Here is a 72,089-nt window from a genome sequence, read left to right on the forward strand (position 1 = left end):
AATATCAGTGAAATACAACTGAAGAATTAACTTACAGAATCAGCACGCAGTGCCCTCCTTCTACTCCTTTGTGAATACTTTTAGTGCTGACATCTTAATGGATTCCCTCCACTTGTTTTAGTCTCATTGACAGGAACAGCCGCCCCTCCCTCCCCTCCTCTTGAACTTGGCCCTTCTCCCCAACTCCCCCCCTTCCCAACTTACCCTCCCCCAACTCTCCGACCCCCCGAGGAGGGACCAGGTTCTTATGGTCGCCCGGACGGTCCACCACGCCTGGCCCTCAGATCTCCCAGGGTTTCTTGTGGGGGATGCTAAACCCCACTGTAAGTTCCAAGAGTCTGTCTCTCCCGCCCTCAGGGCCCTTGCTCAATATATCATCGGCTGTCCATTCCCTCCCCCTGCTTACTTGTGTGTCTTGTGGGTTGTTAATCCAGTGGCCAGCCTCTCTTGCACCCTCATATATTTTTCTTACCCCGCCTCAGACCTTTTTCCATTCCCACGGCTTCCTCCAGTGTTTATCCCCCTTTTGTTGAGCCCCATCTGCATCTTTAATGTCTCCTTGCAGGTTCAGAATCATTTCTCCTTCTTCACATGTGGTGATTCTGTGTTGGCGCCCTTCCCTCGTAAACAGCCGTACAAAGGGACACATCCACTTGTATCTCGTTTGCTTTGACGTTGGGTATCTCACCACCGGGCCCATTTGCCTTCTCTTCTGTAGTGTGACTTGCGCCAGATCCTGGCATAGTTTCACTTCTTTTCCGTTGATTCGGACCGGCCTGCTATTCTTGCCTTCCTTGAAAGATTTGATTGCGACTAGGACATCCCGAGGTCTCGCACTCGGTTCTCCGTGGGCGCATTCTATGGATCTGGTCTATCTGGACCATGTCCTCCGCCTCTTCCGCTAGGATGTCTGCTAATAGTTGCTGTGTTGTTTTTTTAAAGTCTTTCTCTTTGAGTCGTTCCGAGAGATTTTTCATTCTTATGTTGGATCTCCTTGATCGGTTTTCCAAGTCCTCATTCTGTATTTCGTTTTGTGTTAGGCCTGCTATACGTTCTAGTGGCTCCCCGTCTTCTGCGAGTCTTCTTTGATGTTCTGCAATGCTCTTTCCACTATTTCTGTTCTTTCCTCTAACTTTGCGACGTCTTTTTTTAGCTCCTGGATGGACTGTGTGAGTTCTACTTTCAAAGTTTCGAATTAGGATTGGTAGGAGGCCATGAACTGGTCCTGGAACTCCTTAAACTACCCCTGCATGTCCTCTTTGGGGGGGGTTTGTTGAGTAGCCTTTACCGCTGCTTTTCCTCTCGTTTTGGACATTTGAAGAAGTGGTCTTGTTGGTTGGGTGGTCTATCTTATCTCAGACTTCCTGAGTGTTTTGTTTTGTCCTCCTGTGTTCTCTGCCCAGATCTATCTTGTGATCTTTCATTGGTCCCCGGTTGTCCTTTCCTTTACTGGATTAATGCCTGTTGTTTGGGCTTGGCAAAGTGTTTTCGGTCCTCTTTGATCTCTTTTACCACCAAAAGTAGGCATGGTGGGTGAGCCTTACTTCCTTTTCCTACCTGGTGTCAGTGCCTCGTTTGTGTTTTCTCAGGGCTCCCGCGCTTTGCTTCTAGTGTGCGTTTCGTGAGGGGGGAAGCCCCTTCCAGTTGCTTTGGTTGCTGGTGTTTTTGCTTGGGGCCACCTGATTTGCCCGATACCAGGCAGGTGCTTTTCCTGCGCAGCCTCAGGCACTCTCCACTTTTGTGGGCTCTGGTTACCAGTCCCCCTGTTTGCCAGTCTCTTCCACCTGGGGGTTGGGGGCCCACTTCACTTATTATGCCTGTGGTGGGGGGAGCGGCTTCTTCCCAACTGTTTTTCCCCCTTGTGAACCTACTGCAATCACTGCCGGGATCCGTCCAGGCTCAGCTGTTTTCCCTGCCGTTCGTCCCATGATGACTCTGTGATGTGCGCTCGGCAATGCATCCCCCTCCACGCTGGACCCGCCGGTTCGTCCTTCCTTCTGAGAGCCCTCTGCTGGGTCCTCCTCTTCCGTGTTTCCTTCTTTCTCTTGCCCCGGTGGTGTGGGCGGGACGGTTGCACCGACCACTGCTCGTTCCTTGTCCCCCCTCGATTAGTGTCTCTTCCACTTTGGTAACGGGCTGAAATGTCACCCTTTATTTTATTGGCCCAGATGCGTCACTGCCCACGATTGTCCGCGATGGGCGTCCTGCGTTTATCCCAGTTTCAGTTTCTGTCCCTCACTGACTTTTGCCGTGGTCACCGGCCCACACTCGCTCCACCTTGATTCTGGCTGCTCCGGAAGCCGCACTGCCCCGATTCCCCACACCGTTGTGATTTCTCATTAAGGGTTGCCGTCTGGGGCTGGGTGCCGCTCCTCTTTGCTTACCCCGTTGTTATCGGGGTCAGGGGGGGTTAATCCGGACGGCCGATGTCGCTGTCTTTTCACTTTTCTTTACGGCCCGTGGGCAGAGGTGCTTACATACGTGCTCTACCCACGGTGGCCATCTTGGAATCCCCTGATCTTAGTTTTTTAAGTTGGTTTTTACGGAACTCTGGCGACTCACAACCTGATATAACTTGGAGTCTAAGTGCCTCCTCGTTGGAGTAAGGATGGAAAGCACAATGTTTCATGCGGATGCAAAGTCGCAGGAGAAAGTTATTGAGGGTCTCTCCCACTTCCTGGGTCGTGGTAGGGATTATGTGGCGTTCGTAGTCAACATTGGGGTGCAGGGCAAAGTATGTGGCCAATGCGTCTTGAATCTCTCTAATAAATGTCACTTTTTCTTCATCCAATGTATCAGAAGGGTAGTAGCCGCCAAACAAAGTTAGATAATACTACCATTTCTGTATATTACTATTCAGAACATGATATTGGTGGTGTTCTGTAAATCACCAGTGATCCATCCTTATGGTCTAATATTAGGATCCCTTAGGTATCAAGACTATGTGCAAGTTAATTGTACATTTATTCGTAGTCTTGTTTGCAAAAGAGTTTTTTTATGAGTTTTATTTCATAAAGCTTATAGTACCGGTTATGCAACAATCAAGGTAGATCATACCAGTACACTTACAAATAGGCAAACAAAGTTAGAGCATGTGTCTCAAATTTGTTATGCATCAAAGCATTTCAAAGACATAAACTGAAAGAGCATGTTTTTCACAATAAATGTAACAATACGATATGAAATAAAAAGAAAATGAAAAGAAAAGGGCAACTTTATTTCCAACAATATAGAGAAAAGAACAAAGGAGTAAACTGCAATATAATTCAAGCAAGTGTGGTGCAAAAATATGGTGCATATGCTATAGGGTTGTCTGTTATCTATTGCGGACCAATCCTCGGTCTACGTCGGGAAAATGGACTTCCCAAGAATGTGAAAAGGACGGGCAAAAGTAAAGTTTGGTCCTAGGACGTTTCGGCTTCCAGATGTGGTGCCTTCTTCTGGGCCTCAGGATTGTGTCTCCCTTGAACTTGGATCCGGAGGGAGCATAGGGCAGGGAGGGTGGTGCAGGCAGGGTGACGGGTCAGTCTTGTTGAGCCGTGTTGGCTCAGCAGAGACCTGAATGCGATCCAGCAATGTTGTGCAATCAACTGGGAGTAAAGCAGCCAGAATACATCTAATTGTGAGTAGCGAGTGGCAGAGCCTTGAGCAGAAAGGGAATTGTTGATCAGGAACAGGAAATGTGTGTGTCCCCCCAGGGCAGACTCTAGTCTGGAGGCAAAGGGCCAGTTTTTCAGTGGAGCTGCTCGCACAACTATCAACCGGTATTCCTCAAATTACACAATGGCTCGGTGTATAGAGCACATGTCATCAAGGAAAACTCAGTGTGAATAGGCTTTTCTACACATCTGTCATCTTTTTATACATCAGAGAAATCACACTTCTAGAGAACACATAGGCATGTTCTGAATGTGATCAGTCTTTCAAGCAAAAGATAGATGAAATGTGACAGCAGGGAAAACACACTGGGGTGAAGCCATATGTATGTCCAACCTGATGAGGGTTTCACACAAAATAATGATACACTTGGGGGAAATCATAGACATGTCCTGAATGTAATGGGCCCTTCAAGGTGAAGTCATGTATTGATGCATCAGAGAAATCACACTGGAGTGGAGACATATACATACATGCCAACCCTCCCGATTTAGGCGGGAGACTCCCGACTTTTTGTGAAAAAATATTGCTATTTTTCACGTTCTCCCGCCTAAAATACTTCTAGCCCCAATGCGTCCCTATGGGAAAATGTACAACTCCCGATTTCTCTGATGAAATCTCCCACCCAGGTGAGTTGGAATGTTGGCATGTCTGCATATACATGATGCAAAGTCCACAAGGCTTTCTGGGGCCTGGGACCTTCCTATCTGCAACAATGCATACCTAAATACTGTCCTTCCCAAGCCCTCCGCTCATCTACCACCAACTTTCTGCGTGTGAGCCGGCTCTCCAAGCAGAGATTTGAAGGGAGACCTTTATCCTCAGCAGGGGCCTCCCTCCGTCTTGAACCTGATCTCTTTACGTTCTGGGAAACTCCTTAAGACATTCCTCTTCTCTCTCCCTCTACACTGCTAACCTCTCTCTTCACTCTATCCCTCTGTACCTCCTTTTCCACACATTTTTGCTGACTGCCGCCGGGTGTACCTCAGAGTCTCGCAGGTCACTGGCACCCTCGCCAGTCCTCCTGCACTGCCTCCGGGCCTGCACTTGCCTCATCGCTACTGCACTTGGTCAATGACCTATGAGAGTGACATCTCTCAACACTTACTGAAGTTTCTGACTGATTGGGCGCGCTTAGACCCGCCTCCACCTATTCTTCCCTCCTCGCACTTGCACGATCTGAATATACCATGCCTTGAAGATAGTCTATCTACCTGTCTCCCCTCCTTGCATGGTGCCGCCTCAATGCATTTGGAAAAACTGGAGAATCGTCATCAGACCTATTTGCTGTTATCTACACTGTTAATTGTATTGGATGCACTTACTCTGCCTGTGCAGACTTGTATCATTCAGAAATTCAAGGGTTTTGAATAACTGTTTTTTCCCCTTGTTTCCTCCCTCCTTGAGTGATTTGAAACACCTGCCTTGTGGATTTTCATTCAATAATTGCAGTATAGTACTCAGTTTTAAAAGAAACCCATACATATTAAAGAGTTTGTTGCGTAACCAATCACACCAATATAAACGTGCCTCATCAATCAATAACTTGTTTAATTCTCATTGGATGTAGATATGGTTGCGGCTAGTGTCTACCGTCTTGTCCTCTCTCTATTTCTACAGTTTTTCATCTCTAATGTATGACATGCCCTGCTCGGATTGGACACAAGTGAGCCACTGAGAGACTCTGGACGTGGCGATCGTGAAACTCCTGTAGGAAAGGACAAAGACTGGTCCACTACATCTGAAAAAATGGGGCGAGGGATTTTTAACACTGATAGAAACAGCAGCCTGATCCATGACACTTAATACGACGAGGTAGCTTATGTTAATTCAGATAATTATATAAATAAAGTGGCCTGAAAAGCATTCGGAAGCGAAACAAACCAATCGGCAGTACCCCCATCTTTTAAAAACATGGACCACTCCTACTTTAAGGGACTGTTCAAATTCGCCTATACCATTGTTAGTGTTGGGGTCAAAAGTTTGATAGAGAATTGAACACAGTGCCCTAAAACGGCTGGGCTATCATTACACTTTTTAAAGTATAACACGTGCAAGCTTCCATTTCTTGTGCCGTAAAACAAAGTAGAAGAAAAGTGTAGGTCCCCCCGTGCAGCTTTTTGGTAGTACCGTAAAGTGGGTGGGTGAAATCTGATTCGCCTGCCGTCATCACTGCTTGCTCCGTGCACCGGTCCCTTTTTATTCCCGGCAGCCCATGCGTCGAGTTCTGGTTGATGTGGCGGGCCTTGGAGAAAAACATGAAGCTGCTTGTGGCTGCCGCGCTCATTGCAGGCTCTATTATTTTTCTCATGTCCGGCTTCTCTGAGGCGGACGAGAAGAAAAAGGGGCCGAAGGTCACCCATAAGGTAAGGGGGAAACCGGTGGCATCCGTGGCAGATGGGGAAGCATTTGGGCGTTTATTACCTTGCACTAGGACACTGCGGCGTCTGTACTCGTGCAAGGGGGTGACCGAACGGACGAGATAGTTCAGTGACCCGCGACCACACCCTCCTGAATTTCTTAAGACCGTGCAATATTCGAACCTGCAGAATGCTTGAATGCACCATCCCTCGATGGTGCGGTCTGTCTGATGCGTGTCCGCTTCCGAACTCTGGCTGGAACACGGCTGGCGAGAGCCTTCTCGTGGCTATGAATCGGTCCTCGTTGAATGGTGGAGTTCTTAACATTTCTTTTGGTTTTTTTTTGCCCTTGACTGACTGCCCTAGTTGCAAGGACTGTAATCTCCGATTTGACTGGAATGTATAGAGGGTAGGTTCTAAAAAAGGTCTACTTTTAACCCACCGGTCCCCCTAAATGAGCAAGCAATTCAGCTTGAATCTTTCAGTGGTGGAAACTGCTTTCTTTAGAGCACATTTTACATAAGGAATTTGTAAAAAACTAAATGCTTTGTAGGTTGAACTACACCTATATTTCAGCAACGGTTACCTAACCTGCTGTGCTACCTTGCGGCTTTCTGGTTTGGGAACTGTATTGACTTTATGATAGAATTCGGCATTGCCGGTAGATTCCCCCCCCCCCCCCTACTGCTGAGTCACTCATTTATGCATTGCATGCAGCTAATTTGGGAAGTACAGATGGCAGTTGAAACGTGTAAACATCTCTATGGGGGCAGAGTGGCTCCTGCCCATGTTGCTACTTCATTAAAGGGGCAGTTGCCCCCTTTGCCCGCCCCCCTCTCCTTTACTCTGCTCCTATAATCGGTGCAGTATGCATTTCTCAGCGTTGCCTTATCTGCCCCTGGTCCCTTGTACACCACCTTTTATTAGGTGCTTCGCTCGCTGCCCTTTCTATTAACACGGAGGCCGACGTGGACGCGCTCTTCCTTTTGCTGCTTCTGGTGCTCCAGTCCTGTTCCAGTAAAGTTCATTTACGCGCCATTCACTGTACCGCATCCTAAGCTGCAGAAAGATGTCCACCTAGTATGTACTGCAGTAAAACATGATCCAGTATCCCCTTCACAAGAGTGTGGTCAGATCAATCGTCTTTTCAGTAAAACACAATGGAGCGATCTGCGTGTGTGTGTATATATCTATCGGTTTCCAATGTACATTTCAACGAAACACACCAGCATATCATATACGGAATCGGTTATTCACAATATCAATACATGCTCCAAATGTCCTCCATAGTTATCAAAAAGGGAGACGGAGTGCAATACCTGGCATACCACCTTCCCAACATCACCCGTATGAAAATATTGGGGCTTAACTTCAAGGTTAAACATTGTTCCCATATTTAATTTAAAAAAAAATGGAGTCACTTTCCAAGATGCTACCGCTTGATGTAGCAATGCGGTAATATTCTCTATCAAACCGATTTCTGTAACCTTATTTGACCAGTTCCTTTCAGGTGCCGTGCATTCCCTTTTCCATGAAATAACCACGCAGGCTCTAGCAGCTAACAGCATAAAATGGACCATGCGCAGGATTCTGTTAATCAAGTCCCCCCACTCCTCTAATCTATCCCAGGACTTCCTTGCAAAAGGCCTGCAACTTAATGCAGGACCAACGCATATGCCAATAGGACACTCTCACCACAACCCTACGAACTCCCTGGGACAACAACAGGAAGCATTTTAGATTGCCGCACCAGATGATATTGCAGGATAGCTGGCCTGTCCTGGGAGGATAGCTCAAAGGCAACGTGCTCGCCTTGGAAGCAAGACGACACAAAGCAACACAGGTTCGATTCCCCGAGTCCACGGTTAGAAACCTCTGGGTATTTAAGCGTGTTATAAATGCGCAACTAAGACAATTATGCAACTATAACAAACAATTCCTGTAACAGCGCCTCAATGCCCGCGGGCTTTGTGAGCGCTTTCAAAATGCGAAAAAAAAAATATTGCCATCTGTCAGTTTCACTCTGTGCATCTTGTGTTGACAGGCAATAGATTGTTTTGTACGCTCCCTTGCACATCGATGCCAAGTGTCTTGTCTACTTCCCTTCCCACGTCTTTCCCATTTACCCTTTTAGACTCTCACTACTACTTCCCTGCTAACAAAGCGGAATATAGACCGGATATCGGTTCCTTATTTCCCACACAGGTATCTAAAATTTCTGTGAGGGTAAGCTCACCTTGTATCTTAGTCTTCCACTTTGCATCCGTTAACTTAACTTGCCCTATGCGTCCAAGGCGAGAAGCAGGGGTTTGCCCTCGTCAAATCTGCCTACAGGAACTCCCACCGTATCAAGTGCCTTCTCCGAGTCCAAGGTGAGGAGCACCATGTTCACCCTCGTCAAATCCATGGAATTCATTGTATCGGCTCCCTGCCTCCCAGGGATAAAACCAACCTGATCTGGGTGAACCAAATGTGGCATGACCTGTTCAAATCGCAATACAAGTATCCTAGTGCAAAGTTTTGTCTATTTTAAGCAGCAGTAGCCGCCTGTTTGCACACAATTATGGGTATTTATCAGCCTTCGGAGATTATTAGGAGTCACTTTGAAACAACGTGGATAAGCGCTATATAAATTATCATATAAATCAAGGCCTGACATGGCAGGGGGCTCTTCCAGTGTCCAAAATAGTATTAAACAGTTAAATACAAACTGGTCTAAAACTTGAGAATTTCTTATAAAACCAATTGTGAAGTCATCGTTCCTGGGTGCCTTGCCCATGGGCATTCTGCTTATAGCTCCCTTGATCTCTTGCGGGGTAAAAAATGCATTGATTGCATGAACCATCCCCCAAACTGAATATTTTATGCGTGGAGCCTAGCTGCCAACAACGAATCCACAATAGCCCCCTTTTGATAAAACGTTTGATTCAGAAACTGCCATTTTCAGACCACTTCTCCGGTCCCCAACTTCGTCTCTCTAATGTTCGCCAAGAGACAATACTCCAAGATTCAAGCCTGGTCTTGAATAGCTGCAATCTCTCTTCATATGGTGTCGTCCCTCAACAACCCACCCCTCCATGTTGCCTTTGCTGCCTCCCAGACTGGGCAGGTGTTACTTCCCCAGTATTATTCAATACCCATTTGCATTTCCTCTGCAAAGACTGCATCTCTCCCAAAGGAGTCCTTAAACCTCCAAAACGTGTCGGGAAAATTCAATCCCTCTGTTGTGACATCCATAACCAGATCACAACCTGACCACCCAATTGGAACCACCTCACAGGATTCCACTCCAGTCACCAGTTCCATAACCAATCACTGATAATCTAGCCTGGTGTAAGTACCATGGCTGGAGGGGGGGCATATAACCTCCGACCCCTGCATGCTTCACTCTCCACACATCTCCCCCAGTCCCCGTGTCTCCAAAATCTGAAGGGACCCCGTCCTGTAACACCCTGGAACCACCCACTCGTAGGGCCTCAAGCCCAGGGACTGCATCTCTCCTGCCCTGCAAGTCTCCACTGGCTCCCGATCGCATTGCAGATTAAACTTGTTGGCTGCTCTATCTGCAACTCTTTCTGACCAAATGCTCCCCCTCTAGACACCTGCAGTCCACTAGCACTAACTCCTTGCGTGTGAAGTGGTTTGCTAAACTGAGAGCAGGTGGTCGTTTGTTTTCCTCAGGAGGATCCCTTCTTTGTAATCGCCTCCCTTTGTCTTGAGCCGGACCTCCTTTAGCTTTGGGAAAGTGTCAACTTTCCTCTTCCTTTACTCCCCCTCTCCCCTGCTAATCAGACTGCAGCTTGACTGAAGTGCAGGGCCCTTGTGCATCCTCGGGGCCCTGACCTCCCACTTCTATCATCTCAGTGGCTGTCCATCCTCTGCACTTGCTTTGGCTCACCCTCCTCTTGGAGGTTGCTCTTGCCCTTTCTTCATAGGACTTCACCTGCTGCTCACCATGAGCACCACAGCACCTTTCCCATACCACTCTTCTCTGCACTTGCATGTTCTGAACACTTGCAAGGCATAGTAGGGTAGGTTTGTCTTCCACTCCCCACTAGCTTCTTTGGCTTATTTAATTACATTTTCTATCATCCCTGTTGCCCTGTGGGTGCTTTAAAACAGTATAGTGAACAATAAATAAAATAAACCTGTCCAGATCCGGGTCAGCCTACATCTTGGAAACCCCCACCCCATCCTCTATCAACTGCCCCTGTGCCCTGATGCCCAATGAGCACACATGGGATGCACCTTTCCCCCCCTGGCAACAGCATATGTCGAGCCCCAAATTCACAAGCGACTGATGCCCGTTTAGTGGGGGAGGGGAGGAGTTTCGGGCTTTTTACATTCAGTCGCCACAAGGACCTAACTTAAGGGAGAGTATCCTCTCCCATGTTGTTGCTCAATCCCCACCATTGTGGGCCCACCAGTATTCCCCTTTGTGTCATGACATCCCTCAATTCCCTCTTCCCACCTGTACCCATCTCCCTCCCTCCCTCCTTCCGCTGCTCCCCATCCCTTCCAACCAATGGATCACTAGGTAAGGCAACCGACCTGCCTCTGCTCCTCCACTTAAATGAACTCCACTCACTACTTCCTTTCCTTGTAACTTAAAAGATCCACTATCTATTAATCCAACAGCTGTAGCGACCACCGCCCCAAATGTCACTTCACTGGAGGTTGTACCCAGCCTTCAAAAATTCCTTCCCCTTGGGTCCTGTTTTCGTGGAGGCAGACCCCTTGATGGACGATTCTCCTCTTCCCTCCCACCCCCAGTAGGGAGGTTCTCCACATCATGGACATCTTCCATTAAATGTTTTAGGACTGGCATCTCCTCATTCCTGTTGTGCTCCTACCATGTCCTTTACTTCAAAGATCAAGGCAAACGGGTAAACCCATTGTTATTGGATACCCTTTTCGTTCAACCATACCATGAGCAGGCAATACTCCCTTCGTCTGGCAAACATGAAGCTGGACAAGACCTGATGTATGCATATCTTTTCCCCCCACATATCGAATCTTAGGGTGGTATCTAGCTCTATCCAGCACAGTTTTCTCCGCATGGTGATTAAACCGGACCACTTCGAACCTTTGCTACATCCTCCTCCGCCCGATGAGCCCTGTCCATTATGACTTTTTTGCCACCATCTCCCATGAAGACTATTGACTATCTCCTTTTAATCCTCTTGTCCACTAGTTTCCCCCGCTGCTCCTTAAGGCTAAGGACCCCAGGTTGTTCCTCCTTTCCTTTTTTTCGAAATCGCCCCTCTTCAACTGGACCTCTCCTCCTTGTTCTCCAACACCTGCACTAAGTTGGTTATTCACCATTCCCTTAAACCTGTTTTTGAGAAAATCCACCCTGCCCCTCAGGTCTGAAATGGAGGCCTGTATGTCTCCTCCCCTCAGAGCACCTTAATTTCCGCCAGTCAAGTACAGTTCGTTCTCGGGTTCGAATCCTGCAGTTGGGTGTCTCTCCGGCTTTCAGGGGCTGTATTCTGGGACCTCAGTCCATGGCGGGACAGTGGCGATTTCTTTGCTTCTGATGAAGGGATAGGGCCAGTTCCACTGCAGCTCGACTTAGGGCACAGCAGCAAGGCACCCACAAAGATGGTCACCATAGCAGTGTAACACGGGACCGCGTCTGCTTGGATTCAGGCAGACTCCTAATTTCAGACCTAGAAATGCTAGGTGTATGAAACTCGACCGGAGTGCCTTCTACCAGGAGCTTATGGTCCCCAAAGGCTGAAGTCAAAACTTGAGACAGTGGCGGTTCCAGAGCAAAGGTCCTGTACACACTGGTCAGTTCACTGGGCGGTCCAGAAACACTTCTGAAAAGGCTTGCATGCAGGTTAAGCAGGAGGTGCTGAGTAGTTAGTCCCGCTACTCCAAAGGGTCGAAGCACCCTTGTAGGTCTTCTGTGATCGATGAGAAATGGGGGGCTCTGACGGGACGACAGCAGCGTCGGGGTGCCAAACCTTACAGCGGTTCCACTGATCTGCTTAAGGATACTTGGCTCCTTTACTAAGTTTGGTGTGAACTCAGATCGACCTGGAATGGGTGTAAAGTGCTGTCTCTGATCCAAAATCTCCTTTTTGCCAAAACGAAGAAACCAATAAGATCTGCTCACATTCAGCCATCACAGACCAAGGTGGTCCCAGTCATCCCGGCACACCAGACATCTTGGCACCTTGGATGTGTATTGGAACTAGACAGCACAGCCCACAACCTGGGTGCTCGTACACACAAGGCATGCAGAAGCCGACAAAAGCCTTGGTTAGTGCGGGGGTCTGCATGATCAAATAAGGACATTCCTGCGTCTGCTCGATCTGGGGAAGGCAAAGGGACACAACAAAGAACCTCGTGGCATTGCCATTTTAGGCACCGGCCACTGTCCTGGGCCAAACTGTTTGGACCAGAAGTAAAAAAAAAATGCTTTACAAGAAACTGCTACCGCCAGCTCTGTCCTGGACACTTGTACATTCACCAAAAATCCTTTGAGGGTGTCTAGGGCAGTAAAAATTAAAAAGGGACCCCCCCACCCAGTGCACTGTATTGGAAGCTACAGAAATGGCAACAAAGGGAAAGACTAAGGGAAACAGTTTCCCAGTACTGACAGTCTGAAGAGCATGTCAGTGTCCCCATAACAAAATGAGCAAGAGTGTAGCAGAAGGCAGGGCTCCACTGGTAAGTCAGGCTAGGATGGTTGGACAACAGTAAAAAGTTCTCAACTGGAGGAGAAATTACCCCTTAATGTAAATCTCTCCTACCATCGCCAGCGGGATCTCGGACATGCAAGCGGGAGTACTACGTTTATTTACGAACATCATTTTTGGGCACCAAGCCCATATGCCACACTCCTCCTTGCTCCTGCCAACGGGATGAGATGATCCTCCGGAGCCCCCTGTCAACTTCTGGGGGGTCTGTATACACTGGTAACTCCCATATTACTTGGACAACGCTCTCTGCCCATTCCAGCCCTCCTTCCGTCCTTGCTCCTCTCGTGTCCCAGTGCAGCTCCTTGAGCCTCTCGCTGCCTGGAAATTGGTATTTTATTCGACACAGGAAGGCAACCCTTACACCAGTACTAGAGTATGGAGGTCAATTCTCTGGAGCAGGGATTCCATGGAGCACTGCTTCAGGCAACCGTCTTGATCTACGCCCCCCTAGCAGTCTCCTGACCATGATTCTTAAGAGGGCAAAGTGCTTCTTCAGGGCAAGAAGGTTTGACTTTTAAAGTGGAAAATGCACCACCAAAACTACAATTAATATGGACATTTTCTGTCTCCTACATAGACTAGACCGCCCACACATATAGTTCCTGCAAATGGAAAATATTAGGATTCCACCAGCGAGAGGGAGGGGGTAGGGAGAAAACTTAGGAAATCTTTCTCAGCCCAACCCCTCTCCCCTACAAATAAACATTTCCATTTCAGGAGATAAATTGATGCATTAACAAGTGGAAAATAACCCATGTAATCCTTCCAGGCTTATCTGTGTTTGCAAGTATTTTAACCAGACGTTACAGTGGGCCTTTGTCCTGAATGTTTGAATACTGGCAACAAACAGATCGATTACATTAAAGGATTCAAATGGGTATCCTGGCTCTTGGATCCGGGAGATTATTTTGCACGGTCCGGGAAAATCTGGCCCCATGACCAGTGCTGCACACATATACACTTGTTCCCTTTGCTCCGGTGGTTAATCTGAGTCTTGGCTTTGTGGCATCTGTATTGACTCCTTGACAATTTTGTAGGCTGGCTAGCAGTCTTAATCCATAATGAATCACTAACTCTGATAGTCAAGGGAATAGAAATGTCTTCCATTACAAATTAAAAAAGCAATTTGATTGCCCCCATTCATGTTACTCAGCTGTTTTGTCACTTCTATTTCAGGTTGAGTTTGACATGCAGGTTGGTGACGAAGCCGTTGGGACGATTGTAATTGGCATTTTTGGAAAGACCGTTCCAAAGACAGCTGAGAACTTCATATCATTGACATCAGGAGCGGTAAGGTTTGCACTGTTCAAGCAACCAACATCTGTCTCCTATGTTTTACTAAAACTGTCAGATTGTTTACATCATATTCTGAACATTCACAAGGATGTGAACTGATTTCTCCCCCGCCCCCACAAGTGGCAAAAAAACATACCTTTTGTTTAAAGTTGAAGTTTGCACAATACTTTTAATACTGAATTGCTTTTTGCTTATCATTTGAATGGACTGAATTTCCATAACACTCCTCACAAATTAGCAAACTGAAAACCAGCCATGTGAGTAAAACCAATATTGATTGCTCCACATAAACCTGTTTGTAATCGACCTTGGGCAGAACCATATCCTCCATGCATTTTAAAAACCTAGGCTTTGCTCACAGGACAAGGCGCAAGGACACTGTAAAAACTGTTAGGAATAATCCATGCATAATACTGCATTGGCCTTTAATAATTTTCAGACAACCTTTTTCCACAGATAAAAGATGTAAATTGAGCCACAAGTACCGGCATGATTTCACCTACTCCAGCTTAACATTTTCCTGAAGTAAGCTAGGAATTTTCACTGATTGGAGAACTCCAAAATGTTTGCATCTTAATTATAGTATAGATCTAGACACTCTTCAGATCTCCAACTACTTGACTGCTCCCCAAAACTACTCACGACTGTACCAAATTACTCTCTCATTTCATCTCAATCCTCTCCAGCGTAGGGTACTCCAAAAAATCTCAACTCAATCTCTCCTCCTAAACTCTCCTGTTTCTGCTAACAATCTAGCCCTCTACTATGCTTAAATGTCCAACATTCACATTACCTTATATTGCCCCCCCCACACACACATGCTCACTTTTCCCTACAACTTCTACCTCTCCTGCGACAATGTCTTTCCTGCGCCCCACTACCCCTGATCAGATTCTTTACCTTCTCCTCGGGGCTATCCCTTCACGTGCCCCCATCAACCCTCTATCCCCACATATAATTAACTCCAAGCGCCCACTTTTGCTCCATATCTTACTTCCCTCTTGACAGCGCCACATTTGCTTTATCCTACATGTCTTCTACTGTCATCCCTATGCTTAAGAAACATGGCTGTCCTGATGTTTGTCATGTCTTTTACCGCACTGTTACAAAATCAGTGTGCAATTTTCAGCTGACTCACTGAGTACCTTGTCACACACAACTTCCAGGATTCGCATCTATCTGACCTCCGCACTCTGCATCGGCTCTCCTCCGTGTCAGCAACTACATCTCTTTTCCACTCCTGGTAATCGTTACTCTAGTCTTATTCTTCTCGACCTGTGTGCTGCCTTCGATTCCATCAACCACTCTGACCTTCTCTCAACTCTCTCTCCTAGGCATTGGGGACAAAGCCCTCGCTTGGTATCTCTCCCCCAGACACTTAAGTTGTCATGGAACAGCTTTCTCTCCCAACTCACCCCCCTTACTGTTGTTCCCCAAGGGGGTTCCATGTGTTAATATCCCTGCAAAAATATTACGATACAAAAATCTCACCACATTTTTGCGGCAATATGGACCCTGCAGGGGACACCCCTGCATTATTTTAAAATGTGTGGGGGGACACCCCAGCTCCCACAATATCCCCCCAAAAATATCACCTAATGGCGAGACAAACTGCCATATGTACGGAAATATTTTGTAGGGATACCCCCAAGGGCCAGTCCTGGGTACACTTTTCTTCACTCTCTATACCTCCTGCTCTTAGCACCTTGATATTCTCCTATCTACTCTTCGCTGATGTCGCTCAGATCTTTTCCCTCCTTCTCAACGTACTACGGTCAAACATGTCTTGTCTCCGCCCTGGTATCTCACTTGCTCATGATCAACTCCACTAGGACTGAAGTTCTGGAACTTCCCACCCAAACAGGCTAGTTCTCCTCCGTTCTTCTCTCCCGACTACATCCTTACCTACTTTGCTTCTGCTTGCAACCTTGGTGTCATCTTTGACCCATTTTACAACTTCTCGCTCTTAATCTCCAAATCTGCCACTGCGACCGAACTTTATCTTCTCAACATCAGAAAAATAAGACCTTTTTCCCTACTGCTAAGCAACTAACTCCTCTCCCGTACTCTCGATCTATTGTGCCAATCTACTCAATGGCATTCCCAACTATATGGTTTTTCACCTCTCAACAAAGTCCTCAACTTTGATGTCAGTACAGGCCTTGCAAATTCTTAAATTCTCCCACTAAACCTGCAGGGTGAGTTCCTTAGTTTTGATAACTCTTCCTAAGAGAAATGCACATCCCCAAGGTGACTGGTAACAAAATATTTACCAGGTCTTTTTGTAAGATGGCGATGTCGCAATAAGCACATTGCATATGTGCTGCAGTGCTGTCCGCATGTACAATGAAACCTGTTTGCAGTAAATGAAAAATCAGTCTAGCATCCCCATGGGCTAGTAGATTTTGCAAGCCCTGCTGTATACGCTTCAGCCATCCCGGCTTCACCTCCACCTGCCCAGCCCATCGGTTAGGCTGGTGATCTATGAGGCAGGGGGCAAAGTATTAACTCATTCACATCTTTATAGGGATTGGTATGATTTGACCATGACACAATTGTTTGCAGTGGAACGGACTGTAGTCCATTTCATCGCGAACCCAATTTTGCCGTGGTCAAAATCGTACCAATACGCCCCCCGCTTCCAATGTCCCGGAAGCAAGGGACACCTCGCAACCCCTGTTCCCATTACAGCGAGCCAGGAGAGCGGGGGACACTACTTCCGCTCCCCTTGTTTGCTATAATGGAACCGTATAGCCCAGTTGACAGAACTTTTGGTTGTACGATCATTTTATACAGCCTAAATCCGTTCAGCTGGAACATGCAGTAAAAAATGTTTGGTCAAATTGGCCAGTTTCTTCTTTTTTTTTTTTTTGGCTATACAGACTTGCTCCGACCCTACCTATTGGCCCATTTCACTCGCTAACCTCGTCCTACGATCATCCTCGGCTCACCTCCTTGCCACCTCTTGTGCCTCTAGCGCACCCTCTCGTTTATGCTCTTTCACTCCTTACTCTTACTCTGGAATGCTCTCACTCGCTTCACTACTCCCATTCTCTATTTATATTGTAGCTCTCATTTCTTCTGAAGAACCACTTGCATAGGATTCTGCCACAACTCCACCTACCTCTCTGCGACAACCCCACCACACTATCTTGTTCCTATATCATGCTCTACTGTCCTCGTCCTTTGTTCATGTTTCTACCTCGCCTGCATCTGGTATTCTATCCACATCCTCTCAGTCATTGGTGGGACACTGGTCCTCCGCTCTGTAAATGAATGTTAAAAAGCTAGTATTCTTTTTTTATTTTTGCTCCAACATTCGGTATGGGTACTGGAATCCTTCACCTTCTAGGTGGAAACTAATTTTTTTTCTTTTCTCCCCAGAAAAGATTCCAGTAGGCCTGCTAGACATAAGTTAAATCTGCAGGCGATGCAGAGACCGTTGGCAGTATGTGCTTTTAGACTTCTGTAACTTGGGTGTTGCTGTGGCATGCTCCACTTGGATGAACCATACATTGTGGGAACTCTAGCTTATTCAACAATTCAATTCTATCTGCCCTATGAAAAGCTGAGTTAGTCAAATTATACACAACTATACAAGGAGCCCTTCTACTTGCTTTGTAGGGCAAAGACGTGATGGCTTGTCTGTACTCCAGTTCTAAAGCCTCCCCAATAGAACAGTAAACTAGCCAATGGCAAGTGATGAGAAATTGTGTGCAAGTCACCTTTTTATACCGGGCTAGCAGCTTGTCTGATTATAGCCCATTTAAATAGAAATTACTCCATTTATAATCTGGTCTCCTGGTTTTCAATTTTTACACAACTGCAGACCTGAATCATAAACTAAACATAAACCTGAAACTAAACTAACTTGAGCGCTTCATGTTACTATTTATGTTGCAGGGCATTTGCTGTGCAAAGCGGCACAATGGATAGTTAAAATTTTATTTTTTTAAATTGTTTAAACGGTTTACAGAGATGGTCATGTCAGTTCTCATGTGACATGTTAATGTCAGTTATCAGTGTGGTGTGCAAAAGCAGTTATATGGGCTTCCCATTACAGGCATCAAAGTGCTACATTTGTAAATTGTATTGTGAAAATTCTCTAGTTTTAAATTATTTTTTAGCGCAAATAGAAATGTTGATAAATGAAATGACTACAAAATAAATTTGGAGAAGTAGACTAAAATGTTGAGAAAAAATAAGTACCATAAAACCCAGAACATTTATGTCTTAAGGGATCATCAATTTTCAATTAGACAACCATCTGAGCGATGGGCACAGCTGTTTAATCATGGATTTGTGCTTAATGTTTAATTCACTGTCAGGACTTTTTCCAGCAGGATGTTCGACTGCTCTTTCTTTTTGGCTACTTCCTTATAAAAGGTGTGTGAGTAGACCACTGACAACCAAATGCCAGAAAAGTGTTATCCCATGACTGTTGACTCATTTTCAGTTCCTCTACTGGTATCGCTTTTTGTACATTTATAAATCCTTAAGTAATTCTGCAGGGTTTCGGTCTTTTTGCTTTAAGAACTTAAAGTTTGGCATAACTGGAATTACTGATGCATTTGGTGTAGCTCTAACACCCTTTCCCTGCCATATGTTTGAATGTAGTTTAGTGTGATCTAATGGGGTCTGCATAAAAGACCCCTTATCACTCCTCTTTTCTTGCTGCTGGGACTCAAACCTGCATACCTGAAAGGTCAGCTGCTTGTGGAGGTGACAGAAGCTCTGCACCATCACCTTAAACAATACAAGAAATCAGATGGCGAGGCTCCATCTCCAGCAACCAGGGTCCGAGATGGCTGGACCTGCCATCTTGTGACATTCAACATCTTGGCCATCTCACTCCTACCTACCCATCCACGCTTCCGCTGGCCTCTATAGCCCTATGCCACATGACTGCATTACCATGCTCCCCTTCATGTGGTTCTGAAACTCCCTGGCAGTGTCCCAAGGACGAATGAGGAATCTCCCTTCCCTGGGGTCTTTGGTGCGATTGTCTTTTATTTTTGAATATCCCTCTAGCCCCCTCCAATGTCCAATCATTCCTGCCCATTGAGTCATAGGAGTGCGGAGCATCTTTGAGCAGCCACCATTACCACACCTGACTGTAAGCTCTGACCCTCCGAATTAGCAGGAAAGTATGAATAAGCCATCGTTCATGGGGTCCTATAGATGTATTCTATGGAGTACAAGGTCTCTGGATCACCCCTGGCAGTGTACAACAAATTAACATTGGGACTAGCTGCTGAACTCTTTAACGTTGGTGCTTCAACCCCCACACTGTTCCAGTTACTGATTTTTAGGCCGTAAGCCTGCAAATAAGTGGGGAGGTTTGAGCGCAGGTGATCTTGGTAAGCTGCAACTCTTCAGACAAAAGTGAAGCACCCATCTTTAAGTCACGATATAGTAAATCGTTTTTATGGCAGTCCCTGTCTTATGTATTCCCAACTAGCCGTTTGAGTGCACTGAGGTGCAGAGATGAAGTTGACTTGCCCAGGATCGCATAACATTCAAGAAAAGCCAGGATTGAAGCCCCGATGTCCTACCACCTCGATCTTATAACTAATTTCTACCACAAGAAAACACATCTATATTATGTATCTGGTTGAAATCTGTTTTCTCTGCAACCTGATCGGATTTTGCATATTTCCTGTTTATAGGGAGTGTTGGAAGGCTGGTATTGCTGCTCCGCATAGCACACACTTTGAGCTTCCATCATAAACTACTTTTGCAGTCCTATTCCAGGCCAGCATATGTAGGCCTTGGAGCAAGTGGCAAAGGTTAAATGCAACATGTGAATGAAACCAAGTAAAGCAACAAGTTTAGTTCCAGAAATGACCTGCTGTTGCAGTTGGGTGGTTTGCATAAATCCTGGAGAACAATATTGACCTCTGTGTGCTAACTGGTTTGAAGGATACAGTGCTGTTGTCTCGCTGCTAGCTTGTGTATTGCTTGAAATGGGGTCCTGTGAAGTCAGGCAGGTTCTAGAGGAAAGAAACAGTGCACGTCCGCTGTAATTACTTTTGCACCAAGCAGCTTCTGCCTGGTACAGATCCCAGATGGACCAATTCAATTGATTTGCAGTCGCCCAGGAGTCCGCAAAAGGAAAACGTGGCTGTTTTTTGTGGTCCAGAAGACAAACCTCCTAGCATAATATTATGGTGCATAGTCTGCCATACGGTTGCAGATATGAGGTGTGATTTAACCCTGTTTGAACATGCTAATGCAGGGGTGCACAACTGACTTTGCCAAAGGGCCAATGAAGCTTACATACTGCCTATAGTGGGCCGAAATGTACGTGTGGGTGGGGCGGAAGGATTTTTCAAACCCCAATTTTTATTGACCACCTCAAATACGTTTTTTTAGGTATACCAGTCTTTATTTGTGTTTCAAACTTCAATTTTGTAGTAAACATTTTCCATTTTTATCATTTCTTTCTTTCATAAGGACATTTGGCAATAATAGACAAAGTAGGCAAAACCTTCAGGAGAAAAACACTGGAAGTTAGGAGAGAAGGCAGAGATCAAATGGGCTAGGGGGTAATGTAGATGTTGAACAGCCAAGGCAAGAGAATAGAGCCCTGATGGACACCACAGGTGGCAAGTGAGATGTAGGAGATAAAAGGGCCCAGTTGAACCTGGGAAGGTCAGTACGAGAGGAAGGAGGTTAACCAGCCCAGAGCCAGGTCTGTGATGTCAAAGGTATCGCGGAGCTGATTTATAAGGGTGGCATGATTGGCCGCATGAAAGGCAGAGGAAAGGTCGAGAAGGATTAGAACGGCGGGGGGAGTTGGAATTGAGATTTGTGAGCAAGTCTTTGAGTGTTCAGGAGTGAGGCTTCCGTGCTTCTGGCCGCTCTGAAGCCAGACTGGTGGTCATGGAGACAATCAACCAATTCAGTGTGGTGGATAAGCTGGGAGATGGCTAGCTTCTCCAAGAGTTTGCCCAGGAAAGGGGTAATGGAGATAGGGCGGTAGTTAGCCAGATGGGGAGGGTCACACGCCTGAGGGGAGCAATGGTTGCCCAGTATACAGAAATAGATTAGGGAGAATATTGGCCGGGATAGCCCAAGCCAAAGGGGGTGGGGTTAATCGGGCTGTGCAGCATGGTCGCAACCTCATTCTATGATGGGCTACGAGAAACCACGGGGTTCCATTTCAGGCTCTGGAGACTGGCTAGGTCACAGTAACCCCTTTTTTGGAATGGAGGTTGAGGGGAAGCTATGATTGATATTCTGGTTCCTAATCCCATGTCGCCTATATTTCTGGAGGCAATTAAAAGGTGAGAGGGACAGAGAAGGTGTAAATGGGACTCAGCAGAGACTCCTCTTGGAGTGTCTTTTGCAACTTTCCACAATCTGGGACCTGACAGGGTTCAGCCCACCTAATAGCCCCAGAGATGAGTGCATCGTCCACTTTTACTCCCAACAATGATCAAATACTCCCAAATAAGAAAAGGAAGGAGTAAAAATACTTCCAACAAAAAATAGGAAACGGACACATAGGAAGGATTCTGTCCCCCTGCTTTCACAGCAAGAAACTATTATCCGTTCTGACGAGGTCGTTTTAACATGCCTATTGAAGAGTTCACCTCTGTAACCAGGGACTTGAAAATAACCCAATGGTGAGCAGTGTACCAGCCACTTTTACTCCCTAAGAGGCAAATACTCTGAACAAAAAAATAGGGAGTACAAATATTCTCGCAGAAGATTTTTCCCATGCTTCCACCTACATAGCATCCCAAATATGGCAATAGCTCATTGGGTGCTTTAGAAGGCACACAGTGGCTAAACATGCCACATAATGTGAGTGTTGGGCATGTGTTGCCAAAAAGCAGCAAACAGCGAGTGTCTTGACATGCACTGGAAAATGAGCTGAAGATTTGGGAACAAGATAGCAAACAAGACCTTGTAAATGATGCAGGGACTTGGCTAGACATTGCTAAGCCCATTTAACTGTTTAAGTATCGGTCCATACGAGAGCAATACCTGGCATATGGTGTACCTGGGCATAGAGTAGCAATAGCTGGCAAATGGGGTGTGCATCTGGGCATACATTGTCAGAAAAGTGCCACCAACCCCTTATATATGAGAAAATTAATTGGACATGGTTTAATGTCCTGGCAGTACCCTGCAGTGATGCGAGCACTTTGCCAACTCATGGCAATACTTCACGCAGTACCTGGTCACAGCATGACAATACACTGAAATTGAAGGCAGTCTCTGGGCATGGGCTGTGAAGAGTCAAATGGTTTGAATGCCAGTTCATACAATTTCCCCGCCCAACCACACAGTACAGATGTTCATCATTAAAATACATGCAAACGTATTGGTTTTTGCAGAACAGATTTCTCTTTTACCCACAATGCAGTGCTCACATTAAACACATCACCCTGGTAAGATGCCTGTGGTTTGATTCAGGCATCAGCTGGTGGTTTGCAGGTATAAATGCTGATACAGGCAGCTCCGCCTTTCATTCTGGAGATCGCGATAATGTCAGGGGTGATCGGCAGGCTTTTCCTGCAGCAGCTGATCGTCGCGTGTGTTCAATTAATAAGCGCAGTAGTAGAGAGAGAGAGAGAGGGGAGGAGGAGTCGGAGGGGCCTAGGGGGCAAGCCAGCTGCTGACACTGGGAATTAATTTCATGCCTTAATAACTAACCAGCGGAGACCATCACATGCTCGCCTCCCTTTCTTTGCTTGCAGAGGGTCTGTAAGGTACATGCGGACCCCGGTCATGGCTGTTTACTAGAGCTACTGCAGGGAAGGGGCCGGGTAACGAAGAGTTGAACATTAAAAAGTGAAAGGAATGGTTTGGTCAGAAAATATTTTTGGCCAAAAAGATGGCCAATAATAAAATACCTAAAATATATATTTTAAGTCCCTATGGAATGTTTCGAGCAAATGAAGCTCAAACTTTAAAATTGCAATCACTAGGGGGCATCCATTTTGTGATTGCAGGCAGCCTCCTCGGCTCTGCATTTGCGGCACTAAACAAGCGGCGAAAGCCCCCTACTGGGAGCTTTTGCTTACTGCAGAGCTGAGGAGGCTGCCTTCACTTTCATTTTACGTTTTCTGTGCTCCCCAAACCCAGGGAAGCACAGAAAACGTAAAATGAAGGCAAAAAGCCGAGGCGCACCAATTAAAAATATAATGGTGTTGCCGTGGTTGGAAAACCACGGCAATAGCAAATACAACAACGTTGTTCTGGCAGCGGCAGCTTTCGCATGGAGTCTCCTGGACTCGCCAACCCTGAGGGAGTCCAGGAGACTCCCCGCGAAAGCTGCCACATTCAGAATAACGTTTTTGGATTTGTAAATACTGCAGCATTTACAAATCCAAAAACGTGTTTCTCACTGCGGCAGCTTTCGCTTGGAGTCTCCTGCACTCCCTCAGGGTTGGGGGAGTCCAGGAGACTCCACGCGAAAGCTGCCGCAAGCACTGCAGCATTTCTAAACACCCACGTTGTGTTTCTGCCTACAGCAGCTTTCACTTTGGTGGTCTCGGGCTCCCCCCGCGGAGCCCGAGAGCCCCAGAGTGAAAGCTGCTGTAAGCAGAAACACTGCAGCATTTCTAAACACCCGCTTTGTGTTTGTGCCTGCCTTGGCTGTCACTTTGGGTCCCTGGTGCTCCCCCGGGGGAGCCCCGGAGACCCAAAGTGATAGCCACGGCAGGCACAAACACAACGTTGTTGTGTTTCAAAAACGCTTTGGTTTTTCTTTAGAAGTTTCTCAGGCTCCTCCGGCTCGGAGGAGCCCGAGAAACTTGGAAAGAAAAACCGAAGCGTTTTTGAAACGCAACAACGTTGTATTTATGTTTGCGCTAGCTTCAGCTTGGAAGCTGAAGCTACTGCAAACATAAATACAACGTTTTAAAAGCTGCAGTTAAGTTTTCCAGGCTCCTCCAGCCCGGAAAACTTAGGGGAAAAAAAAACGCAGCAATTTTTTTGGGGAAAAATGGCACTTACTGAGATGCAGCTGTAGCTTTCCTGCCTGTAGTCTCTGGTCCCCGTCCTCTGCATCCGGCACCAATGAAGCAAAAGCCACCCAGTGGTACCTTTTTGTTTACTACAGCTGGCTGGCTTTTGCTTCATTAGTGCCGCAAGCACAGGCGGCGTCCATTTCAGAAAATTGATGCCCCCTAGTGCTTGCAATTTTTAAAGTTTAAGCTTCATTTGCTCAAGTTTACATAGACACTTAAAATATATTTTACATATTTGTTTTTTTATTATTGGCCATCTTTTTGGCTAATTCTGAATGAACTAGACATACACTTTATTATGCATACAGCGCTTGCTACGAACATGGCTACAAAACACCTCAGGACAAGGAGTCGGTGCTTTATTGGTAAGGATAAGGGTGCTAACACAGCAGTGCATGGTTACCCCCCCCCCTCAAGAATACACTTACCTAGTAGGCATGGAGGCGGGCAGAGGACCTCTCTGAAAACTCGTGCTTCGGCTGGCGTGGCGAAGCTGAAACAAGCCGCTCCATACGAGCCCAGTGCTGGCCCGCTATCGGTGGAGCACACGCACTATGACTCGCAAGAGCAACATGGTGAAGGCACTGCACCAATAGAGGGTCAGTATTTTTCCCGGCAAGTCAAACAAAAGACTTTTCTAATGGAGAGCAGGCATTGCTGTTTTCAGGCCACACTCTATTAGTAAAGTGTTTGATCCTGGCGGGCTGGGAAAAACAAGATACTGGGCCACACTTGGCCCACGGCCCGTATGTTGTGCACCCTTGTGTTAATGTATTGTTTTTATCCAACTTGCTGTAGCCCACACACTTTCCAGCGGCATCCTTGGCATACAAACACTGGGCCATTCCTTACTCCTCTTCTGGGCACTACTCCTTTCCCATGACTGCTTTCTGATGCCAATCGGAGCAAATATGAGTCTGTTCACAATCCTCCAAATCGAAATTCTAGAATTGCTTTTCAGTCGGTCTTCTTCTTAATCTGCTACTTTAGGGTACTTTATGTCAAGTAGTTCGTCCTCTATTCTGCTTGGAGTGTTCCCTGGTGAAGACTATTCTGTTGTACACAGTATTTGAAAATGCAGTGCTAGAGGGTGAACACCCCCTCCTCACCACCAGTTTCTCTGAACCTTCAAGTTGCAACTGATCTCTTTACCTCTAGTGCAGATAGTACCATGACTGCTATGATTAAAGGGTAAGCCTCAAGTCTGACTAATACCACCACACATCTCTTCTCCTTTCCAGAAAGGATTCGGCTACAAGGGTAGCAAGTTCCACCGTGTCATCAAGGAATTCATGATTCAAGGTGGAGACTTTACTCGAGGAGATGGTACTGGAGGTGAGAAGTCTATTTTGAACCCTGAGCATCTCAAGGGAGTTCTTTCTTGCACTGCAAAGTCCTGTAATTCAGTTGCGGATTAATTCGATATGAGTCAGCAGTCTGTCTTTTTTTTTTCCCAAAGTTTCTTAATGTTTAGTGTAAAAAATGTGTGTAACTTAGCTGCCATTTTGACAGCCTTGGTGGAATTTGCTCAGCAAGAAAGAGGGGAACTGTTGGTGGGATTGAAGGGGAGGCAGGTGTGAAACCTAGGATGTGGAATCAAGGCCAGACATGCTAGCGTGTCACTTTAGGGAAGTTGTATGTAGGTTGGTGGTAGTTTCTAAAATCCAGCCGGAGAGCCTAGTATTGGATCAACCCTGTAGTGGTCATCAGTTAGTTGGGACGTGGGATTAATGAGGACTCCTATTGTGATAGATTTATAACGCGCTTAATACCCAGAGGTTTCTAAGCGCAGACCCGGGGATCAAACCTGTGTTGCTCAGCGTTGTCTTGCTTTCAAGGTGAGCACGTTGCCTCAAGGTGAGCACGTTCCCTCTACGCTAGACTCGAGAGTCTTTGTGGAGTCTTTGTACTCGACTGAACGGTTGGCAGCAATCTAATCCAGGAGTTGGCTATTAATCCTGTTTGAGTGGCCGAGTTCTTGCTCAGTTTTATGGTGAGAGCAGAGGAGACACTAGATGGAGTCTGACCCGAGTTTGGGCTTTTTTTCGAGAGGTGTAAGGCATTTGTCAGTGATACGAACCCAAACTGATATTTTCTCAGTTGTGCTGTATGATTGTTGCCCCATGCCTCAAATTTGCACTCCGCTAGCCAGTGGCTAATGATGCTTGACTTTTGGCAAGTAAGACATTGTTTGCTGTGTATACATGGAGAATTGAGGTAGCAATTGAATTGGGGTATTCCCCCTCCCCCCCCACCTAAACATTTTCTACGCTTCATTTACTTAATCAGACATTTTACTTCGTGCATTTAGTTATCATTTTGCTTCTTCACACTGTCAGGGTGGCAATGGGTATGGTATGGCTAGCTGTAATGTTCGGTTCAAGGGGGATTGGGGGAAGAATATGGGTGAGAAAAGCAGGCTTCCATGTAATGAAGTGCAAAGCAGAAGCGGTAAAGGTATGATGTGGCAAAGTAAAGACTTGCATCCCTGGCAAATAACTTCCAATTTGGCATTTTTGCCCGTGGGCTTGTGCCTGCCGTTTTGGATCCAAGACTTATTCTCATTCTCTTATTTAATTCAGAATTGACTCCCAAGACGACTGTTTGGTCTTTTTTTGTATTCGTTTTTTCTTTTTCCTTGAAAGATTGACTGGCATCATTACTATGTGCATATATAAATCTAGGCCTCTTCACGCCCACTCCGCCAAATGTTCTTTCTTGGGTAGGTGTCCTGAAGCTTTCTGTAGTTGCATTTTAGTTCTGGACTTGCATCCTTTTTGCCTGACCGATTGCTCTGTCTGCCTCAGCCCCCCCTGCTTTAGTCTGGCCAGAGGTATGTGACCTGCTCTTGTACTTGCAATGACATGGACAGGGGTCGAAACAAATTCATGGCCCACGAGCTGAAAACAACTCCTTGGTGTCGGGATTTTCTTTTGACTAGGAATTGCTTCTTGTGATCCGGGAGCTATTCAAGTCCAGGTGGCAGAGCTTGCCAAACTATAATATGCAGATTGCTTAGCACCTCCTTTTCTATTGCTGTGCTTATGTCTTGTACTTTATTGCTGTTTGTGTCTGAAGGTTGTCTCTTGCCATGTTGCGTTTACATGTTTTTGCTTTTTTATTATTTTGTTTTTCCATCTCACTCCTATCTTTGGTTCTTTGCCTGCATTTGCTAGTACTACATACTTTCACAACACTGTCAGTGGGTTGCCATAAGTAGTCTGGGGTCTTGGCTCCCTAGCGTAATCTGATATTCACAGATTCGTATCCTTGGCTCTCTAACTGTACTCCAAATGTAAACCTTTCTGACATGCACAAACCGTAGACCACACATTTTATTTTGCAATTGATGAACTGGCTAATGGGTAATGTCCCTTTCTCATCAGTATACAGTATATAGTGATTTGCTTTTATCATTCGCTTACTGAAACATGCAGCAAGTTCCCCACTTGTAAAAACCACATCTCTACCTTTGCTTCCACCATTCCCTGGTGTGGTTTCCTTATTGGTCATAAATGAGGGACACCGATTCCTCCGGGTGGGAGCTTTAGTAGAAGTGATATTTGGTTTATGACTCGTATCAGTGAAGATCTTTGTCCATCTGCAACGGGTACCATGTCTCTTCAAAATAGTCTTACTGTCACTGCTAAATCTAGTGATGACTCTATTGTCTGATTTTGTAATCTTGTTCTGAGTTAGCAAATCCTTCCATTTTATGTTCTGGTTTTTTTTCAAAGCTTTGAATAGCATGTTTTTTTATAGTCCTGTTGAGAGTAGCTTGGACAAATTAGTGCACTCTTGTGCATAGTTAGTTTTCACTGCATGCTCTGATCTATTCCCCCACATGTTTGTACTGCTGAGAGGACTAGTTGCTAGCAGTGTGGAGTTATCTCTGCTTCTTTCCAATAGGTCATACTTTGTAGTTTGTTGTCAGATCTATGTAGGGTTAGATCCAAAAGGTTGATCCTAGATTTGTTTGCTGTACAAGATAACAGGATGCCAAAATCATGATTTAGTAATGACATGTAATGATCCAGGTCTTCGTCTGTGCTCTTCCATACCATATTAATATATCGGTACAACGTTGCCATGTTTGAAGTATAGTCCTGGTCTCTCAATGCATGGGTTGGCTCATATTGCCCATGAAGAGGTTTGCCAGGGAAGGAGCATATTTGGCACCTGTGGCCCCTCTTCTATTGTCTATAGAACACAATTCTCCAAGGAGAATTTTCAGCATCTTTATCATATTCAGATGTTACATGTATGAGGCAGATGACTTTGCTCTAAAAGCAGTGGACTACACGTATGGCAAGTTGTGTGTTGTATAGAACACTTTTACGTCTAGCGTAACAGTGTGTAGTCCTGCCTCCATGTCACGAGGATCCTCAAAGGGGAGTCCCTAAAATAGGAAAGTAGCTCTAGAACCTTGCTTTTTATATAACTGTATCTATGTCCTTGAAAAGGTTCCAAGTAATCCAGCCTATACCACTCACAATTGGTCTTTCTTCGGACAGTCTCGCATAGGGCTTGTGCACCTGGGGTAAAGTAAATGACTGGACAGCATGTTCCAGTGCCAAATATTTTTTCATCCGTAAGAGCCCCTGTATGTACCACTTATTGATTAGTATGGTAGCTGGTCTAGTTATTTGTTACTGGATTCTCTGCGAGTACTTCGTAAGTCTGGTGTCAGAAGGTACTGGGTACCCATGGTAATATCAGTTTTTATTCAGAACCACTGTTCCTCCTTTAGCTATGTCTTTTAGTTATCTGGAGTTGTCTTTGCTCCTGTTTTGAGGTTACTGTATCTGTTCTTGGTTGGTGAGTTATCTATGTCAAATTGCCGCCTTATGAATGGTCTCTATGGCTATCTTGCATTGTGGCAGGGACATAAGTTCAGGCTGTGGTCCACAAGGATCACGAAGTGGCATACCCTCCGTCAAGAAAAGAAATGTCTTGAATGGTTGCAACGACTTTCATCTGCTAGATGAGGTCCAAAGCACTAATTCCTTTGAGATGCAGCAAACTTTGGCACTGATTCGCCAGAGTTTGCACTTCATCAGGTTTGTTTGTATTTATTGTGCGCGCCAGACCCAAGGGTATCAGGGCGCAGGAAAGTAAGATCATACAGCTTGGTGCAAGGTATCAACAAAAACATGTCATTAACAGTCCATGGTAATAAACATATATACAGGATCAGTATTTATATACAAGTAGGATCAAGTTTTGTACATTTATTGTCCTTCTCTATTAGCCAACTAATCAAGTTTTGCCTAAATTTGGTGAAGGTTGTTCCATTCTCAATGTGGTGGGTAGTTCATTCCATAGTTGGGCTGCTTTGACAGGAAAACTGGAGCCCCCAATAGTGGAGTTTGAATCATGGTACCTGAAAGCGATTGGCGTTTGCTAGTCTCGTCAGTCTGGTGGATGTTCTAGAGAATCTATCTGCTAGATATTGAGGGGCTTTGTTTAGACCTTTGGGAGTGAGGGAGGCAGTCTAAGTCTGATTTTTCTCATGTGGAAAGCCATTTGTTTCCTTCTTGTCTCAGATATGTTCTTTCTTAGATGTTTATTGCGGCTCTAAGAGCATTGTTTTGCAGTATCTGTATTTTGTTGATGGTAGATTTGGTCGCTCCAATGTAGAGGGCATTGCAGTAATCTAGTTTGGATATGATCAGGGCTCTAGCTAATGGCATGCAACTGTTAGAGGATAGGAATTGTTTGTCCGCTCTAATTAGTTGGCATGTATATGCTGTAGAGGAGGCTAGGGCATTTATCTGTTTGGTAAATGAGTGTAGTCTAAGTAGAGACCTAACGTTTTAACTTCCTTGGCGACTTTAATAAGGCTCATCAATGATGGAGGAGTAATCCGTGCCCAGTCTGTTGAGAAGAGGTATAGTTCCCAGGATGAGAAGCTCTGTTTTATCATCGCTCAGGCAAAGTCCATGAGTGGCCATCCATGCTTGAACGATACTATAGATTGTTCGCCATTGCTAGGTCCTTGCTATAGTCTCCAGTGAGTGGAAGGAGGAGCTGGGTATCATCTGCATAATTAGTGTAGGTGATAACCCAGATGGTCCAAGTCATCAAACAGAGGCTTGGTGAAGATATTATATAGTGTTGGTGAAACACGAGTGCCTGTGGCACTCCGCAGTTGATGGGGTCCGCGGCTGCATATGGTGAGAAGACCCTCATGGTTCAGTCGCTAAGGAATGAGTCTATCCACGCTATTGCCTCACTGGAGAAGCGGGCGGCTGAATCCAAGTGGCTGCATAAGACTTTGTGATCCACTAAGTTGAATGCCTCTGATGGGTCGAAGAAGTAATGTTGGTTTTCCGTTGTCACTTAATTTATCTATTTGGGTTTTAAGATCAATAAGTGCAGTTTCGATGCATTGTAGTGGACGGAAGCCGGATTGACGAGAACCTAGTAGCTGGTTAAGTTCTAGGAAATTCTGGATTTGGATATATGCCACCTTGTCTAAAATATTCTGCAAGAATGGTACGGTGGTAATTGGTCTGTAATTAGTAGATATAGACAGGTCTAGAGTTGGCTTCTTAAGTAGTGGGAGTACCCATGAATCCTTAAGGTTGCTAGGAATGGTGCCGGTTGTAAAGGAAGCATTGATCAGTTTAGTGATAAATGGTGCTAGATCCCTGGCGGCATCTTTAGTCCAAGAATGACTTTCTCAACTTCTATAATGGAAACTTTAGAAAAGTGAAATTAAGTAATGGGTTTGGTTTTAGGAGGTGCTGTAGTGTTGGGAAGATTAGTGGTGGTTAGTGATTTTTTTTGTTTTTTTTCCATTTTCTTTTGGAGGTTTAGGACTTTGTTTGCTAGTGCATGCTGGCTATCAGAACCCCATGTTTTATTTTTGACCGTTATCTTGGACTGTTGTAGGGTTTTCAAGTCCTTTTTAGTATGGAGAACAGCTCCCTCATGCTAGAATTCGCTTGTGTAATTCTATTGTAGGTCTCTTGTTTGGCCGAGAGGATCCCTTTCTTGTATTGAGATGAAGTATTGATTGATTTTTAATTTATTTTCTGGAGTGGGATGTAGTTTCGCATTTTCTTTCTAGTCTTGAGGTTTTTTAGGTGGGGGGGTGAACCAATTGTTAGATGGCTTTTAGGTTTACTATTTCGTAAGTTTTAGAGGGGCAATACTATCAAGAGTTTTGTTCATGACTTTGTTGTATTCAGGTAAGGCGTTAGGGTAGGCAAAATACAGGGGAGTTGTTTGTTTACTGTCTTTTTTTTAATTTCTGTTAAGTACAGGTGGGGCAAGATGTTGCTGTAAGGTGGGAGTTTTGGTAGCTAATGTAATGGTCTGTCCAGATTTGGGGTGAGATTGTAGGGATGGAGATATTAATTATGATCGGCGACCCAATCTAATTCTCCCTTTGTTGTGAGTTGGCTCATTTACTCTTTGGGTGAAGCCCAGTTCTGTTGATGTTGGTTGCTGCGGTGGATGTTCAATGTTTGGGAGTTAGCTGTGGGTATTTTAAATTGACATAATTTTGCATGATTTAATGTCCGGTAAGGGAGATATTTCTCATTGAAAGCTTAGTTTTGGCAATAATGGCTAGGCCACCACCTCAGGCTTTACATCTATCCACTCTGAGGATAGTGTAATCATTCGGAACAGCTAAGGACATTGCTGGGCCTGCTGCCTCGTGGAGCCAAGATTCTGTGATAGCTAGGAAGTCGTAATCCTCTGTTATGACTTCAGATATTTCTGTGACATGGGTGACAAACGATCTTGCGTTTATTAGGGCACCTTTATGTTTTGGTGTAGGCTTGACTGGAAGAGGTGAAGTAGTGCTAATTGGAGCTGCTGGACGGCTAAGAGTCCTAATTATTTTTATTTGGGGGTTGTTGTGGCTATTGTTATGGTGATTGGATTTTGGTGTAAGTTCGTAAAAGGTTTTGGTTGGGAAGGTTAGTCTCATATCTAAGTGGATCGAATATTCTGGGTAGTCGTGCCCGTAGTCTAGCATTTCTAAATGCTGTTACAGGGTGTAGTTTGGTAAGGTGAGTTTTACTGGTGCCGAAGTGGTTTGGGAGGCAATGTGTGGTTATTGAAGATGTCTGTTCCACATAATGTAGACGTTGTATAGAGTATCACTAGTGTGAATAAGGTGCACAGGTATAATTTGGCCAATACAGGGTACATGGTGTGTAGGGGTGATGTGCAGTATGAGGGAAGAGTGTAGGATCTATGTGTTAGGTCAAATAGATCGGCAAGCGGCAAAGCGTGTTAACAGCATGTTCAACTAACAGTTAACTAAATTTAGTCAGGCGCGCCTAGATCCACAAGCGGGGCAAAATCCGCAAGTAATGTCTATTCAGTGATCAGTTATATATCAGAGCCCTAGAATCAATGTCCACATATATGGCAAAATCTGCAAGCAATGTCTTGTCTGCGCATTCAAAGATATAAAGGAGCCTGGGTTCAATAATTGGCATGGGGTAGGTTCTGCATGAACTGTTATGTGATGGGACAACATGGGTATACTGAAATCTAAGCTCTAGGGTTAACAGATAAGACATAGATTATGTGCCATGAGCAAGTTACCTAGGTAGCACATGAGTGTGCGGTCCAGGTCTGATATGCTACAAAGGATGCGGTATGGTGTGAACAGCATAGATATCGTGTCGACAATGGAATCATAATCGCTAGTATGCCAAATTGAATCGTTAAAGTCAGCGTATCATTATGTGATATATAATATTCGAGAAATGGAATCACTAGCGCAAATATGTTGGCAACGTGTGAAGGTGATGGTCAACAGCTTGTAATTTTAGGCTATGATATGCGGATCACGTTGCCTCACTGGCAGGGGGTCGGGCTCAGGACAGTGGTTAGCCTTGCCGTTCGGGCCTTTCCGTTGAGGACCGGCTTACACCTCCCAGCGCCCGGGAGTTTGCTTCCAGTATCTAGCTGGGTCGCCATGTGTCTGGCCTGCCTGTGAGCTCGCTCGGAAGATGTGCGTAACCGCTTGCTGTCTTTGTCCAATTGAACTGAATATCTTGCGGGTTTTTAAGTACTGGTTTTAAACCAAGAACTTTAGATCTGGCTCAGTGTACTTTGCAGAACTCCCCGCAGGGTACTATATTGCCTGGAACAGTTTTCTGCATCCTCATGCTGGGCTTCTAGGGAGTCACACAATGCATACAATCAAGCCGTTCACTCCAACCTAATTGAGTGTCTAAAAAAAAAAAAAGTCTTTAATTGGATGAATGCCAACAACTTAAATCAACCCAGGAAAGACAGAACCCATGATTATATCCAAAAATCAAGACCACACCACCTATATTCCATGGCCAACAGAAATGGGAACCACACCAACTACTAAGGTAGTAAAAAAAAAATCTGGGACTTCTGATGGACAACACTCTAACCATTAGAACCACAAATCGATGCAATAATCAAGAAATGCTTCTTCCTCCTTCACACGGCAAGAATCTTAACTTTCCTCTCCTTCACCCACAAAACACTCGCAATCATTGCCCTAATGTCGAGAATAGACTATGCAAACAGCCTCTATCTCGGAATACCAGAACACCCCCTGAGGAAACTACAACAGATCCAAAACGCAGCAGCCAGACTGCAACTATCCAGAAGGGACCACATCACTCCAGCCCTAAAAACACAGCACTGGCTCCCAGACCACTTACAATTCAGGAAATTAATAAAAACCTGGCTCTTCAACATCAGAGATGCAAACTGAAAAACCAAAACCACAGAACTAGAAACATAATGGAAAGGATGACAAATATAGGATAACAATGACATCAAAAACCAAACACTCCTACTACAAAAAGAGACTACACTATGTCTAATAGGACACAAACGACACCCATAAGAACAGAATCCAACGTCTCTAGCCAACTCCCAGCGAACTAATCTAGGATGACGATGACCATATCTAGAACTGGATAAAGACTCGAGGCGATGCCCATAAGGACTGAATCCAGCGTCCCTAGCCAAATCCCAGTGAACAACCTTCACCCGCTTGATGAATGCCTCAATAGACCATACCTCTATAAAGTTGGGTGAACATTTGCACTTGCCACATTAATTAAGCTATAGATATTGGCAGCGGCATGGGACTCTGCCCCTTAACATAAGTGCAAGCGTTAGCATTGCAACACACCAAAAGGCGTAGAAGCAGTAATTTGGATGAGATGTTGAAGACCGAGCTGGCCTCAACACATGGAGGGAGTAAACCCGGGCATACTAATGCCCATCCTCCTACTAGATTAGGAATGCTAGACTAGATTAGGAATGCTTTTTGAGCTAGACTGCAAGAGACGCACTAATGCTGGCCCGCCCCGCATACAAATGGGGGCCATGTAGGCAGCTAGTGGGCAAAGTTATGCAAATGAACAGATACCATACTAGAAAGGGACCGTGAGTGTCTCTCAGCCCCCGAGCTGGACATCGACACAGATGCAGAACACCCCACCTGATTAGAAACGCATAATTTGTGCCTCACTTCAAGCCTTGAATGCCAACTAACACCTTCACCCTCTGCATACACCTCAAATTGTAACTAAACACAACCTTACAACACCAACAACAAAGCATGCATAGACGCGCACAACGCCCTCTGACAGTACAGCACCCCAAGCCCAGCCAACGGAATTCCGGGCTGAGGCTGCCAACAGCACATCACTGCTCTTGCACTTCTCCAGCTCATCCCCCACTAACTCCCCTGCCCCTCCTTTCAGAACCGCCAGGGTACCACTCTGGTGGTGATAGTGCACAGTACAAATATCCTTTAACATGAACATAGAAAGTTCAGATGTCCCTAATTGCAGGCTGGATGCGCCCCACTTTATCTTCCTTTCTGCTGCCAGCACCTCATCAAGGTATAATTCACCAACACTTTATTTAACAAGAGGTTATGGAAGTTCAGCTGGTGCATCTAAGGTTGCTAATGATCCTCGCCCCACATCCCAATCTGAATGTCGCCACTCTTGTGGTCCTTGTGTCAGTCTAGAAATCCAATTTGAGACCGCAAACGCATTTTGTTGTCCAATGGCCAACCGTCTCATGCATGATACAACAGAATATATGTTTTCGAGTTTTCCAATGAACGGCCATTTTGATGTAACAAGAATCGCCATTTTTGTTTTCTAACCATTGCTCATTGCTTTCTGTTCCTATTGCTTCGCAGTATATTTTCCGCTTACACTGCTCGACTGTGGAACATTGTCTGTATATGAAAAGGACAAGGCCACAGGGCCGAGAGGATAACGAGAGTTTAGCTGAAACACAAACGTAGGCAGCGCCAGGAAGAATGCCCGGCTCCCTCCTTAATGTAGCCTTGAAGCAGAGCCGCAGGGCATTTAATCATTTCACAGCTGCCAGCCAGTCTCGTTATATGGTAGAATATGTTAGAATAATACTGCTGAAGGCTTGAATTATGTTTTTCTAACGGCCCCCCTTTCCTGAGCCCGCTAAGAGCAAGTCTGCTCCCCGGACACGAATAGCACCTGATAGATAGCAAGGTTCGGAGTGCAACTCCCCCTCCCCCCCCCCCCCGTATGTAGTTCGCTTCCAAGAACAGAAGCGCCGTGTTCTATTCAATAACTGAAAGATGCCTACGCACTCACAAATTGCAAATTGTTACTAGAATAGATGTTTGAAGGTGTCATAGTGGTCGGAGATGTCCATCACACCAAGTTCAAAGAAACCCAATGAAGAGGGGTGTTATACATGTCATAGCTGATTGTTTGATATGCATTTTGTATATATGTAACTGATGTACGTAATTCACTCTCTTGCGTCCCTCAAGGTCGTGTGGTGACCCGCCTTGTTTCCATAGACGTCAGGGTCCCCTAGGGGCCCCTTTCACTTGGTGATTTGACCACTGCCATCCGTGAAAGCTATAGAGACTTGGTCTTCTACCCACAATGCCACCCTCACCAGAGCTCCATTTTGCACGCAGGGGGTAATCTTGGCTCACATGCCTGACTTGTATGTAGCCGGGGGAGATGCACCATGGTTCCGCTCCACTGCATCATTGCACCTCCTGTCTCAACACTGGATCTCACACCAGGACTGCAGGACACAAGGGCAGATGATGGATTAGAGCGGAGTTAAGAGAACATTTTTTTTCTACGATGTAAGAATGTTGGGGCACACATCATATTTCCTTGAAAGAAAGTATTGGAACTTTCGTAGACACCAGTTCAGCCATAAATGAATGACTCATTCAAATAGCACTGCCTTCACAAGTCTCATTCTTCACACTCCAATAGTGAATGACTCTTGGCGAGTAACAAATGGTATGCTGCCCACGTGTGGAGAACTGAAGCAGCAAGTGCTTTATTTTCGGGGCAGGGGGGCGGCGGAGTAGTGGTGCAGATTATGAGTTCTGCAATGATCCTGTGGTGTTCCCTGTTCCCTGCTAGGGTTGTGGGAGTTGGCTATTAGGTTTCCATAAAAAGTGCTTTCCTCATTTCTGTTTTGTAGGCCCTGATCTGTCTGGCATAGATGGCTTTGTTCTGGGGCGATGGCCTGGCCTACCATGTGCGCTCCGGGCGCTGCTTACGGGGGATTAGAGTGAGGGAGTGAACCACTTGGGAGTAAAGCCTAGTCTGCGAGAAGTAGATCTGGTTGAGGTGAGAGGGATGAGGGCATAGAGAGCCATCAGTCAAAAAGGTTGATAGCGGGCGATACTTCTTGGATAGTAAGGGTTGGGAGGGAGGATATGGGGATTTGGCCAGGTCGGGGTTTAGTGTGACTTGACTTTATGCCAAGGGTTTCATGGGAGAACGGAATGGGGCTGGTGAGATGGGTGGAGAAGTGGGTGTTGGTTGTGAGAGGGAAGATGGCAGTCCAAATTTGGGAGTGGGGGGCAGAGTGAAGATCAAGTTGGTAGAGCTGAAAAAAGCCTCCTGGGTGTTTCCTGCAATGTGAGTGGGGTAGTGTTGACGGCATCCAAGTTGAGTGGACAGGTCCTAGGGGACCCGAAACAAGATGCTGAAATACCCTAGCATGGTGATGGAGGGGTAGGATGTCGGGGATGGCTGCTAAAGTCACAGAGGGAAGTCTGCAACATTTCTGGTGTAGTCTGGAGGTCTGTAAAGGAGTAGGAAGCTGTGTGGGAAGGATGGAGTGAGTTGGAAACTTACTAGTAGATATTTGGCGTTGCAGGGTTGTCTCTCGGTGTAAGACTGTGGTGGTGTTTGGCTAGTGCCCCCTCTCACCCCCCCCCCCCCCCCCCCCCACACACATCCCACCACCCAGTTCTACTGGATCTGTGCATGATCAGGGAATATCCGGGGAGAACCCTCATGTGTGATTAGTTCAAAGTTTTTGGAGAACCATGTTCCAGTGATGAGGAGGATGTCTCGGCTTTCAGGGGAGATACCAGTGGAAATGTTCTCTGCGACAGATCTGACGTTGATGCAGGAGAGCAGATGAGGAGGGTTGGTGGTAGCAGGTGTTGGAAAATGAGTGCTGTGGATGTGACCTGGGTGGTATAGAGGGGGGTCGGAGTAGGAAGGGGTGTGCATGGTGGCGGAGGAAAGGTGGTCAAAAGAGGTGTGGTGGGGGTGTTATAGGGCTGAGAGGGAAGAGTGCTTGTGAAGGACAATATCTTAGGGGGTTTTGGGTGGTGGAGCAGAGGTCTATATGAAGTGGAGGACAAGTGGTGGGCTATGGTAGCTTGTGTGCGTGTGCCGGTGGGGGGTGTGGCGGTAGAGGAAAACGTGGAGGTTGAAAGGGGAATTGTATTTCAGGGGGTGGGGGGTTGAGTTGAGGCAGGTATGTGACAGTTTGCAGGGGAGGAAACTGGGTTGGAGGACAGGATAAGAGGGGAGCGGGTGGGATCTCTGGGAGAAGAGGTGAGGAACGAGATTCTGTGGTGGAAGTGGCCTTGGTTGGGCTGTTGCTGGTGGTGTCACCAAGACGGTCTGAGCTGTGTTTAGGGATGGGAAGTGTGAGTGACGGTGTAAGAGGGGAGACCTGGGGAGTGCTGGGACGGTTGGGGGAGATGTAGGTGTGCGTGTTTGGGGAGGGGCCCTGGGGTGTTGGAAGGGGGCGGGCAGAGGGTAATGGAGGAGGGAGGCGGGCAGAGGTCTGGTTTCTGGAACGCTGTAGTGCCCCTCTGACCTTACAGCTGCTAGACGTCGTGGAAGGAAAAATGTAGGACAAGCATAGGGGGCTGGAGGTTCTGTCTCGGGCAGGAGAAAAGCATGTGCTACGAGAGGTCAGTGGAAAAGGGTGATTTCAGTGAAGGGTGTGAGGGGATGTACGTAGGTGTGTTGCTGTACCTGCACAGGTGTTTCTGTAATTCAGGGTGTATGATACTCTGATACCAGCTAGATCTAGAATCAAATACTGTCACCACACAACTAGATTTAAAAGGTTACACTGCACTTTTGTTGCAAGTGGAGGTCAACCAGTTGTTGTACCTAGTGCAGAGTGCTCAGAGCATCTTGTACCTGAATGGAGTTGGATTCAAAACCATTGTACTCCCTAAAATGCAGCTAGAATCGAAACCTGTGGTACCTAAAATGCAATAGGATTTAAAACCTATGTAGTACCGAGTCTGGGTTCAAACAATTGTAGTACCTAAAATGCAGCTAGATTATGGGTTAAGTGCAGAGCCTAAACATGCAGTTACATTCAGAAACCTTTGAACCTAAAATGCAGCCAGATTAAATCCATTGTTGTAACTAAAATGCAGCTAGTCTCACTACGTTCGTAGTAGTCGGAGTTCGGGATTAAGAGTGATTCTGAGTATGCTAGGGGGAGAGGCTAAGTGGATAAACTGTTATGAATTGCCTGGGAGAGATACAGTGGCTGTACTAGGGTTGTGGCGATTAGAAAGAGGGGGCTGAGTAAGTATTCGTCCGTGACAGTCGTTGCTGCTTGAGCAATTTGACTGGCAGGGGTATTTGCATAGAGAAGAGGATATGTTGTAAAATTCGCCTGAGTTCATCAGTGGCTATACTCCAATAATTCAGTTGGTTCCAACAGTTGCTTTACTCAAATAATTTGCCATATTGTGAAGAATCACCTAGGTTTAGCTGTGGCAATGTACAATCCTGGGCCCACTTTGGGCAGTGGCAAGTTTTAGTTTTCCCAGCTAGGTTCAACACTCTGGCGAACTAAAGAGCGCACCTAGGTCTAACACATTGCAAACTCAGAGCGTAGTGCAATTCAACACCATGTTAAGAGACCGTAGTAGTAATGAAGTGGCAGGATTTTAAGGGCACAGTTGGAACACTGCTCCCAACTCTGGTTGTAGCTGTGGGGTATTTTGTCAGGTGAAAGGGGTTGAGGGGGAGAATGCCCTAGGGAGCTGTCCTTTGCCTCTGGCCCTTCACTGACTGCCATAGGGTGAGTTACTGAAGTGCAGGGATCTGGTCACATGTCTGGGCGGGTGGTGGGATTGGCGGGATGTGGTACAGGGCAAGGTGGGTGCAGGACCCGCTCAAACAAAGGCAGAAAGGGAGCCGGATTACAGACCAAGGAGAATACAATGAAATAAAATCAAAGGCATTGAGGGGCATAGTTAACATGGTGTTCTCAGCACAAACTGGAGTGAATGAGTGGGAACACCCATGCTTTGCTCTGCAATATTAAAAGTAGGAAGAAGGTTGTACCAATAAGGATCCCCCTTTGGCACGTCACCAAATAGACAAAACTATTCCCTAAACCACAGGATTTGAGCATTGCCGTGGTCCATGATACATGGTCTGACCTTTTGTGTATCAACCCTAAAGGTAACTTTGCTACCACCTGGCATGCCTATCTTGTATTATCCAGAGGCAAATGCCCTTGGAGGGCACCAGCCTGATCACGGTTTCTTGTAGGTGCCATATGTTGCAAACCTGCCAGCAAGCAAGAATGTGTGCAGATAACTTGGAATCGGGCACAATAGTTGAAAATTGACTCCCCATTACCCGAGCCCTTCAGAAAGCTTTTCTTCTCGAGTTAGCAGTATTTTGAAAGAGCAACAAATTAGGTGATGGTTCCAGTGTTATTTCATTCTGAATCTAGGCATTCGGGGACAGATGGTCTCATTACATAAATTCATAAAATGAGGGTTGCTGGGGCTTAGTCCCCATTGCTGCTTTTAATTTGTAGATATTTAGCTACGATTTCAGACCTATTCACATGTTGGATATCTTGTAAATCTCAATTTATCCAGATGTTTTTAAAAATCTTTTTATTGAATTTTAATAACATGAATCAACTATACCAACATCCCCCTCTCCTTCCCTTAGGCACGAGACAACATAGCTTTACAACCTTTCTTATGACTAGGACACTAATCTATGGCTTCAAAACAAGTATATGAATGCTATGAGGACACCATTGGAGCATATAGTCACTCTGAAGATATTGTAAAATTGGACCCCAGTTAGCATGAAAGTTCTCGGTGGTGCCCTGCAGTTACCCACTCCATAGATATAAAGTGCCATACCTTTCTTAACCATTGGAACTGGGTTTGTGGCGTCTGCTGCTTCCAACCTTGAGCTATAACTAACCAGGCCGCCACCACCAGTACCATAATCACCTTCTGCTGGCACTTAGGGTGCGCTTTCTGTGTGGGGTCCCATATACCGGCAAGCCATATGCTATCGCTTAGGCCTTCTGCCCCTTGAACCATTTTCCCCACCTGCGCCTTTACCTCATTCCTGAAGGGAATGATACTGTGGCATGTTTTCCAGATATGCTTCCAGTCTCCTTCTTGGCGACAACCCCCACCAACAAAGTCCATCTGTGGTCGGATACATGTCCTTCAGCCTCTGGGGGGCCGGTGGGGGGGGGGGTGATGTGCCATTGTAGCAGAACTTCTTGCCACATTTCTCTCAGGTGGATGGAGTTTGTCAGGGTGACAACATTGCGCCAGGTTCCCTCCCAGTGAGGTTGCGGAATTTCTATTCCCAGGGTCCCCTCATACAGCCAAATTACCTTTTCCCCTTGTGAGTGCATAGACTGGCGGGATTCGTTATCAGAAAAGTCTCAAATTGCCTAAGGTCTCTCGTTGCTGCTTCTTTGGTTCTGGACGACAGCCAATGCTTCAATTGAACATAACGGTATTTCTCAGTTCTCGCCACTCCCAACTCTTGTACACATTCTTCAAATGACCTGATAATCCTACTTTTGTTCATGTTTCCAAATCTAATGCAGCCCGCCTGTTTCCATGATGTAAAGGCCTTCAGGGCCATACCCTGTGGAAAATCAGGATTGTGAAATAGCGGCATAAACAGGGAGGGGTGCGTCGTCAAATTTCCTCTCCTTACCGCCGAATCCCATGCGTTGAGGGGGGCGCCCAGGATCTCACTTATTCAAGTATTCAAATGCCTATACTTCTTGTGGGACCACAAGAGGTTCGAGAGCAGGCCTCCGGCAACCGCTATGTCCTGCATTGCCCATTTAGTCTGAGGACAATATGCCACCCAGTCTTTAAGGACTAGCAGCTGCGCCGCTTCGTAATAACGCTTGAAGTGGGGGAAGGCCAGACCTCCCTCCCTGGACCGCCGCTGTCATTGTGGTCATTGCCACCCTCTGTCTCGTGCGCTTCCGTACGTATGCAGATGTCATTTTATTTAGCGAACGACAGAAGGACCTGGGAATCTTGATTGGAAGAGCCTGGAAGTAGTAAAGGACTTGTGGGAGGATCGTCATCTTCACCGCCAGCATGCATCCCCACCAGGATGTGGAAAGGGGCGTCCATCTCACCAGCAGCCCTTGGAGGTGGAGAAGTAAGTCCTTGTATGCGGCATACAGTTGACTCGTCTTGGGGGTGAGCTTCACCCCAAGGTAGCTGATCTTGCCATCTGGACCCCCTGGTCTCGGGCTAACTTGGAGATGGTGTCGGGGTCAGCGGGGAGATTCAGAATCTCAGATTTCATTTTGTTGATTTTGAGACCTGAGATGGCTCCAAATGCTGCTAGTTCGCTCATTAATATGGGTAGACACCTGGCGCAATCTGTCAGCGCCAGCAACATATCAGTGAAGGCCATTGATTTGTGCTCCAGCCTGCCCATCTGCACACCCTTACTTAAGCACTGCTCACGTATCGTAGCCAGGAGAGGCTCTAAAAACGGAGCGTACAGGAGGGGGGGACAAGGGACACCCCTGCTTCGTGCCCCTCGTCTGGACTACCGTCTTGGACAGAAAGCCGTTAACGGCGATTCTCAGGGATGGGCTTCTGTAATTTGCTTTTAGCATCCCCATGTGGGAGTCCCCAAAGCCCATATGCTTCATAGTTCGAAAGAGCTGGCACCACTCGACGCGGTCGAAGGCTTTTTCCGCATCCAAAGCGACTAGTATAGCCTCCATGTCGGTGCTTTCAGCCTTTTCTATTATGACATATTCTCCTGGTATTGTCCGCTGCCTGCCTTGTAGGCAAGAAGCCAGATTGATCTGCATCTATCAGGTAGGTCAAGTGTTCTGATGGCCGGTTCGCTAGAATCTTCGTATAGAGTTTTGCATCCAGCTTAATAAGAGCTATCGGTCTGTACGAACCTGGGAGGGTAGGGTCCTTTCCATGCTTCACAAAGAGAGCCACTTTAGCCTCGCTCATGGACGCTGTAATATTGCCCCTTGTTTTGAAGGTGTTGAAGAGGGTTGTACGTTTCGGGGCCAGAGCGTGGCAAAATCTTATAGAAGGCGCTAGTGTACCTATCTGGGCCCGGTGCTCTATTCTTGGAGTTGCTTACTAGCTTGCAGCAGCCAGGGATATATCTTGATCCAGTGCCCCCGGACTTCCTCCGGCAAACACGGAAGGGATGCCCCCTGAATGTATATTTCTTGATCCTCCTCAGAAGGGGCACTGGTTGTGTAAAGATCCTGATAGGATCTCATTATCTCCCCCATTTCGTCGTTTGTTGTTTTCCGGGCCCCCGAGGTGTCCACAGCGCCAGGATCTCTCCCTGGCTACTTCCCTAAGCTGGTGGGCTAGAAGAGTGTCCGCCTTGTTGGCATGGAAGTAGAATCTTTGCTTTGCTTTCATGAGGGCGTAGCCCACCTCGTGGGTGTAGAGGAGCGCCAGCTGACCTTGGATGTGCTGCCTGGCCTGCCTTTTAGCCCTGCTAGGGTTCGCTGCTGCCTCCTTCTGTGCTTCTAGCAGTCATTTCCAAGTCTCTCTCCCATTGCCCCAATTGTCGCTCTCTTGGATTTCATTGAAAGGAATTCACCTCTCAAGACAGCCTTGAAGGCGTCCCACACCACATCCTGGGGGGGGGGGGGTCTCCCCTGTGTCATTTGTTATTGGCAGAAGGTTTAGACAGGTGCAGCACAGAGATAGCGACAATCAAACATCATAATAGCGTACGGAGACAATACATCATAACCATTTCAGACATTTCAGGGTGAGGGGAATTATCAGCGTAGAAAAGCATAAATGTCATGTTCCTCATGGTAGGTCGGCCTGGCCTGATTGGGGGGGGGGGGCCGAGCTCCACTCAATCTCATCTCTACTATTCAAGAAAGTGCAGAACTCTGACCATACATTTACCCCCATGTCATTTTCAATGAAGGTGTCGATCTTATCTTGGATTTCTTCTACTAGCACGGTATCCTGAAGAAGGTCTGAGGGGGAAGCGCCAGGACCACATCTTAGGTTCCCTCACCTTGAGTGCTAGGGATGGGGTTATTGGAGCATGATCTGAGAGAACTATGGGGCCACATCGCTAATTGTACCCCGGAGGGGCATAGATACCCAAATGTAGTCTATCCGCAATAGAGAATTGTGAACATGGGAGTAGTGGGTGAAGCCCTGGCTATCCCCATGCTGTGCTCGCCAGGCATCTGTCAGTGAAAGGGAGTCTAATTTTCTTTAATGCCTCAGAAGGGGCTTTCGAGCTTGCGCTGTTCCTGGTCGACCTATCTAATGAGGGATCCCAGGCTAGATTCATATCCCCTCCCAGAATGATTTCCCTGTCGCAAATTGTTCGAGCAATCCCATTGTGTCCGAGAAATGCCTCCTGTCTGACATTGGGGGCGTATATCGACGCTAGGGTCAGTCTTCTCCCCTCAACCATGATTTTCAGGAAAACATACCTCCCCATCGGATCTCTGGTCGTGGATCTGGGCTTTTAAAGTGTCCATGATAGCCACCATGACTCCGGCTCTCTTCCCATCAGCATTTGACTGAAACGTGTCTCGCCCCCCCCCCCTTTATCTTAATGCAAGATTTGTCACTCTTCTTTATATGCGTTTCCTGGTAGAATAGAATGTTCGCTTTCTGCTTCCAAGCCTGTCTGTCCAGCTTGGATCTTTTCACGGGGGTATTCATGCCTCGTATATTTTGTGACAGCACTGTCACCGGGACCTTATTATTCATTACGGGGTTGTTAATTTAACTTGTTGTGGTCGCCTCATCTGTCCATTGCAAATAGTGTAGTGTCTGATCCAATATTCGCCTCGGTGCCTTTAACTTTGTAACACCCCCTTTTATTCCCCCCCCCCCCCCCCCCCCCCCAAGGTACCCCGGAGGTTAGGGCTGGGTTGCTACATGCCCTGAGACGAAGTGTCCAGAGCTCCCGGCTCGTGTTTCCCTCTCAAACATATCGTGGGGAGTCCTAAACCCCACTAACAATTCCAACAAGTTTTCTCTAGTTCCTCTCCTGCTTCATGTCTGACGGATGAATCAACCGCGGATCTCCTCTCGCACTGATATTAAAACAGCAGGACTTAGTTCATTCCTGGTTTGAGTTTTTGGTATGCCCCCAGGCTTGATTAGTCTTCCTTCCTCTCCCTTTTCTGCGGGCCATCTCCCATCCCTCTTGTTGGATCGGCCCCCTAAGTCTCCCCCGGGGATCCGGGTGTGTCCCCTCCGCTCCACTGGATATGCCCAACACCCGTTCTCCTTCACAGGTCGTGATCCTATGTTGGGTTCCCTCCCATGTAAATAGGAGACTGAAAGGGAAGGTCCATCGGTATCTGACCTGGGCTGCGGACAAGCGGCGAACCACCGGGCCCATCAGGCGTCTTTTAAGCAGTGTGGACTGGGCCAGGTCCTGGTATAATTGCACCTCTTGGCCGTTTACTCTTATCTGGGGGGGGGGGAGGGGTGTCTGGCCTTCCTCAATCTGCTCTCTGTGCATAGGATGACATGGCCACTAGCGCATCCCTGGGTCTCAGTCCCGGTTCCGCTGCTCTTAAAGGACCCACTCTGTGAATACGGTCGATTCCCTATCTCTGGGTCACCTTCTTCTGCTAGGATCTCCGCAAACAGTTGCGTGACAGAAGATCTCAGATCAGGGTCCCCTATTGATTCCGGCATATATTTGACTGATATTGGACCTCCTCGATCTTTTTTCAAGATCTTTGCATTGCTGCTCTAGGAACATGGTGGTCTGGGCAATCCTATATAGTCTCTTCTGATTTGTGGGTGTCATCTTCCACTTGCTGGAGTTTCCTTTCCAGGGTATCCTTCCTCTCGCCCAGTTTGGTCACATCCTGTCTGATTTCCTGGATGGACTGCACCATCTCTCCCCTCAGGAGTGCAACTGCTCTTGAACAGAAGTTAAAAGTTGCGATTGCAGATCCTTGAAGCACGCCTGCATGTCTGCTTTATTCATTGTTGGCTCCTCCATCCTGCCTCTGGTCGAGATGGGGCCCAACGGGGGGTGGGGGGAGGAGTCGGGCGCAGGTCCAACCTGTGTCCCCCAAAGCTGCTTTTAATTCCTTCCTTGGCATTCTCGGGGGGTGGGGGAGGGTGGCGTGGAGGAACCCGCCCGTGTCTTGGACATCTATGCACACTGCTGGGGTTGACATGGTGTCCTGGAGGGCCCACTCTTGTACCACGCGCAGGCCCCCCGGAGTGTACGTGGGGGACACCCGGTCTCGTGCGAGGACTGAGTCCAAGCTACCATAAGCTCGATCCCCGGTGCCCTAATGTCCTGCTTGTTGTGTCTGCCGGGGGAGCGATTTTAAAATTGTCGGACACTGGAATCCCCGCTCAATTTCTCCGGGGATGGACCCCCATACCCCCCACCCACCCCCCGAAGGGGACCAGTTGATGCCTTGTGCTGGGTCTCCCTCCTTTAATTCCGCTTGCTGCGCTCCAGGACCCTCTCCGTGTGTGCAATGGTGGGGGACGCTCTGCAAAAGTCTTCTGCCTTCCCAGATGCTGCCGCTCTCTCCTCCTATTTGCACCCGTGTGCGCAGACGCTGGGCCTCGGCTCTGTTTCTCAGAGCCCTAGCCCAGGCTCCGGGTCCTCGCGACTCTCCTGCAACTAGCAATGCTTCTCCCCTCCAATGCCCTGTCTCGCTCAAGTTGCAGTCTGCCGTCTGGGGGGGAGGGGAGGGGGGAGGCGGCGCCCGTGCCGGATCTCTCTTCCTCCGGCAGTTCCACACAGTCCGCTGTGTCCCAGCCCCCGCCAGGGAGGGCCCCAGGCGCCCGCTCTGAGCACTCCCGCAGTCTCCTCTGTGCTGGGTCGCTGCTCTTGCTCTCCCAGGTGGGTGTCCCTAGGGCTGCGGCCTCTCCTCTAGAGCGCCCGCCGAGCTCCCCGAGGCCGCCGCTGAACGCCTCTGACTCTCCCCGGCCCCGCACTTCTGCCGTGGGGGAGTCCTTTTCGGCGTCGGAACGCTGCGTAGCTTCTGCAGTCGTTCCCCGGGAGGGCCTTCAGAGCGTCCCGCTGCTGGGCTAACTGGCGTGGGATCATCCATTCTGCCACATTGAGAGGCCCAGAGCGGAGAGACGATCAGACGTGACCCTCCACGATGGGCGCCATCTTGGAATTCCATATCCAGAATTTAAAAAAAAAGATGGTATGCATCTTTATCGCACGTTAACCGATCTGAAAACATTTCAGCAGTCGTCCTACCCTGGGGCAGAGTGCAGGGCAGTTAAACCATTAGCACCTCCAAGCTCTCTGAATACATGGGGAGGCCGTGTTTGGTATAGTTGCAGACTCTCGTGATCACGGACGACTAAGAATGCTATCCTTCGATTGGGCCTGTGTATTGTAGCAGACAGCCTGTAAGGGTAATAACAGCATCAGACAGAGGCTGAGAACCATATGTTCTGAGGAAGGGTGCCCATTCCATTGCCCTAGTTTGGTGTAAATCATGGATGGCCCCTGTTCTCCATCTTGTATATCTCCCTAGCGTTAAGGGTCCACATCTGTTCACTCTCCATTTCTGGGCTTTTTTTTCACTATCACAATGCATACCCTGGCCGCCAGGAGCAGAAAGTGCATGACATGTGTGGAAGAGGTGCCCACCCATCTTCCCACTCCTGTTACACATTACTAAAAAGGGTCCCCGGCTCCATTCCCTCCAAGTCTTTAATCTACCTCCTTGCAAAAGCTCTGTATTCTAGGGCAAGCTCACGCCTGTGCCAGTAATCGGCCCTTTGACCACATCATCTCCAGGAAGCCAGGGTCCACCCCTGCGAACCTCTTTGAAAGACGGTCTGGGGCATACTGCCATCTGTACAGTAGCTTGAGGCCATATGATTTCATGGCATGCTATGAACGTTCTGTGTGCCTTCTTACAGAGGTGCTGCCCTTGCAGGCCAAATGGTTCCTTTACATCTTAAGGGTATCCGTACCTCCTCCCTTAGCTGCCAGCAATGCCCTGTATATACTGGATCAGCCCCTTCGTTGATGTGGCTTCACTTAATATGGTTTCAGTTGCTGTGAGTCCCTTGCACTACCTCTTTCTGACATTAAGGACCCCTTCAATTGTAAGTAGTGGAAAACCCGAAAGCTTCTCCAGGTGCAGTTTCTCTTCTAATTATGTGAGTGTTATAGAGGTATCTCCCTTAACCACCTGCCCGATCCTTTCTAGCCCAGCTTTGAACCACCTTTGGAACCAGAGCGGTTCCTGGATTTCATCTGATTGCTGAGGCCCATATGTGGCTGAGTGGCGATGGCCATGTGGTGACTCCCTTTAGTTGTTTTCCTCCACCATAGCGGTCCCAGTATACTATGTACCAGAACCTTGCGGGATATCGCCCACAGCCATTCACCTACCGTCACTGGCCTCATCAGATTCTCTATTCCTTCCCACTGTTTCCTTGTTCTCTGCTCTCACATGTGGTATCGGTGCCCAGAACTGCACTGCCCGATAATAGCCATACATGTCCGGGAGACCCATGCCTCCCTGCACCCCCACTTAGGCTGTATAAGCCACTCTGGGTTTCTGCTCATGCCATAGGATTGAGTTAATTCTACGTTGGAACTTTAGAGTGCTGTCAACATGTCCCTTTATAGTCATGTAGGCAGACCCAAGAATTAATAATCTATAAAGATTTAAGATTTGATGATCCATGTATGTGCTAGCTTTTTCAAAACCTTTGATTGTCATGAGTATTTACCTTGTCTTTTAGCCTCTGCTACATTTCCTCTTATTCCTGTTTTTCATGTTTGATGTTTTCACTCTTTTCATTCTTCAACACTGCCCTCTACCTCTTTCACCCTTTTAATTTTACTTTGTATTCAAATAAGTTTTAATTGTACTAGTTTCATTGGTGTTTTTTTTTCCCCCCAAGCAACATTAAACTTCTGGCTCATTTATTATATTAGAGTGGTTTCTGTGACACATTGTATGTAGGTATGAAAACAATTTGTGATATGTTGATACAATTGGGTTAAAATCCATAACTAACCAAGTGCCAACAATGGTAGCAGTCCTTTTTGTTTCTTCCTAGGTCTTTTTGCCCCATCTGCTACCAGTCCAAAAAGGCACCCATTCCTCTTGTCAAACATTTTTCAACAACCTAGGTTTGTTGGAGTCGGACTACAGGCAGCATAATGGAAGTATAGACTCAGTTCCGCTACCACACAATTTTTTTTTCGGCAAGCTCCAATCATAGATCTCTAATATTGGACCTTGGCACTGGGGTCTATGGAACAAGGCTGGGGACACACTATGGATGCGAATGCTACACCGAGCAATAAACCTTGGAGCTCGTACAAAGGCCCGTCATTTTTTTTACCCTCAGGGCTCCAAGCACATCAACCAAACAGGTGGTGATCTACTCAAACTTAAAAGGAAATGTTTTAAAACTGAACTACGTGGCCACTTCCTTCATGATACCGGCAGGGCTAATGGTACGCAGTGAAAACATGTCTTTCTGAATGACAAAGAATATACTACCAACTTTAGCCATATAGCGACTAAATGCAGTAGGGACCTGATGGTCCTTACTATTACGACCGCACAAAGAATTGGTGCAAAAATACAAAAAACACTAGATATCGACAAAGAAATTTAGCACCAGCACACTACCAGCGTTCGAGATCAACAGAGAAACAATGAAACCATTTCATGTATTTAAATCCAATACATTCTGTAGAAAGACAAAGATCTCAAGGAATTTAAGACCGAATTAATCTACTCGTATACAACAGATGATTACATCACCACCCTAAATAAGCCTGGAATCACCAGCACTGCAGAGAACTGGGAATAGAAGTCACATTTTCTGGATCCAGCAGCAATTCCTCCTTGGATGACAACTTGGGCTACAGGTCAAGGGGGAGGCAGCTGGGGTCCACCACCATGGGCCATGCAGTACCAGACCCAACAGAATGCGCCCACAATGCTGCAGGAGACCATTCCAGCAATACATTAACTCATTGACCTACCAACATTTAATTTGGCCCAAGTAGAATTGACACCAGAACAGATTTTGGTTATTTCGAAGGGACTTTCATTTATGCCAACGACTCAGACTGGTACAATACAGAGATGGGGGATCCATCGCTTTCTGCACTTGGTCAGACTTCCTACCTTCAAAGACCAGGAGGAAAAGGAAAGGGAACCTGACTAAGGCCTGCACACCAAGTCCACTTTTACCCCTCTACCAGGTCCCCAGCGATCTTAAAATTGAAAAATGTATCCTGCAGGATATTAGTAAGCTTAAAACTAAAAAGGTCAGACTTCATTATAACATCTCGAAAGCTGAAAAAGCTTTGAAGAAACTATCAATTTAGTGATTAAACCAGCAGACCAAAGGGGCGGTATTTTCTTATGTCCACCAATCAATATAAACTAATGGTCATGTCCCTACTAAATAGTGGTGCGCGCTACAGCCCACTCGGGAAGGACCCTACAAAGGAGTTAAAACAAGAATTAACGGAAGCCGTTTCCTTTGGCCACCAGCGAGTTTGGATCTCAGACAAAGATGATTGCTTAAACATTTCTCAAGGAAGGACCCCTTGCATTTACGCTTGATTTAAAATGCACAAAGATTCCTGTCTTCCGCTAGGAAAATCGGGTGTGGATCAATATTTGAGCCCATCTTTAAATTTGGTATCCATCATGATACTCATGGGTTTCGGAAGGATAAGTACCAAGGGATACTACACACACGCTAAATTTTTGGAAATCTAGATTTTAATCCGGCAACCCAATTTTTGATCACCTTGGATATAATCTTTATATACTAGTATTCTGCAGTATAGAGCCACTTAATGGATATGTGAACATCTATCTAATGCTAGGTATGATGCTTGCTATCATTCACTATTCTGTCTGAGTATGGCACTTCAATATCCTATCTAGATGTGAGGCAGGCTAGTGATCACGGTTCCATCTAAGTGTGACGCATGCTAACATTCACCATCCTATCTAGATGTGACGCAGGCTAAAGTTCAGCATTCCCTTTAAGTGTGGCACATGCTAATATTCACTTTGTGCCCTCCCTGTCTTCAGCCACCAGTAGCCCAGTGACTGTGACGTTGCAGTATTGCCTCCACGTGTCTTGCCCAGGCAAGGATCACACTGTTCAGCCCTACCTCTGCTGCTGGGGACTCGCTGTCTCTCACACATTCCCATGGCCATCACCGTTTGTCACGCTGTTGCTCTTCTGCATGTGTATCTTTGTCATTTCTCAGTTTCGTGTTGGTAGTAGAAAAGGCTTTCTCCTCATGCCGTCTCAAATTACCTGATTGTGCTGTTAAAGCTTCCCTCTCTTTTCTGCACTTGCACGTTCTGAATACTTACAAGGCATAGGTTTGTCCCTCTGCTCTTAAATATTGTGTTGTAATGTATTTCCCACCCTCCCTACCCTATCGGCGCTTTGAAACAGTATTTTCTTATTGTATAAGTGCCTAACAAATAAATGAATGGCTTTTCTCCTAATGGTGACTTACAGGCATCAACCCATTATCAATATTCATATGGTGACCAGCTTCTAGGGCCTCTATGGGTGAGGCCCCATTTTAGAGAACAGCGATTAAGCCATGAAATTAGCCTTTTTCTCTTTTCCTCAGGAAGACCTTGCTTAAGCAACTTTGTTCTTGGGGTGTGCCTGCTGAAATTTGACATATTGCGACTGTTTATTTTGTACCATGGTACTCATCCAAATCCCATCACTCCACCTTTTACAGTGGAGCCATCTTAGTCAAACGGCATATGCAGTGTGCAGGCACACGTTGAAGGCTTAAACAATATAACGTGGTAGTTCATTAATCTTGACATGTTGTGTTTAAGTGGCTTGGAAAAGCTGGAAGCATAGGAAGGTGTACATTGAGGAACTACTACAGCTAAAAATAATTGGGCATTCCTGTGATTTGTTTTATTTCAGACTGTTAGAATTTTTATAATCTTATATAACTTGGTTGTACCTCAATAGTAATGTGGTTTGTGTTGGTACAGTGTACAACAATTCTCCTATATCAGTTGTAGTCAAACATGTTATGTTGAGCCCCCGCCCTGTTTAATATTCACTGGGTGCTTGCTAAAAGCAAGCTCCACACAATTCCATGTGGCGATGCTTACCTTCTCATGATTACCAGTTGTGAGATTTTCTCCAGTTGTACATTATTCATTTTGATTGGCAGGAGATTAAATCCTGGTATAGGTTATCAGTGCGTTGTGCAACATTGTTCCTTTACTTTTGGCTTGAAGCCATACTTCTCCCAGCACGTTGCTTTTTGCTTTTAATTGATTTCCATTCAGTGATTTATAAAACAATTTTACAAGAGGCAGTCATGATGCCTGCTATTTTGGTTTTCTGCGTGACTGATGGGAGCCTGTGCTTCCATACCTTCTATGGCCTGATGAGGTATCTATTTTGTAATACCAGTTGTGCACACGATGTCCCTGCTGTAGTGCAATTGCTGACCGAAATCTGTTTGTCTCCATCTTACCAGGAAAGAGCATCTATGGTGACAAATTCCCCGATGAGAACTTCAAGCTAAAACACTACGGCCCTGGATGGGTCAGCATGGCCAATGCTGGAAAGGATACAAACGGATCACAGTTCTTCATAACCACTGTCAAGACACCTTGGCTGGATGGCAAGCATGTGGTGTTCGGAAAAATCATAGAAGGAATGGTAATTACCTACTGCTACTCTAAAGTCACTGCAGGCATAATCCTGGTCTGTATTTTGTAGATGAAGGATGTGGCTTGCCTTAAGCAGAGTGTGCTTACCGTAAGCACAGTTGATCGGGGATCAATCCTTTGCTTGGTGCACCGCTTGTGTTAAAGGCAACATTACTTCTGGAGAGGAGGCTTGTGTCTGCTACTATGCATGATCACCAAATGGACAATCCATTTACCCGATGGTGTTGGAGCAAGCTCGTTTGTACTTTTTTTTCTTTCTTTCTTTCTGCACGAACCTGGTGATCTTAAAGATGTTTGCGTTCCATGGCAGGCAACTTGTTGCCACTTTAATATTACCAATTCCAGCAGGTTCCTATTTGACAATCCCAGCACCCCTACCTCACGAAGTAAGCTGAACGCTCTGTAGTTATGTAAACACAGAACTAATCTGGCCATTTCCTTGGTTTGGAGCACTTGACAATGTTTACATTTTGTTGTCTCCAACCACAAGTATTTATGCAGCATGGACTGTAACAAACTCCACTCATTCAACGTGAAGAACAAAGGTTGCCCTTGCTGAGAAGGAAGGCAGCCTTGACAGCACATTTCTTTGCCAGTTGGATAGTCTAGCTTATCTGGTGTCAAAGGAGATGTGGGTCCTTGGACACAACAGCCCACCCAAGTACATTGGATGTGCGAGGGTGTTGAGTGTTGGTAGACCTTGGTTACCTTTCCTGGGAATCCTGCTCCCCTGTTCTCCCCTACTGGTGTGCATTGGGTCAAGCACTGGAAATCTCTTTGAACTTGTTTATTGAAGGGGTTTTTGTGTTTCAGCACAAGGGTTGTGGGGAGATGGATGCAAATCCATTGAAGACTTATTTCTAGATGGATTTGCACAAAAGGGGAAAGCCTGCTTGGACACGGATGGTTTTAGAGTTGTAGGAGTGCAGTTTTCCCAACAAAACAATTAAGTTTGCAGACCCAAGGTGCCTGCAACCTGCGCTCTCTCGAGGTTTAGGTCTAAGACTTCCATGATCCCTTAGCATTAGTATGCTTATGAGATTTGTAGTGCAAAACATCCAGAGAGCAAAGGTTGCAGACACGTTCCTACCCATCTTTTGTCCCCAATTTGACTGAACCTTGCAATACTTCATGCCGTTTTGTTAGAGTGCTGCGTGTAGGTAACCGCCCAGTAGAAAGAAGTACAGGGTGTCTATATTCAATACAGTAAGCTAAATAAGGGTGGTTTTGTGTTGGATTGTCCCATTTCGTTCAAACACTGATCTCCCTCAAAGTGATTGGAATAAGGGGCGTGTCATCCAGCCCTGCACTGTGCTTTTAAAACCTTGGTCTGTCCTATTTGTCAATGCCTCTTTAAGGGATGCTGACCTAGTTGTTGGTGCATTGCCATGTGTTCAAATTGTGCTGCTGCAGTATATTTCGTGGGGGTGGTGTTCATTTCGAGCAGTTTCTAGTAGTTTCTTTTTAGCTGAGCATTGGGGTAGAGAGGGTGTGAAAGTTGAATGATCTGTTTAGCAGCAACTTTCATTACTTCCGTTGGCTTCAATCTTTGAATTCTGACCATCCATGTTAAGTGAAAAAGGAAGCGTACAACGATCTGACGTTTTTGCAATGCTGCCATATCCAGCTATTTTCCATATGTGAAACTTTTTGTGTGGATTCATTACATTAGTGCACTTAAGCTGATGGTGATTCTCTGTATAGATGCTTTCCTCTTCTGGAGTTGGTGGGGATAAACCGGTGTCCTGAAGAATGCCAAGAGCCTGAACGTTGGAGTGATACGGTTGGGGTTGGAGCAGGGATGTTATTACTGGGCGTTCTGCTCATGTCTATGGGTGATTTTTTTTGCAAGATTCATTTTTTTTTCTTCTAATAGGACGTCGTGAAAAAGATCGAGAACACCAAGACGGATGGTAGAGACAAGCCCTTGAAGGATGTCATTGTGGCGGACTGCCGGGTGATTGTTGTGGAGAAGCCCTATGCCATTGCAAAGGAGTAGCTTTGTTCAGTCGTTTCAATTTCATGTATGCCTTGTTTTGCGGGCTGGAACACTGTTCAATATTGTAAGAGCAAGGGAATCTTAAGGGTACCCGAGATGATTCTATGTGGGGAATGAAGGCCGTGCCTAGGCTGAATCCTGCGGGACTCCACCAGTCCACCCATACACATCACATTCCACTGAGTGATACCAATAAAAGAAATCCTGTTTTGTATTAATTTGGCGCAACCCACAATAAAATCTGAATGGTTTTTATAAAATTGTTAAAAAAATTCTGTACTGAAACTTGTATGACATGTTTCCTTATCTAAAATGCTGTGGCTTATTCACCTCCCCTGAGGTGAATCGCCAACTGAACGGGTCTTAAATCTAATCTTTGGGGACAATTATTGGGAAAGCATCATATGCCAGGTGTGGTATTAATAATTCATGCATATCTTGCCAGGGATAAAGCCAACAGACCTATGGCCAAACAATCAGGGTGTTGATTTGCTCACAGTGCATGGGGACAATCGATGCACACTTTAGAACAGGGGGGGGTATTGTTTCAATACAGAAGGCTGTGGTAGAGTGTATGTGAGGAGGAATATCCACTACAGGCACCTTTAGAATTACATCTTTAACCACCCCACATGGGAGGAAATCACTTTGCATCTAGTAAACTTTTTGCTAGCACCAAATGAAGATCAAACGAGATCTGTGCTAGACCATCAATCGAATTTGTGAAGCCTCAATGTTGCATTACATCTTAAGAGGTAATACATCAAAAAAAGTAGCCACCTTCGTGATACAACATGCATGTGTTTCAATGTTGCTAGCACGTTTCTGGTTCCGGCGCTTCAAGATGGTGGGGTGGGGGTGCCGGGGGGGGGGGGGGGGCGCATTCATTTTGTGTGGCATCGACACCTTGTTTGCCTGCCACTACTGCTACCGCTTTTGCGATCTATGCAGGCCTGGAATACCCTGTGTTTCCCCCAGCTGGCTAATAACCAGCCTGTCCATTCAACACATAGGCTAAAACCAATATTTTGCACCAATTGGGATCCTTATTAGCACATCTGAATCCCAGCACGAAAACAAAATTCCTGGAGCCTAATTAGACTCAGATTTGGCACTCTGTAAGGCACTGCTGGTACAGATTACTTAATATGTTGCAGCAAATGATCAAGTAGAGCCAGGTTTTACATAAGCTTCGTGGAACACCTACAGAGTTGATAAAGACATCTGGTACACACGAAAAGGGGTTGTCATTCAAGTCAGACAAACTGCCATCTTTGTCGAGACACTAATCATTCAAAATTGCGAGTGGGACCAGTGAACTTTTTCAGCAAAGGGGGGGGGGGTGTTTTCCCACTGGAGGGTGATTTCCATCAAAAGGATACCCACAAATGGGATTACTAAGTAATGCTTTATGGATGCGTTGGTGAGGGTTAATTGCTAATGCTTGCCCCATCCTTGCTGATTGGTGCATAAATTAATTCAACAAATTTTGTTGCACCCATGTTTATGACAAGTATGGTCCCTGCGTCTACGTCACATGGTAGTAGAACCACCATCAAGATGCACCCAGCATGTTTACAGTTTAGTCAACTGGTATTGCAATTAAACCTGCCAGAGTGTTTAGCGAGTACTCCCAAGAAATCAAGCTCATTGACATTTTACTGTACCTGCTTGACATTGAGGTGTTTAACTCACTCAAGGCCCACTTGGCTGCGCTTGTTACCTTTTCATTTCAACACGACGTGTCTTGATGGGAAGCACCGGTTAAGGGTTTTATGGCAGGGATTCCACATATGCCCACCAATGGTGCATCCTGCGCCATGTTGGGGCACAAATGCAGCACTGTATAGACTAAAGGCATTCCCATCTATAACACTGCCATCAAACTACATGTTTTTTGTATAGCCAAATATCAATTTGAAGAGTAGTTGAAATTCAGGCACTGTCAATTGTAGAGCCATTGGTGGCTATGCAAGAACTCTCCATACTTTGTAACCTAAAGTTCTGTCCAAGTTCCTTTTGGACCAGTCTTACTTCCACCTTCCCCCTCCAACAAACGTCAGTATTCACTTCTTTTTCTTTTTGCAACAGGCCAAGTGGCAATTCCAGCCCACCATTGCACAGTGTATTGTGTAATATGCACATGTTCCAAGTTGGCACACACCCGTAACCTTTTATTCTAAAGGGTAACTTCATGGGGCATACAGAAGCTTTGCTAGCCTTCATTGCAAGTGTCTCTTTAGATGCGATCTAAGGCAGCTACCTTTTTAGAATACAGCATTGTATAAATACACAAGGGCAGTATCACAGGTGGGGGCAAGCTGACTTAAAGCTTTTATTTACCACTTCCTCCTTCTCGCCAACCATCTTCAGGTACAGTTTGCTAGTCTAAGCAAAGCATGTGAATCTGAAGAGATTCACAAGCCCCAGAAGGCAGACGCTAACGGTCTTTCTGTGGCTTGTTTGTTGAAAATTGCATGCACCCATCCAAGGGAGTTGCCGAGCCCTGTAGTTTCTATGCTAACACATGGGTGCTCTGCAGAAAAGAGACCATTCGAGGACGTTGACACATGCAGCATCATGGGTACATGGTGTATGAATAGTGCTCCAGCACCACCCAGATTGATAGCCTATTCACTTTGAATGTTAATACTCTGCACCAACAACTACATGGTGGCTGAAAAGCCTGTGATTCTAAACGGAAGAGACTTACATGGTAAGTAATGGTTGTATTTGCATATTTCTTAGGCTTGTGATTCACATGCTTGTCATCGGCCACCATCTAGTGGTGCATAGTATTGTTTATGATGCTTGTGAATCTGCTTAGAATCACATGCTGTGCATATAGTCCGACATCTAGTGGTAATTGCAGAGTATTGCATCTTTTTTCGAGGATTGAAGAGGGATGTTGACATAGGCGTGCCTGTAACACTATCTGTGATGTGTAGTGAACCCAAAATCCCTTATGTGTCGAGAGCCCTCAGATTGTTTTTTTTTTTCTTCCCCGCCCACTAGTTGGTTGCCATATGTGAAGCGCGAAGGAGATGTATTGCAAAATTCAATTTCTTTGTCACGACCGATGGTGGTTTAGTCTTTGACTTAGTCATCTCGATGGCTACTTCTGGACCCCCTACGCCAAAGAAGTCTACTGCTTTTGGTGACTGGTGCATTGTTTGACGCTGACTGCGTAGCTTCGGCACTCTGGCCAGATCTATACAGTAGTGAGAGTGGGGCCCTGGGGTTTGATTATCTGAAAATGCATTTACTTTTCCCCTCTTACCTTGTCTGGCTGCTGCCTTTTAGAGGGGACGCCATTTGTTTTATCCGTCCTGTAACGGAAAACATCTGTGGAAGGACACTCTTAAGTGTCTGCCTCGTGATCACGATGAGCAATCTTGCAAGGCTTGCCTGCTTTTTCATGCAAAGACACTAAAAGATAGGCAGATGATGCAATGGGTGGCCTACGCCATGCAGGCTGAGAGTGGTTCCCCCGTCGGCGCAGGCGCCTTGAGTGACAAGGATTCGAGCGGCAGGCATGGCTCTGATGTGGAGGCATTGACGTCTCCGTGGAACCGGCTAGTTCCCAGGTGCCTATCCATGGCCCTCTAGACACAGGCACACCTGCACCACATAAGGCCAAGCGCACCACCCCACAAGCTCCCTTGATGCATATGTCGAGGAAGCAGCAGATGCAGTTTCAACTAAGCCTACCGATGCTCACGATCGGCTGCCCTCCCTGCATCGGTCGTCCCGGCATGCATCTGGGCATTCCACCCATAAGGGCGTCTCCTCAAAAAAACAGCGCTGACGTGCCGTCTAAGAGTGCATCAGCCCCAAAGGTTTTGGCGGAGCCTACAGGCACGTCAATCTCTCCCTAAGCCACAGGAGCTAGTTATTTCGGTGACGAACAAACCAAGAGGCTCATCCTCTTGTCGAGAGGAGTGCTTTGAGGGGTCCCTGCCGATCTTTAAGACTTTGGCTGATAAGTGACACTTTTCCTCCTGGAGAGAACCCACTCTCCCACCCCTAACCCCTCTGGCTCATCCTTGTGGACCAGAGTTAGGTTTGAGAACTACATGGACAAACTATCAGTTTGTGGATTTTTCTGAAGTTTATTACCCCGAAGAGACCTAGGGGAGGATTCCTGCCCTAGTTTTCCAGAGGCACAGAGGCTTTCAGACCACTCCTCGAAGAGGTTTTTTTGAATTCTCTGAACCTGAAGAGTCTATGAAGATCCCTATTGTCAGGAAGGTGCATTTGGCCAGGACATATCGGACCACAGCCCAGATTGGGATCAGGACCAGCCTGTGGAGGAAACATCTCAGCTTTCACCAACTGAACACCTGACCCGGACACCATTTGTTTGGATCCTCCCTCTCCTCCAGAGAGGCAAGCTTCGCCTGTTGATCAAAAGGCTTTTAATGCCCCCAACAGGGCTGCAGACTATTTCAAAATTGCTACACAGGAAGCTGCACAAGGCACTGACTTTGTAGAGGACATCCTAAAGGAGAACCCCCCCCCCACCACCACCACAAATTCCACTGCTAAATTCTGTCAAGCACTTTGCGCCGCCTTTGCTGTCCCCTTCGCTTACAAGGGCAAACTTTCAACCCTCTCCTTTTGACCTGTTGTACATCTGTGGGCATGCCACTCCGGTCATCGCTACCACCAGGGCGAGGGACGGATTACTATGGTCTACTGCAGAAACGCCCCCCACACCACCCCCCCTGACAAGAACTGCAAGAAATTGTGCACCCTTGGCAAACGTTACTTTTTCAGCAACATATTCAACAAGAATTGCTAACAATACTACCCTTCTTGTCAGCTATAGTGATGTTCAGTGGATCCTACTTTAGGAAGGCCTCCAAAAAGTCCTGGAACCAGTACGATCACGCCTACTGGCAATTGTCTCGGAAGGGAAACGGGTGACACACCCTAAAGAATACATTGGATGCGGCAGAGACGGCGGGGCAGGCTCTAGCCCAAGGTACCCTTCTCAAAAGGCACGGATGGCTTAATGTGGGATTTAAGCCAGAGACTCAAGCCTCTTTAGTAAACATACCAGTGGAAGACACTAATTTGTTTGGCAAGGTGTTGGCTGATGCCTTAGAGATGGTAAAAGAGCATGAGTCTAAAGTCTCAATCAAATTACTGCTTGACCTCATCAACAATGGGGAGGAAGCTTTCTGTTCCTTTCAGGGCCAATCTTTTTCCAGATCTACTCGCTACCAGTATGGCACAGGAGGCACAACATGGTGCTCTGGACAAGGTGCAGCTGGCACCAGCCAATACCAGCAGAGGGGACAGAAGAGGGAAAGGCGGGGGAAGAAATGCCACCCCAAGGGACTCTCCAGCCCCTGTTAAATGACTCGCCAGTCTGGGTCCCCTCACAGGCTTCCCCAGTTGAGGGATGTTTAACATCCTTTTCTTCACGCATCGGAGGGGATCACTACAGACCAGACTGTTGCCCATGGTTATTGTTTGAGTTCTACCGGCCACAAACATCCAGACGCGTATTGCCAGCACACCTGCAGATTCTGCTTGAAGAGGTGCAGATCCTTCAGGAAAAGGGGCATCATAGAAGTCATGCCCATTCATCAGGTAAACAAGGGTATTTATTCAGTGTACTTCCTTGTACTCAAAAAGATCTTGCCATGTGCCCTGTTAGACTTGCGAACACATTTGTAAAGCCACAAGTTCAGACTAACATTGCAGAAAGTAATCCCACTGTTAACGCAGAGGGATTACATGGCAACATTGCATATGAAATATGCATAGTTTCAATGTTTCCAGTGCACTCAATGTTTCCAGTGCACTCAATGTTTCCAGTGCACTCAAAGTACCTAAGGTTCATGATAGATGACAAGCACTATCGGTTCAATATCCTTCCCTTCGGCATTGCTACCTATCAAATCCCAAAGGACAGTCTACCTTCTCTTCAGTCTAGGGTTCTCGATCAATGAGAGAGTCAAGCCTAGACCCCAGTCAAGTTAAGCTGTTTCTGGGGATCTAATTCAGACAAGATGGGCCGGCTTTACCTCAAATGAGAGGGTCCAAAACATGCTGTTCCAGATCCCTCACTATCACCAATTGTGAGGTGACCATCACAAAGCCATGCGACTGTTGGGGATGATGGCCTCCTGCATCTATCTAGTCCCACATGTGTGCGCGCATGCGTCCCATGCAAGAGTGGCTCTTGAGCCAATGGGGTCAGGCCAGCGGACAATGGGACGATGTAGTGGTTGTCTCGGCAGCCCTTGTGCTCTCTGCAGTGGTGGTCAGTGAAAAATCTCTTGCAAGGGAAGGCCTTCACCATCCCCGCAGTAGAAGCCATTTTCCCCACAGATGCATCTGACTGGGTGGGGGTTGGAGGGTGGACTTGCCTCCATCAGACGGCACACTGTTTTTCCCCTAGCAGTAGCTACCAATCACATAAAGCTGTCAATTGCTAGCAGTATTCAAAGCCCTGAAGGCTTTTCAAACACACCTCCAGGGAATGACGGGCCTTGTCTGCACAGACAGTACCACGGCATGTATTAACTGATCAAACAAGGGAGCACTTGCTCTCCAGGGCTATACAAACTGTCTCAGAACATAAGGAAATGGGCTCTCGAACACAAGCTGTTCCTCCTGTCTCAACCCGTTCCAGGGGAACTCTATCTTCTGGCAGGCATGCTCAGCAGAGGCTGTAGAGTGCAAGTGGTGTTTGCACAAAGACCATGTTCTCGACGTCTTTGCAGATGGGGCTTCCCAGACATTGTCTTGTTCGCAACTCTGCAGAATGCACAATGACCAGATTACGCCTCCAGGTACCTGCAGAACTGCTCCAAGAGGAACACACTCTGGATAACCTGGTCAGTGAAATTTGTATATGCTTTTCCACCAACTCATCCACTAAACAAGAGTGCACAAAATGCACCAGGAACCAGTCACAATGATTATGGTGGGCCCCTCCAACCCTGGTTCTCATCTGACGGCAATGTCGGTCTACCCTGTGAGGAAACTGCTGTGCCCGTACAACATGCTGTCACAGGACACGGGAGTTGGGTGGGGGGGGGGGGGGGTGTATGGTAGGGAGGGGCAATTCATCCATGCATGCAAACTCTCGACTTGGTAGCCTGGCTCCTGAGATCATAGAGTTCAGACACCTCCATCTCCCTCAAAGATGCATGGACATATTTAAAGAGGCATTAAAACCCAACACCACACGTTGCTACTCCAATAAGAGGAAACATATTGATCTGGTGCAATGCCAAGAGCATCAATCCTATTGAATGCTCTTACACATTGTCATGTACCTAACTCACCTATTAGATTCAGGCCTGGTCTTCAATTCCTTAAAAGTCAACTTAGCTGCTCTTTCAGCTTGCACCACGTCACAGAAAAGGGTTTTGTGTTGGGAGATTTCAGTAATCAAGGCTTTTATGGACGGGGTTAAAAGACTTAATTCCCTCCTATTTCCAACCCAGCTCCCGGGTGGGACCGAAACGTACTGACCAGACTAATGGGTCCTCCCCTTGAACCTATGCATCAGGCTACCCTTCAAGCACTCACAAGAGTGCCTTCCTTGTGGTAGTCATATCAATGAGAGTTGGTGAACTGCAGGCTCTTTCAATTCAAGACCAGTTTGTCACGACTCTCAAAGATAAGGTGGTTCTCACCCATGGTTTGTGCCTAAATTTATCTCGCTGTATCATGTGAACCAATCAATAGAACGACCCATCTTTTTTCAGAACCCCGCTAACATGGCAGAAAGAAGCTGCCGCACACTGGATCTGAGGAGAGCAGCAATCTTACCTGGTAAAAACTAAACCACTAACAAGTTTTTAGTTAAGTGGCAGCTGGCAGAGAAGGGGACCCTGTCTCTAAATCAACTATCTCAAGGTGGACCATAAACCATCACACATTGCTACACTCTTGCCAAGAGCGATCTGCCCTTCAAGCCTAGAGCACACTCTACTTGGGGCACAGGGGCTTCCATAGCAAATGTTCCTAGTGTGTTTATTCATATAGCGCTCCAAACCCAGAGGTATCTAGGCACGTTACCGGTTAACATTTTGGCTTACATGTTACATATAGGTTTAGGTACATAGTAAAGGTTGCAAGACATTGTACAATATTTACATGTTATACATTATAAACAATATATGGAAACGGGTCAAATTACAAGTCAAGAGTCTGTGGTGAAGAGCAAACATTTAGTGCTTTTACTGAAGCTAAAGGACTGATCAGCTCTTAAGGTGGCGGGTAGGCAATTCCAAAGCTGGGCAGCTTTGACCGGAAAGCAAACTCCCTCTCCCCCTCCTGCTTTCTTCAGTTTAAATCTAGGGACATTCAAGCAGAATTAAAGCATGGTCCTAGTAGGGTGTGTATTTTTTAAAAAAAATGTTCTCCAAGTGTTTAAGGGCAGAATTGTTAAGGCATTGGGAACAGTTTTGAACTGTATCCTGTCCTTTAGAGAGCCATTTATTCTGCAGTCCAATCTCAGATGTGTTGTCTTTTTGGGGATACTTAGCGCAGATCTGAGAGCATTGTTCTGTAGTATTTGAAGTTTGTTGATAATGTTATTGCTAGCACCTAGGTAGAGTGTTGCAATAATCTAATTTAGAAAGAATTAATGCTCTTGCTGAAGTAATGCAACTATCTGTAGATGGGAATGGTTTACAAGCGTGAATCAATTTACAAGTATATGCTGTTGCAGAGGCAGTAACATTGACTTGCTTGCATAGGTTTGAAGCAGAGTCCAGGTAAAATCCCAGTGTTTTTACCTCCTTTGACACTTTAATATTGATGCCGTTGATGTTGAATGATCTAAAATGAGTGCTGAGTTTATTAAGACTGGCAGGTGCTCCAAGTAGCAAGACCTTAGTCTTCTCACCATTCAGACAGAGGCCATGGGATGCCATCCAGGCCTGAATGATGAGATCGATTTTGTTGACTAAAGCCAGGTCTGTATCATAATCCCTGGTCGGGGGTATGCAGATCTGGGTGTCATCTGCATAGTTGGTGTAGGTGACACCCAGATGGTCCAGATCATCGAACAGAGGCTTAGTGAATACATTGTACATGGTGGGAGATGCGCAAGATCCTTGCGGTACTCCATATATAATTGGTGTCTGGTCTGCTGAGGCCGAGGGTGAAAATACTCTCATGGACCTGTTCAAAAAGGAGTGAATCCAGGCTGTTGCTTCTGGTGAGAAGTGGCCTGCTGTGGACAGATGCTTGCAAAGAACATTATGGTCGACCAAATCAAATGCGGCCGATGGGTCTAGTAGGAGGGCATATTTTCCATTGTCCTTAAATTCGTCAATCAATGCAGTTTCTGTGCCATGTTGAGGTCTGAATACAGACTGCTGGAGCCCTAGAAGATTGATTTCCAGGTATGACTGTATCTGGATATAGGCTGCTTTGTTGATTATTTTTTAGAAGAAATGGGATTTTTCTTTTTTGGAGCGGTAAGACCCAGGCATCTTTAAGGTTCGGAACAGTGCAAGTTTTAGAGGAATTGATCAAAGTGGTGATGAAGGAGGCTAGGTCTCAAGCTGCTTCTTTGATTATAGGTGCCGGACAGATGTCTCCCTGACATTTAGAAGGTTTAAGTCCGGCTATGATATCTTCCACTTCTTGAGTGGAGACTTGAGCAAATTTGAATCTGTTGGGAGGCTTTGATGTGAAGGATTCAGTGTGTGGAGGTTATGGAGATTTTCTGCTATTTTGTTTTGTAGAAGGGACATTTTGTTGGATAGTGCATTTTGAGTACTGGGGCACCAGGATTTGTCCTTGTTACAGTTGTCCGTTGGGGGGGTACGGGGGGGGAGATAGGAGATTCCATTTCTTAGTATGACAGTTCTCTATCGTTTGAACTGGCTTTGTTGATCCTGTCATTGTACGTGTCCCGTTTGGTTTGTGTGATTTCTAGTTTTATTTAGCTGCGATCTTCAATAGGTTGTCTTTGTTTTCAACTGTTGGATGGTTTTTCCAGCAGGCTTTAGCTTTTCTTTTTTTCTGCCTGTAAGGCTTTAAGGTTTGGGGTGCACCATGCGTTGAGGTGAGCTCTAGGTTTGCCTTTACACATTTTTAGTAGAGCTATATTATCTATGGCTAAGGTGATGGTCTGATTGTATAGGTCAACTAGCATAGTGAGGTCAGAAGTCGTGGGTAATGCGTTTAATAATGGGGAGCAGATGAGGCAGTAGCTTATCGACTGTAATGTTGCTTTTGTTCCTGGTGAGTAGTGGAGGGGCAAGAGTAAGTCTTCGTCTGTGGAAGACTCTAAGATGGTGAAGGTAAGTAAGAGATGGTGAGTCCAGGCGCAAGGTTCAATGGCTGTTATTACAGTCAATGTTGGCTACCCAGTCTAAAACTACTTTTGGCGTGAGTAGGCTTGTTAATTCTTTGGGTGAAGCCTAATGCGGTTAAGTAGTTAGACACTGCCAAGGTATGGTGATCATTTGGGTCATTAAGACCAATATTAAAGTCTCCTAGAACTATAATTTGTGAGCAGGGTTTAGTATTGACTGAGAGAATTGAAGTAATATCCTCTTCAAATGAGCCCATAGGTCTGGGTGTGGCTAGAAACCAGATGCATACTAATGGTGCGAGAATTAGAGAGCAGTAGTTTGTCAGTAACCCGCATGACGAACATGGCACGGCCGCCTCTGGCAGCTTCTTTATCTAATCTCCGCATAGTGTAGTTATTCAGGATAGCGAGTGAGAGAGAAGGACCTGTCGCTGTGTGGAGCCAGGTCTGTTTTTTCTGAGGTCAAGTTTAGAGTTCAAGTCGGCTATGTCAACAGCGTGAGCCACCATAGATCTTGCATTGATGAGAGCACCTTTATTCTGTTGAGATTTGTTAGTGAATAAAGTTATGAGTAAAATTAATCTGGGCCAGCTGTTTAATTAGGGTTGTAGTTCTTAGCGTGGGATCTCTTCTGGGAGTGGGGTTTGTGCTCAGGTATGTGAGAAATGCTAATGGTGGCTAAGTGAGTTTTAATGGTTCTAGCGCCTAGCCTATTGTTTCGTTATGTAGCATGGTAGGTTCGGTACAGATTTGAAGGCTGAAGGCAATGAGGTACCATGAGTTGCAGCAGGAAGGGAGGAGCCTGTATTTGGATAATAGGCACCACGTTTTAGTTGGGGCAAGAATTTGGTTGGTTTGATGATGGTAGGTTGCGTCGTCAGTTTAAGTGGTAGAAGTTTGGTGGGCTTAATCCACATGGGCACATAGTAGTAAGAGTAGTCATAGCTGGTGACTGTGTTGTATTAGAGACCCATGGATTTACTGTGGAAAAGTTCAACTCTGGACTTGGGAACTTTGCTTTTAAGGCAGATGTGCTCATCTCTGAGAAGGCATTTGGCATACATGGCTATAATGCAAGGGGGCAAGCTAAGGGCTGTGGCTAGTCTAATGGGGTGAAGGTGAGAAAAGTCAACCCAGTTCTAGTCTTGATCATTGTAATAGCAGGCAAAACACGCTGACTAGAAGAACTCTAGAGAGAACACCTGGGCTGAGTGACAACTGTGGTGGGAGGTTTCTAGTGAAGCCTCCTAGCTGCTAAGGCCATTGTAGCAGGACTGTTGTCATTTGACAGATATCAAGGAATAATTGCAACACAACATAGGAAGCAATGTGAGAAAATATGGAACAAAACTGTTAGTGATCAAGTTGGGCTGGGTTACAGGAGCCCAGTTGAGGCACGGGCCTATTATGCAGGATATCAACGAAGTGGTAATTGTGGATTAGATGAAACGCCGGCGAGTGGCATGAACGTGAATTACAGAAATAACGAGGACTAGACGAAAAACACATGCAATCAGTGGGGCACATGTGCAGATACGTGGTGGTGGGTGGTGAGCTTCACTGAAGAATGGTGCTCACCGTTTCCAAGGTCGACACTTTAGCACATGCAGGGGTTGTGCGCACAAAGCACTGTTGATGGTCCCAGCTGCTCCTGCAGCACATGGATGGTCTTCGCTGCTCCTGAAGATGGAGGTGAGGTGGGGAAAGGGCTCCTGCCCTCTCTGCTTTCTGGAAGTGATGTCCATTTGTAAAGCAGCAACCTGGAGTTCTGTGCACACCTTTACACACCACTGCTGCCTGGATACATACTCTAGGTCTGATTCTCGGGTGGGCCAAGTGGTGCTAAGACATCTCTTTGCTACTGTTCCATCGCACCTCCCACCACCATCTCTGGTTACTGCTTGCTAGTCTGTGCACAGCATGTGATTCTAAGCAGATTCACAGGCATCAGAAGACCTGCATTACTTACTGTAATAGTATTTCTGATGATTGTATCCGCTTGGAGTCACATGTGGACTTTATTTAATACTGATAGTTTCGCTTGTGAGGCAAAGCATACATATAGTGCAGTGTAGTATGAGATTTTTGGTAATAGATTCACATATTGGGAGGGGGAAGGGTGAGGAAGGCACAGGGGGGGGGGGCTTGGGGAAGGAAGGAATCCCAGGTAAGGTTGTCATTTGGGGGGATATTGTGTTCTCTTAACCAGTTTTGATGTGTGGCAGGGTCTTTTGATTTCCATTTCTTGAGGATATTCCGTTTGGCCACGGCTCCTCCCACTGCGAATAGTCTGCAGATCTTGACTGAGGCCTTTCCGATGTCGCTCGGGAGGTATTTCAGCGGTGTAACGGGATGCTGGTATTTAGTATGGCGTCCATTATGTTGGCAACTTCTTCCCAGTATTGCTTAATTGGTGGGCGTTCCCCTGTTGCATTGAGTGTACTGCACTTGGGGCATGGCTGTGGCTTGGTTTTATCGCATTGGGCGATTTGTTAGGGTGTAATGTGGAGTTGGTTCAGGATTTTAAATTGAATAAGTCTGAAGTTTGCACATAAGGAGATGGTTTTGGTGTATTTACAGTAGTTTGTCCAATGTTGTTCATCTATCTGGATGTTCAAGTCTTTTTCACATTTAGTTTTCATATTGTTCTTGGTTGATGTATTAGATTGAACAGGTCTGTATAAGGTGGACACACCGCCTATGAAGCCGCCTTCTGTAAGGATCTCTGTTAGGAATTTGTGTGTCGGAGGTGCATTGGGGAAGGATGGCCATTTTTTCTTGCAAGAGGCCTTCAGCTGTTGGTGGCGCAGGGTTATGGTTAGACTTTTCCCTGTTCTGTTTTGGATTTCCACCAACGTGAGGAAACCCCTCTGGGAAGAGGTCTCCGACCTTGGCCTGTTTATTGGAATCCCACAGTGTCTGTATAGTGCAATCCATTGTAGGCTCCAGACCTGGGTATTGCCATAGGGGAAGGTGTGGCCAGTAGGGTATTTCACTGTCTTCAGGATCTGCGCCCATGCTCTCACTGTTTCCATTGGGTCAGCCATCAGTTTTTCTCTGGGCACCTTGGCAAATATCATACTCCTAAGGTTCAGTGGAGAAGCTGCAAACTCTTCTGCATATATATGGGCATTGTTCTGTGGTGTTGGCCCAGTATTTCGCTAAATATGCTTGTGCTGAATAGTAGTATAGCTGGAAATCTGGGGCTGCTAGGCCACCTGTGTGGAAGTTTTCGCATAGTTTGGACCAGCTCAGTCTAGGTGACCATCCTCCCCCACACAACACGGGTAGTACGTTTTTGCAGTGTGTCGAACAATTTCATACCTGGCCAGATCGGGATGCCATTAAATAGGTACAGCAGTTTTGGTATGATTAGCATTTTCAGCAGAGATATTCGACCATACAATGGCAGTTTGGTCCAGGCATTAAGTTTGCATTCCAGTCGTGCGAGGTATGGGGTGTAGTTGTTGGTATACAGTGTTCTTTTGTCTGGTGCCATTATTATGCCCAGATATCTTGCTGAGGTGGGGGAACCATCGTAGGTCCTCCATGGCTGCAGACTGGTTCGTGGCCTTGGTGAGGGGCATTACTTTGGACTTGGTTCAGTTGATTTTATATCCAGAGTGTCTGAATTTGGCTGTGTCACGTAGCACTGGCAGTAAATGAATCTCCGGATTCCTGATGTATAGCATTGTATCATTTGCATAGAGCAAGATAAATTGAGGTATTCCCAATATACAGATCCCCCTCCAGGCATGGTTTTGTCGTAGACGTGCTGCCATTCCCTCTCTTGTTAGTGTGAATATTAGCGGGGAGAGTGGGCAGCCTTGTCGCGTGCCCCTGTTTAGATTGACGGTTGACAGGGTTATGTTGGTGCGTACTCTGGCTGTGGGGTTATGGTACAGTAGTTTTAAGGTTCTGAGGAATCCTGGTCTGAACCACATCTTCCCTATGATTCCGTACACACATTTCCAGGAGATGGAGTCGAATGCTTTTTCCGCGTGTAGTGAAACTGCCACTGCCTGTACCCGATGATCCAGTTGAGATGTAATGGTGAAAAAGTGTCTTAAGTATCAGGGATCGGAGGTGCCTGGTATAAAACCTGTATGGTCAGGGTGTGCCAATTTAGTCATGTAGGGGTTCAGCTGATTGGCTATGGCCTTAGCAAATATTTTGGTGTCCACGTTGATGAGGGACAGCGGTATGTACGAGGATGGGGAATACGCTGGCTTATGTGGTTTCAGTAGCACCGTGATGATGGCTTCTCTCATTGTTGGGAGTGTTTCGATTTCCAACAGCCGTGGGGCCAGTTAGTCTACATACATTTTGTATAGGTCTGTTAGGCCATCTGACCCTGGTGCCCTGCCGGACTTGAGGTCTTTGCTTGTTTTATTTCTGAGGGCAAGGGGCAAATCCATATTACCACTTACTTCCAGAGTGAGTTTTGGGAGGGTGAAGGAGTTGAGATATCCTTGTAATTCTACTGTTGGTACTTGATTCGCATGTGTGTAGAGCTTATTGTAGAAGAGTTGGAACACCTTGTTAATTTCCAAGTGAGTCACATGGGTCGAGCCTTGGTCATCCGTTATGCTGGTGATTGGTCTGTGTCCCTGTTCGGTCCTAATAAGGTTTGACAGCATCTTGCCGGACTTTACCTTTGCCAAATTTCCTGTCTGATTGGTTGGGATGTATACCACACCACCTGTTCTGCCAGCGTCTTAAACTTATTTAGTGCTTCGTTCAAAGTGGATAGTGTTGCTGGTGTAGGTGATAGGGTGTATGCTGTCTCTGCTTTTTTGGTTTGGGTTTTGGTTAAGACCAGCTGGGCACGTAGGTATTTCAGAGTGACATGTACTTTGGATATCAGATGACCTCTAACCCATACCTTAAAGGCTTCCCAGGTTGTGTGATTTGGTGCCACTGAGTCTTTGTTGCGGTCAAAGAAGTCCTGCACGTCTATGTGGAGTGGTTCATGTACTGGGGTGTCTCGTAAGAGATCTGGGGGGGGGGGGGGGCATGCTCCATAAGCAGTGTTCAGGGTTGGGTGTCCTGATTTGGATTTCGAGGATCACTGGAGAATGGTCTGAGTGTGTCCTGGGTAGTAGTACATTCCTTTAAATTCACTGTGGAGCAGAGCCAGTAGTCTCTGCTGGAGCTCGACCCATGGACATATGAATGCAATGTGTAGTCTCTGGTGGTGGGATGCATTTCCCTCCAGGCATCTGCCAGTGGGACTGTGGTCATGGTCTGTTTTATGGTAAGTGCTGCTTTGGTGCTCGCAGACCGTGGATGTCCGGTCAAGGGTGGGATCAAGGATGGTGTGGAAGTCCCTCCCCCATGCCCCCATATTATTGGCTCTTCTGCTGGGGATATTAGATTCACAATCTGTTGATAGAATTCAGGGGTGTCCATGTTGGGACCATACGTGTTTATAAGTATTAGTTTCTGCCCTTGAAGTGTGCCCCAAAGTATGACGAATCTACCATCTATCTTGGAAGTATGAACTCAGAGTCCCAGTCTGCGGTGAATTTGGGTAAGGACCCCTGGCGATTGTGATGAGTAATTTGTCGTAAATACTTGCGGACGCCAAGAACGACTAAGTGAGTTATTCGCTTGTTCCATGGTATGGGTCTCTTGTAATAGTAGGATATCTATTCTGTGTCTGTTGGCATTCGCTATTACTTTCCTGGTCTTGATGGGATTAAGGAGTCCCCTTACATTCCAGGATAGCAGTCTAGTGATTTTAGTTATTTGATGAGATGCCATTTATTACCCTTCTGCGGTGTGTGTGTTGATGCTGCAGTGTTGCGAAAGTCTTTCCCCTCATGCGACAATGTCAGGTTTTTTGTTTTTATTCCAACCATCTGTAACCAAACCAACTTTTCGGTGGTGCAGTTTTATACAACTACCGCACTTTGCTGTAGTAACCAGGCAACGGGCCTGTTCGTTTCCCCCACCATCCCCCCCCCCCCCCCCCCCCCACGGCGGTGTCTCCCAGAGAACCATTTGCAACTTTGCGGTAGACCTAGGAGTGAGGGGGGCAACGTGGCCCAGCCTCATCTCCAGGACTGTAATTTAGTGTTCATGTGGATCGGTGCGGTGCTGCCTTGTCTGCCACCCAAGGTGGCGGAATTAGTTTCTTGTCAGGTCTGGTAGATGGAAGTGCATTGGTCAGGTCCCTGTGGGTATCTCTGGGATGTGCCTGTCAATATGTCATAGCTTCATCCGGTGAATCGAAGAATTGTGGCTTGCCCGCATGTTGAATGTGAAGCCTTGCCGGGAACATCATGGCATATATTGTTTTATGGTCTCTCAGTGCTCTTTTCACTGAGTCAAAGGATCTTTGGGCCGGCTGCATCCCTGTCGAGAAATCTGGGTATATGTGAATTCGGTTGGATTCAAAGGAGAGGGGGCCTTGTTCGCGTGCCAGACGGAGCACCAGATCTTGATCACGGTAATTGAGAAGCCTTGCTATTATAGTTTGTGGTGGTGCCCCCGGCTTGGGGGGGGGAGGGGGAGAGAGGGTATGGTGGTAAGTGCTCTGTGTGCTCTCTCGATCAGGAACTGTTTGGAGAACTGTGCATCCGGAAATTAGGGAGTGGAGCATATCTTCAAGGAATTGTTCCATGGGGATATTAGGTTTGCGCTCTGCCACCCCGACGTTATTGCTTCTCAAGATTCTAAGTCTTCACACTTGTTCTGTAGCATCTTGACATCTTTTTGGATTTTTTTCCATGGTTTGGCCCTGTATGGTAGCTGTGAATTCAAGTGTGGAAACCCTATTTTCTGCCTCTGTGACCCTGGAGTTAACTTTCTTTATATCAGCATGGATGGAGGCTATATTTTCCCGTATGACGTCCAGCTTGGTGTTGATTGGCGCAAAACCTCTCTCCATTGCGGCCATTTCTTGTGTGGGGGGGGAGGAGGGGAGTCAGGGATAGGTGTTTTGGAGGATTCTGCAGGGTCATTGTCTTGAGGAGTTGACAAAGGCATCCTTGGGGCCCCCCTCTCTTCTTCCTTGTTTGTGGCACCTCCTGCCATATTTGCAGGGGGTGGACGGGCAAAATGTATTCCTGCTAGGTGTTCAGTGCAGCGTGTGCCGGGTTGCAGTAGGGTGTTTGGCATGGCTCACTGGTTCTGCCGGTATAAGGCTAGGTAACAAGGGGCAAGGATTAAGTATTGTGTCTTGCTGGCAAAGTAGTTCTCTTTCCCATGGTCTTTTGCCCAGTGCTGGGTAGGTAGGCTGACAGATCTTGTGTGGGTAAGTTGGATTTATGGACAAGTGTTAATCCAGTTTACAGGAAAGAGATCCAGCCCTGAGTATAGCTGATGAGAGGTGGTTCCTGGGCTGTGAGGCTGTGTGGGGGCGTAGAGTTGATCGTGAGGGGCCCTGTGTGCTTGCCAATATACATGTACCTTGATTGTTGAGGCTCGTTGCTCTCTATATCCCCTCTGGCGCCGGGGAGCAGGCCAGCCCGAGGGATGGTTCCGGGCTGT

General features: G+C 46.5%; 1 protein-coding gene across 1 annotated transcript; it reads left to right on the top strand.

The window, feature by feature from the left end:
- The first annotated feature begins 5,749 nt into the window (after positions 1 to 5,749).
- PPIB (peptidylprolyl isomerase B) lies at positions 5,750 to 54,552 on the top strand. Its single transcript, XM_069624693.1, has 5 exons — positions 5,750 to 6,023; positions 13,907 to 14,020; positions 25,254 to 25,347; positions 52,098 to 52,282; positions 54,170 to 54,552. The coding sequence occupies exons 1-5, from the start codon at positions 5,892 to 5,894 to the stop codon at positions 54,290 to 54,292; spliced, it is 648 nt and encodes a 215-aa protein (XP_069480794.1). The 5' UTR covers positions 5,750 to 5,891; the 3' UTR covers positions 54,293 to 54,552.
- Positions 54,553 to 72,089: the final 17,537 nt, after the last annotated feature.

The sequence above is a fragment of the Ambystoma mexicanum genome, chromosome 11, assembly GCF_040938575.1.
Source record: "Ambystoma mexicanum isolate Mex_15411 chromosome 11, UKY_AmexF1_1, whole genome shotgun sequence".
NCBI lineage: Eukaryota > Metazoa > Chordata > Amphibia > Caudata > Ambystomatidae > Ambystoma > Ambystoma mexicanum.

Excerpts from the sequence above, each read along its gene's own strand:
- PPIB (XM_069624693.1), top strand. The coding sequence starts at position 5,892 with ATGTGGCGGGCCTTGGAGAAAAACATGAAGCTGCTTGTGGCTGCCGCG. Across the intron at positions 14,021-25,253 it reads TATCATTGACATCAGGAGCG|AAAGGATTCGGCTACAAGGG; the intron begins GTAAGGTTTGCA and ends TCTCCTTTCCAG. Across the intron at positions 25,348-52,097 it reads TCGAGGAGATGGTACTGGAG|GAAAGAGCATCTATGGTGAC; the intron begins GTGAGAAGTCTA and ends CCATCTTACCAG.